We start from the raw sequence: 72,089 nt of genomic DNA, 5'->3' as shown, positions 1-72,089 counted from the left end.
ATTGTAACTCTCTCCTCACTGGTCTCCCGGCATGTGCACTTAAACCTCTCCAACTGATCCAAAATGCTGCGGCACGACTGGTCTTCAACCAGCCTAAGTTCTCACATGTCTCTCCCCTTCTCCGCAGCCTCCACTGGCTCCCGGTTGCGGCCCGCACTGAATACAAAACACTGATGCTGACCTTCAAAGCAGCCAAAGGTATGGCTCCTCCATACCTCCAAAACCTGATCAACCCCTACACCCCCACCCGCTCACTTAGATCAGCCAACACAGGGATGCTGACAGAACCCTCGCTAAAAACTCCAGGGCAAAAATCCACTCGTCCGAGACAGTTTGCCCTCCTGGCCCCCAAGTTGTGGAATAAACTCCCTGTCGCACTTAGAACAACGGACTCACTCGCTAGCTTTCGCCGTGGACTGAAGACTCACCTTTTCAGACTCCACCTAAACCCTTAGCACTACAGAAAAGTCAGTGACCATACATGAAGCTAGTTAGCATTAGTTTTTTGTCTTTAGGTTTTTAGAACTTTGATTATACTGTGTTTTTTCTAGATAAATATCCATTTGCATTTGTTATATTGTTGATGTTCTGACATATTATCTTGTTTATTATTGTGATGTTATCTGCTTATTGTAAGTCGCTTTGGATTAAAAGCGTCTGCTAAATGCCTAAACTGTAAACTGTAAACTGAGTTTGAAGTTACAATGGGTGTTTATGTGGAGAAAAGGTGTTTCCCTGTTGAAGCCTGCAGTGACACTGCCCACTTCACGCAAAGCATTGTGGGAAGTGTATTCTTATTTGGATACGATTCTGATAAGTTAAGGTTCTGATAAGGTTTGGATTATTTATATCGCCTACCTGTGTGAACGCACTCTTAGGCTCCCGACACACATGTAGATTTTATCATTTATCAAAAACCTGGGGGGAGGCGGGGGGTAAGGTTCCGTTCAATTCATTCCCTATGGAGTTCACATGTTTTGATAAGGGAAGCTTCCCTTAAGCTCTCCTTAAGGCTGGTTTTCATAAGGTTTTCATTAGGTAAGTTGTAGGCCAGCTGCTAGGAGCAGCCAAGCTGCTGGGAGAAGCCTTGATGAGACAATCAAAGTCTTGATTCTGCTTCAACAGAAATGTGATATTAACTAAGTAAACAAAAAGTTATTTTCTAATTATTTTGCAATTGTAATAAAAACAAATACAGTATATATAGGCCTATATGTTTCTCCATAGCCAAGAGAGCACAATTATCTCCTACATTATTGGCAACCTTTTTTTCTTTATTTTTTAAAGTTTATTTTACTCAAGTAAAAATATCAATACTGCAATGTAGTAATTGACTTAAGTAAAAGTATCAATATCGCAATGTAGAAATACTCTACATTACTCAAATTGTACTTAGTTACTTTACACCACTACTGAAGCACTCAGTGATGTACCTTTACAAGAGTAGGCCTATATGCTACTTATTTACAAGTGCAATTTAGACAACTTGCAACTTAAAAAATATTTACATTTGATTTGATATCCTTCTATTGACGGCCTCACACTGCAAACAACTGAGGGGTGAGATGGCTGGTCGATCGGGCGAGATCGCCGGGCGAGATGTAGAAGCTGTTGGCGAGAATACCAAATCAGGCGGGCAAGAATTCCACCGAAATTGGTGAGCTTTCCCGGGCGGCTCTTCCGCGTTTCCCGGCGACCTTCATTCCGGCAACATTACCGGTTACCACCATGACACGGGGGTTACAGAAGGATAAAACTTAAACTTTATTATTTAAAAAACCTTTTCGCCATAAAAACAAAATACAATATAAAGAACCCTAAAAACCCTAACCCTCCTATGGTGCCGCTAACCAATTAAAAATGAAACAACTCTTAAAAATAAACAATATAACCATTCTTTAAATGTGTAAAACCCCTAGTTAGACCCCTCACATGCTACTTAAAGAATTTTTGGGGGGTATTTTTTCCTGTATAGTAAGTGAAGGGACCCAAACTGGAACCCCCTGAATTCACCTTGATCCACTAAGAATAAAATGGAACATTTTTAACATGTTTTGTAATATTTTGTAGATTCTGCCTCAGGTCTTAATGGGTCAAAGCCCCGTAATCATGGGATGACATTTGTAGGTCTATAAGGGCTTGTCAGACACAAGTGCCTGTGTTCTTGCTGGGACTCTTCGTGAACACTTTTCACACAGACACGATCGCTCCGCTGACAACTGGTACTGACCTCATTCATAGTACCCAATGACAACGGGTACTGCTTTAATTAGGGAGTCAATAGTCAGCTTGGCCTGAAACCTTGCCCAGATATAGAGTCATACGTCATAGATCATCATGGATAACTGATATCACAGACTGGCCACACAACACCATCTTATTTTTGGAGCTGTGTGGAACACAAGCTCCCTATACGTGGCCGTGTGTGTGGGTCTGTCTCCGTCCGTCCGTGTCTGTAGCCTCAAAGTTTGGCACGCTACTCCTCCCACAGTTTTTGCACCACACACTCGCGCCATATGTCAAATCGACCGGCTTACTCGGGAATCGTGTGCTAGTAACTTGCTAAGAGAAAGGTTCTATAGTTTAATTGATATTAATTTATTAGTGAATTAATTTTCCCCATTGACTTATAATGGGAATTGCAAAAACTCACATTCAAGTATTTTTCTCTCGTAAACCATAGGAGCTACAGTTTCAAACCTCGGAGAGGAGATTCATAATGATTTTAAGAAAGAATCCAAAAATAATTACATCACTCGGCCTCATGGTGGCGCTATAACGGGCCACTTTGCGTTTTGCCCCGTAACTCTTGAACCGTAGATCGGAAAAATAAAATTCTTTTTTCCCTGGATTCCTTGGGTCAAGACGCATCTCCCCATATAGGCCACGCCCATTTGCGCCAGGATAGATTTTCCGCCATCTTGAATTTTCTCCAAAACACACTTTTTGCACCTTTTCCTACATATTTTCTTCAAATGTCACAAAAATCGGTACACATGATCCTGGGTGACCAGAGAGGTGCTACACACACACACACACACACACACACACACACACACACACACACACACACACACACACACAGCTCCACTTCGAACAGAGGTTCGATTTTTTACTTTAGTCATAACATCCAAACCGGTGTGCACCGGTGCATGTGTGTGCGCGCGTAAGTGCGTGTGGGGGCTGTGGGGGGTACAATCACTTCCTCCTTGTCATGTGTCTTGCTTCCTGTCTTTAAACCAATATGCAGCCATTTCTGAGAAAACATGCACACATATACACACACACACACACACACACACACACACACACACACACACACACGCCTTCATACAGGCAGGGTGTGAAATTGTGGGGGACCTGAGAATATGACAAATTACCATGAATAATGGTGAACACTTTCAACATGAGATTGTGTGCACATTGGCCTGAATAAGTTGCCTAAACTAAGAACATTTGTGGCAATTATTTACATAAATGTTAAGTTGATAAGTCACACACATACGGTATATTCAGAACTAAAATATTGGTAGTTAATAGTATAGAATCCTGGGAGTGTATCTATCAATTTAGCGAATGTCTGTCCATCTGACATCACTGATACTACAGTTTCGCCGCCATGGTAACCGTCTGTCTACAATCTCTACATGCTGACATCACATCATACTCTTGACGTCATACTCTGAAGTCATAGTACTGACATCACAGACTGGCCTGGACACGGAACACCTGTATGGGCATAAAGATCTGCCCAACGAGCACTGCAGGGCACAGGACTATTGTTTCAGAACTTGTACTGTGTGCCATAGGTTACTTAATAGTCAGACTAATCGTACAATAAATTCAACAGACCGCACAATGTAGTCTACTGGTGAATTGCCAGGACTACACAATATATTATAGAATGTCAGTGTGGAAATTGTACCAGTTCCCTAAAGACTAAATCATGATTCCTTATGCCAGGGGTGTCCAAAGTGCGGCCCGGGGGCCAAATGCGGCCCGAGGACAACTTTTATACGGCCCTCGGCTTCATTCCTAAATTGTATTATAAACGGCCCGCCAGCACCGTCAAACGAGAATATTATATATAAAACGAGTATAATTTGTCTGGATTGTTTCCTGGCTATTTTATTGTATTTTTAATTTGTTTTCAGAGCAAACACCTGACAAAAGACCATTGATATGTACAGTATTGATGATGATAGTTAAATAAAATTGTTAAATGTGATAGCATGCATACAGTATATGTGACTTTATTAGTCTATGGTCCGACCGAAAGTACATTATGTCAGGAGATAGTCGCGGCCCAATAGGGTGTTTTAATATTTTCTAATGTTTGGAAACCCATGAATTAAGAGCTTTCTGCCAGACAACAACTATATGTACATTTGCATACACAGCTTGTAAGAATCACACATGCAGGTAATGTGCCTCCAATGTGTCTGCATCTTTATTAAAACCGGCTTACTCGGGAATCGTGTGCTAGTAACTTGCTAAGAGAAAGGTTCTATAGTTTAATTGATATTAATTTATTAGTGAATTAATTTTCCCCATTGACTTATAATGGGAATTGCAAAAACTCACATTCAAGTATTTTTCTCTCGTAAACCATAGGAGCTACAGTTTCAAACCTCGGAGAGGAGATTCATAATGATTTTAAGAAAGAATCCAAAAATAATTACATCACTCGGCCTCATGGTGGCGCTATAACGGGCCACTTTGCGTTTTGCCCCGTAACTCTTGAACCGTAGATCGGAAAAATAAAATTCTTTTTTCCCTGGATTCCTTGGGTCAAGACGCATCTCCCCATATAGGCCACGCCCATTTGCGCCAGGATAGATTTTCCGCCATCTTGAATTTTCTCCAAAACACACTTTTTGCACCTTTTCCTACATATTTTCTTCAAATGTCACAAAAATCGGTACACATGATCCTGGGTGACCAGAGAGGTGCTACACACACACACACACACACACACACACACACACACACACACACACACACACACACACACACACACACACACACACACACACACACACACACAGCTCCACTTCGAACAGAGGTTCGATTTTTTACTTTAGTCATAACATCCAAACCGGTGTGCACCGGTGCATGTGTGTGCGCGTAAGTGCGTGTGGGGGCTGTGGGGGGTACAATCACTTCCTCCTTGTCATGTGTCTTGCTTCCTGTCTTTAAACCAATATGCAGCCATTTCTGAGAAAACATGCACACATATACACACACACACACACACACACACACACACACACACACACACACACACACACACACACACACACACACGCCTTCATACAGGCAGGGTGTGAAATTGTGGGGGACCTGAGAATATGACAAATTACCATGAATAATGGTGAACACTTTCAACATGAGATTGTGTGCACATTGGCCTGAATAAGTTGCCTAAACTAAGAACATTTGTGGCAATTATTTACATAAATGTTAAGTTGATAAGTCACACACATACGGTATATTCAGAACTAAAATATTGGTAGTTAATAGTATAGAATCCTGGGAGTGTATCTATCAATTTAGCGAATGTCTGTCCATCTGACATCACTGATACTACAGTTTCGCCGCCATGGTAACCGTCTGTCTACAATCTCTACATGCTGACATCACATCATACTCTTGACGTCATACTCTGAAGTCATAGTACTGACATCACAGACTGGCCTGGACACGGAACACCTGTATGGGCATAAAGATCTGCCCAACGAGCACTGCAGGGCACAGGACTATTGTTTCAGAACTTGTACTGTGTGCCATAGGTTACTTAATAGTCAGACTAATCGTACAATAAATTCAACAGACCGCACAAAAAGACTAAATCATGATTCCTTATGCCAGGGGTGTCCAAAGTGCGGCCCGGGGGCCAAATGCGGCCCGAGGACAACTTTTATACGGCCCTCGGCTTCATTCCTAAATTGTATTATAAACGGCCCGCCAGCACCGTCAAACGAGAATATTATATATAAAACGAGTATAAATTGTCTGGATTGTTTCCTGGCTATTTTATTGTATTTTTAATTTGTTTTCAGAGCAAACACCTGACAAAAGACCATTGATATGTACAGTATTGATGATGATAGTTAAATAAAATTGTTAAATGTGATAGCATGCATACAGTATATGTGACTTTATTAGTCTATGGTCCGACCGAAAGTACATTATGTCAGGAGATAGTCGCGGCCCAATAGGGTGTTTTAATATTTTCTAATGTTTGGAAACCCATGAATTAAGAGCTTTCTGCCCGACAACAACTATATGTACATTTGCATACACAGCTTGTAAGAATCACACATGCAGGTAATGTGCCTCCAATGTGTCTGCATCTTTATTAAAACACATCAGGACTTGAGTCATTTGCATTTCCCCGTCCGCCAAGCCTGTCAGTTTGCATTGGTGTTTGCATCACAGTGCATGCATGCAACACTGGTTGTGACTGCAATGCAAATGTATGAAATGCATTTATGTGTATTTATTTGCATGTGTGGCGGAGAGAGTCGCAGCCCCAGCCTGAAGCCTCAAAAGTCTATTATCTGCCCTCGTTAGGGATTTCCCTTTTGAGTGATGGTTAAGATATTGGACTTTCACGCGGGAGACCCGGGTTCAAAGCCGGGTGGGGAGGTTCGGATCACCTCCGTTACATTGGTGCAGTGACCCGGATCTGGGCTTACCCGTAGGAGGAGGTCAAAGGGGGGTGAGTGTGGTGGAGAGAGTCGCAGCCCCAGCCTGAAGCATCAAAAGTCTAGTATCTGCCCTTGTTCCATAAGGATAACCCTTTGGAGTAATGGTCAAGATATTGGACTCTCACGCGGGAGACCTGGGTTCAAAGCCGGGTGGGGAGGTTCGGATGTGAGAATGTGAGAATTATGCACGCATATAATGTCCCCCAAACATTTTATTGAAAGCCCAGAGCCCAGACTTTCGTTATTTCCTATCAGTTTGCGTCTTATATTTGTGTCACAGTTGCAGGCATGGGCACATTATTGTGGTGAATCAGGGGGACAGATGCTACTGTGAAAGCCCAGCTGCCTTTCCTTGAAATGAACCACCACAAGGCACACTGCTCTTTACCTTGAAATGAACCACCACACACACACACACACACACACACACACACACACACACACACACACACACACACACACACACACACACACACACACACACACACACACACACACACACACACACACACACACACACAGGTTTTACCTAGAAACCCTTTATAATGAGCAGGCCTGGCAACGCTGGTTAGTTCTGGGATGAATATTATTTTTGTACCCTCTTTTTCTCCCCAATTTAGTCGTTATGCCAATGGATTTCTCCCAGGCCCACACACATTTCTGTGTTGTCACTGCTGTTTCTATGATATCTATAATTCTACTGACTCAAGTGCCAGTGAGGAGCACACACACCAAAAGTTCAAATATGGAAATAAGAGTTTTCTGCCTGACAGCAACATTATATTCTATAACTTCCACATAAAAAAAATGCATGTAAATATAAACGTTGCATATAAACGTTGCATTCTGCATATTACTGTATATCGTTTGTCTTTAACCCTGCAAGACCCAAATTAATTTCTACTGGCCCAAAAGAATTTAAAAAAATCAGATGGTGTTGTATGAGTCCTAATCACAGGTAAATGTAATGTTAAAAAAGTAATAATGTTTTTGTAAGGTTTTATAGCCATAAATCATAAATCATGCTCTAATTTGCATTTTGGGGATATTTTTCACAATAATAACATAATTATGTACATGTTCTAGACATTCTAATGATCACGAAAAACAATATTACTGTTAAAAAGTGAGATGTTGTTCATCCAGATGCTGGAATTTCAACTTCTCTGGGAGGTGTGAATGTCATTCTCTGTGGGGGGTATTTATATGCAAATATCGTGGCCAATGGCATTGTAATACTAAACAATAGGATTTAATGGTGATGTTAATGTGAAAAAAGAACAGGAAAACTAATTATAACATTTTTTTTTTAAATGATTTAAAAAATGTTGCCAAAAAGCAACGCTGGGCCTTGCAGGGTTAAATGTCTTGATGAACTGAATACACAAAAACAAGCCCTGAACTTATTGGGTTATCCTTTTAGCATTCCTTTTTATAAATATGTGCCACGTGCCTTTTCTTTTTGCAAAATGTTAATAACATATTCGATAATACAAGCAGATTAGAGTCAACCCATTAAGACCTGATTAAAAAAATAGCAGATCTGTTTCAGTCTGCAGAGTATTATATTTGTGTCTCAGTGCACATGCATGACAGCGTTGTGGTTGTCAGAGAGACATTTGGTAGGAAATGTGTGTCTGGTTTCTACGGCCCGCACCTTCCTCCCTAAATGGTACTTCAAACGGCCTGGTAGCACCGTCAAACAAGATGTTTATTGCGACCGTAGGTCGCATTTACTACCAAAACCTCCACCGGCTGTCCGTCTGTCTGTCTGTCTGTCTGTCTGTCTGTCTGTCTGTCTGTCTGTGAGTCACACGCCCTGCTCATATCTCCACAACCGTTGCCCCCATCCATGCCAAATTTTGCACACACACTCCTTACCTGCCAAACTACAACCTCCAAGGACCCCCGGAGCTCCAGGGACCCCCAGGTCCCTGGGGGACCCCCAGGTGTCAAAAAATGTCCCTCCGTGAGTCAGACGTCACCCGTCACACTTTTGCCCTGCTCATATCTCCACAACCGTTGCACCCATCCATGCCACATTTTGCACACACACTCCTTACCTGGCAAACTACAACCTCCAAGGACCCCCGGAGCTCCAGGGACCCCCAGGTCCCTCGGGGACCCCCAGGTGTAAAAAATGACCAAATGTGCAAAAATGACCAAATGACCACCCCAACGGGGCTGCTCACGGGGAATTCCTGGGGACCACCCACTCCTGGTGCTCCAGAACGGATGCAAAAGTGGTGGCGCCCCCAGTGGAGGACCCCCTCCACTGCAGCTCACATAAAATGCCGTAACTCGGGCTAGGAGCGTCCGGGAGAGCCGGGGCCGGTACCTATTCGTCCGCCAAGGCAACGCGGAGACCCCACCCCTCATTTCTCACATGCCCCTCTAGCACCACCTTCAGGCCGATTTTTAAAAACACATTTTTGGACACTGCTCCTACAGATTTTGCCCTAAAATCACGAAAATCACTACACAGCATGTCTACACTCATCTCATCAACATGGATCAGGAAGATTTTGGAAAAACACATTTTTGCCCTATTTGTGGAGATAAGCAACCTACGGTCGCTTATCTCCCGATTAGGGAGTCTTACTGGTAGTATAAACATGAACATAGTTTTAACATTAACATTGACATTTTCCATTTCATAGACCTTGTTGTCAAAGTTGTGGAATAAAAGTAGAAGAAGCGCTGCGTGGGTCCGTGAATAGGCTAGTACAATAGGCTGAAAACAGGTGCTCTTTGGAGAGGGTATGTAGATATTTAGGCAAAAAAAGATTCTAGTTCCATTCCATTGTAACAGAAAACATTGCACTGATAAAGTGGGGAACTAAGAAAAATCCAAGGCAGCTCCATTCAGTTCAGGTAGAAAACAAGTTTATTCAGCTCATGGCAGCATTAAAAGAAACGACCAACGCGTTTCGGCCTCGTTTGGCCTTCATCAGGGTCCGCTAGCAATGACAGAGACAGACGTCATTATATAGCGCCCATAATCAATCAACAAGACATCACCACTTAATAAGTTAGAATAGAAAATAATGCATACAAATATGACCCACCCACTGCAGTGTTTACATTACTACATTAGAAACAAAGTAGAAAAAAGAAGAAAAGAAAAGATAAAAACCACATGAAAAAGTACCAGAGAAATACAAAATATAAAAACTAGGAATCACGGCATGTGATATTAGTAATCTGTATGTACACAATTACAAATAAGCCTGCAATATAAAGGCAAGGTAAATCTGTCAGTTAAAGAAAAGGAGAGAAGTCAATCTCATCATTGAGACCAGGGTAAGTTGTAGCTTTCAGTGTGATTATCCAAAATGTTTCTCTTTGGAGAAGCTGTTTTAGTCTATCCCCTCCTCTTATGGACTTGGGAATAACTTCAATCACCATTACTTTTAAATTATTAAGGTTTGTGTGTCCAGCTGATTTGTAGTGTTCTGCCATGGGGTAGTTGGGATTTCCAGTCCGTATAGCATATTTATGCTCTGCAAATCTATCTTTGAGTCTGCGCTTAGTGCGTCCGATGTAAAAGCAACCACATTCACATTGTAGTCTATACACTACGTAGGTAGAATTACAGATAGGTTTTGTTACTGAACACGTCAACAAAGCTGTTGGATTTAGTCATGTTCGAGCAATGGTTGCAATTCCCACATCTGAAGTTTCCCACTAGGGGTGGTGTGAGCCAAGTCTCCTTAGGGGGGGCTGGTAGGTAACTCAGAACAAGTTTATCCTTGAGGGTGGGGGCACGTCTGAAAGAGAAAGATGGGGAATCAGGAAACAAGGGTCTTAGATCAGGATCACTTTTTAGGATACTCCAGTTCTTTTTGATAATGTGCTTAATATCATGGGCATGGGTACTGTATTGAGTAGTGAAGTAAATCTGTCCACATTTTGAAGGGCGGGAGCTTTTTTGGAACAAACCTCTTCTGTCCAGGGATTTGGCTTTTTGGTGTAAGCTTGGTTCAGTGTGTCCGTCTTATAACCCCTCTGCGTGAATCTCTGGTGCATGTTGATGGCTTGTTGGTCAAAGTCATCTTCAGAGTCACATATTCGACGTAGTCTCTGAAACTGTCCGAAAGGGATATTTGAGATCAAACTAGAAGGGTGAAAGCTGTCTGCTCTTAAGATAGTATTTCGATCACTACTTTTCCTGAAGATAGAGGTATGTATATCTCCATTGTCATCCTTTGTAATCTTCAAGTCTAAGAAATGTATTTCTGATTTGCTGTACTCCAAAGTGAGTTTAAGGTTCTCGTTGGTCAGATTTATATATATGTGGAAATCCAGCAATTCCTGTTCTGATCCATTGAAAATAAAAAATAAATCATCAATATATCTGCCGTACCATTTGATCTTGTCCAAGAAAGGATTGGTCTCACTGTAGATAGATTGTTGCTCCCATAGGCCCAAGAAGAGTCCTGCATAGCTAGGGGCATAGGCTGCACCCATAGCCGTTCCCTTCTCCTGTCTGTAGAACTGGTCCTGAAATAAAAATACATTATTTTTCAATGTCCATTCTGCTAATGACACAATGAAGTCACTAGGGGGCATACTGTCCTCAGGGCGTTGTTGGAGATAGTGTCTTAATGCTTGTAAGCCTTCACAGTGATCAATATGTGTATAAAGAGCTTCCACGTCCATTGTGACTAGAAGGGCATTGCCAATGTTTTGTAGCTCATCCAATTTTTTTTAGGACACTGGTCGTGTCTTGCAGGAAGGCAGGTAAGTTGGTGACAAAAGGTTTAATAAAATAATCAATGAATTTCGAAGCTGGTTCAGATATATGGAAAGCTAAATCTGCCATATATAGAAATAAATAAATACATGAATAAATGACATAATACAGAATTAAATGCAAATATAAATACATAAATATGCAAAGAAATACAAAAATAAATAATTAAATGTATATATTTATGCAATATTTTAAGTATTTGTTTATTTATTTCAGTATTTATACATTTATTTCAGTATTTATACATTTATTTATATATGTATTTACGTATATATTTATTTGTACATATATTTATTCATTTCCTAATTTATGTATTTATTTATGTTTTTATTTATGTGTTTATTTATGTATTTAATTATTTATTTAATTATTTATTCATTTATCTATACATTTATTTATTCATTTATTTCTGCCTGTATTTCATGAACTGTATGTTAATGAGGGGGCGGACCTTGATGATGTCCCTTAACAGCCATTGGATAATCTATGTGGGAGCTCACAGATCGATTGTACTTGTCTGACTCTCCAGGAAATGATTAGCTATGGCCTTTAACCTTATAGCTCTATGCCTTTAACTTGAGGCTACAGTGAGGTAAACAAAATGTTGAATTGGCACACAATTGAGGGAGAATATAGTGTTGAGTTTTGGTGTATTTGGCTGCAAATACTTATTCAGAGTGGAGTACATTTTAGAACATTCATGAAGTGGCAGAGCATATGAAAAGTCCATCATCTCCATGGAAGCCTTGGAGAGTTATTTGTTTTCAGGATTGATTTAACTACCTGCGACATCGTTCATCTGCTTGGTGTGGATGAAAGTACAGTCTACAGTTGGTGGCATTAGGTGAGTTTGTATCTTGGGCAAAAGCTTAAAATGTTTATATTCACTTACAGTATACATATAAATATTGAATTATCTTGTTTACCACTACCAGCACGGTTTGTTACAACTTCACTTTAAACCAGTGGTTGTTAATTTGGGTGTTAATTTATCTATGAGAGTGTACAAATTGACCCTTAATGGTTCATTTGCCACCTTGTGTACACCATCAGAGTTACAGACCTGTAAGGGTGCATGTAATGGCAATTTCACTCATGATTTTGCACATTACTTCACGGGTTGAAGTGAGGGGTGATCCTACGCAGTATGACACAGAAACAAACAATGTAATGTCCAGTCCAAAGTTTCCAGTTTGAGGTGCATTTATTGACATGAAGGTTTTCAGTTGAGAATGAAACATACCATTGATATTGCAGTTTTGGGTTCTGAAGTGGTTTCCTGTACTGTTTGTTTGTCTGCTGGTCTGCTGGTAAGAAGGGTGTGCTCCCCAACCCGTGTCCTAGTCCAACTGAATCTACTGAATGCTTCACCTGTGGCCCTCAAGTAACCTACCCAGTGCAGAAATCTACAGCCCACCACCTAGTGTCTGTTAACCAAAACTGCATCCTAATCAGAAATAATAGGCCTAACATAATGGCTCCTACATACCGGCCCCTAATTGTCTCAAGTCTAATGACAATTACAACATAAAAATAAGGAGTCATATTCAAATTCATAATTCATCAATTTCACATTTACATGTTTTTCTCTCTTTTCTTTTTTTTCCTTTTTTTTTCTTTTTTCACAAAAAATACAAAATAAATTCATTCAATGTCCTTTAAACTTAGGTTTCAGTCTCTTGGAGCAGACAAATCTTCGTTATTGGTCTCTCCAAGATGTTGCTTTTAGTCTTTAGTCGAACTGTGCGTACATGACCCTTCGCATCAGGAAGGGTTTCCAGTATTCTCCCCAGTAACCAGGAGCCTCGTGGTGCAGTGGAATCAACCACCACAACAATGTCACCAGGGGCAAAACTTCTCTTTGCTGTAGACCATCGTTGACGTTCTTGGATTGAAGGCAAGTATTCTTTTGTCCACCGTTTCCAAAAGAGATCTGCCATGTATTGTACTTGTTTCCATCTACGTTTGATGTACAGATCCTCTTTTACAAAGAGTCCAGGTGGCAATACTGGCTGTGTTTTCAGCAAAAGAAGGTGGTTTGGGGTCAGCGCTTCCAGGTCCATTGGGTCATCAGAAGACTTAGTTATGGGTCGATCATTTAAAATTGCTTCCACTTCACACATTAATGTTTGCAATCCTTCATCATCAAGCACTTGTTGATTAAGAACAGAGCGTAGCACATTTCGTATCATGCGGATCAGTCGTTCCCAAACACCGCCGTGATGGGATCCTGCAGGGGGATTAAAGCTCCACTTTATCCCTTGCTGAAGCATACAGTTTACAGTTTAGGCATTTAGCAGACGCTTTTAATCCAAAGCGACTTACAATCAGCAGATAACATCACAATAATAAACAAGATAATATGTCAGTACATCATCAACAATATAACAAATGCAAAAGGATATCTATGTAGAAAAACACCATATAATCAAAGTTCTAAAAAACATAAAAAACAAAACAAATGCTAACTAGCTTCATGTATTCATTGATTTTTCTGTAGTGCTAAGGGTTTAGGTGGAGTCTGAAAAGGTGAGTCTTCAGTCCACGGCGAAAGCTAGCGAGTGAGTCCGTTGTTCTAAGTGCGACAGGGAGTTTATTCCACAACTTGGGGGCCAGGAGGGCAAACTGTCTCGGACGAGTGGATTTTTGCCCTGGAGTTTTTAGCGAGGGTTCTGTCAGTATCCCTGTGTTGGCTGATCTAAGTGACCGGGTGGGGGTGTAGGGGTTGATCAGCTTCTGGAGGTATGGAGGAGCCATACCTTTGGCTGCTTTGAAGGTCAGCATCAGTGTTTTGTATTCAGTGCGGGCCGCAACCGGGAGCCAGTGGAGGCTGTGGAGAAGGGGAGAGACATGTGAGAACTTAGGCTGGTTGAAGACCAGTCGTGCCGCGGCATTTTGGATCAGTTGGAGAGGTTTAAGTGCACATGCCGGGAGACCAGTGAGGAGAGAGTTACAATAGTCAAGCTTTGATATGACAGATGTCTGAATGAGGAGCTGGGCTGCCTCCTGGGTGAGGAAGGGTCTGATTTTACGGATGTTATAGAGTGTGAACCTAGATGACCGGGTGACTGATGCAATGTGTGCCTTGAATGATAGCTGGCTGTCCAGGACCACACCAAGGTTTCTAGCAGTAGGAACTGAAGTCACAAATGCATTATCTATGGAAATAGTGAGATCTTGCATGGGGCAAGACTTAGCTGGGAAGAAGAGTAGCTCCGTCTTGTCCGGGTTCAGCTTAAGGTGGTGGGCTGACATCCACTGTGAGATGTCGGCCAGACATGCAGCAATGCGTTCTTCCACCTGGGTGGCAGAAGGGGGGAAGGACAAAAACAGTTGAGTGTCATCAGCATAGCAGTGATAGGATAGATTGTGAGCAGAGATTACAGCACCAAGGGATTTGGTGTACAGGGAGAAAAGCAGAGGGCCAAGTACGGATCCCTGGGGGACTCCCGTCTGGAGGGTTCGGGGGGATGAAAGCAAACCTTTCCATGAGACCTGATAGGTCCGGTCCGACAGGTAGGAGGAGAACCACTTTAGTGCCGTCCCGGTGATGCCTAGGTCAGCAAGGGTGTCCAGGTGTAGCTGGTGATTCACTGTGTCGAATGCCGCTGATAGATCCAGAAGAATCAGGACTGCAGAGTGGGATGCAGCCTGGGCAACATGGAGTGCTTCTGTGACTGCTAGGAGTGCCGTTTCTGTAGAATGGGCCGGTTTAAAACCTGACTGGTTGGGATCCAGCAGGTTGTTCTGTGAGAGATGGAGAGAAAGCTGGTTAGAGACCACACGTTCAAGGGTTTTTGAAAGAAAGCATAGCATTCTGGATCTTGTCCTGATTTAAGCCATTTAGTGCTTCCCTTAATACTCTTTCCGCTCCAATAAAGTTTGTGCCATTGTCTGATCTTAAAGACAAAACTTGACCTCGTCGACAGATAAATCTTCGTAATGCATGGATGCAGGAGTCTGTGTCAAGTGTATGAGCAACTTCAAGATGTACCGCTCTGCTTGCCATGCAGGTGAAGATTACACCATACCTTTTAACGAGACTTCGTCCTCTTTTGATCTCTATAGGACCGAAGTAGTCTACTCCCACATCTGTAAACGGAGGCTTGTCTGGTTGAATCCTCTCCAAAGGTAAGTCTGACATTTTTTGTTCTCCCACTTTGCTCCTCTGTCGTTTGCATATAATGCAGTCTGTTAAGATTTTTCTTGCAGCGGAGTTGGCTTTGATGATCCAATATCTTTTGCGGAGGTGAGACAGCATGTAATTTCTTCCTCCATGTCCGAGTTGTTTATGGATATGCCGTAACAATAGTGTGGATATGTGAAAGTCTTTTGAGAGAATAATTGGATGTTTGAGCTCTTCAGGCATCGCCAGCCTATTCAGGCGACCACCTACTCTCAGAAGGCCATCATCCAGCACTGGATCCAATTTGTACAAATGACTGCTTCTTTTGACATTTTTGCCAGTTTCCAGAATAGCCATTTCCTCTTGAAATCTTAGTTGTTGACTGAATGAGATGACTGCAGTTTCTGCTTGGATGAGATCTTCAGGAGCTAAGCACTGTCCACTCAGTGTTGCTTTAAAGACCTGCATCTCCTCTTCAATCTTCTCCTTTAACTTGACAGAATCTTGTTCAACACTACTCACAGCAGTGTGAATCTCCTTTCTCCTTCTAGTCAGTTGCAAGAGTGTGGTCTTCACTTTAAGAAGCCAAGCTACAGCAGTCTTCAGTCTCATCCATGATGAGAAGTAGTGGATTAGATAGTCGGTTGGGTTTAGTTGACCTTTGACAATGACATTCACTGTGATGTCAGGCTTGATTTCTGGATCAGTGACAGAGATTGTAGATTCAAAGTGTAAATTTGGCCACTCCAACTTTGATCTACCAAGAAAATCTGGTCCTCTGGTCCATTTTTTGCAGCTTAAGAAGCGATCTGCTGTCAGCCCTCTTGATGCTGCATCTGCAGGATTTTCCTTTGTTCTCACGTATCTTCATTGTGATACATCAGTAGCATCTCTTACAAAGGAAATCCTATTTGCCACAAATGTTTGAAAACGTTTAGTTTCATTGTTTATGTATTTAAGCACTGTTGTGCTATCCGTCCAGAAAATGGATTTGTCCAGTGGTAGCTGCATGTCCTTTCGCAGCATAGTGTCCACTCTGACAGCCAGAACTGCCGCTGCCAGCTCCATTCTGGGGATGGTCATTTGTTTTAATGGTGCCACTCTGGATTTTCCAATTATGAATGCAACATGCACTTCTTTGTTCTTGTTTTCCAGTCTTAGATATGAGACAGTTCCGTAGCCACTCTCACTGGCATCCGAAAAGTGATGCAGCTGTGAGTGTGTGATTTGACCAAAGTTAGTAGGCTTCATGTACCGGTCCACTTCAAAGTCCACCATCTTGTTGAGATCTGCTAGCCATCCTGTCCACTGTTGTGAGAAAACATGTGATATGGTTTCATCCCATCCAAGTTTCTTCTTGCAGAGCTCCTGCATAATCAGTTTGGCTGGCAGAGTGAATGGTGCTAGAAAACCTAAAGGGTCATATACAGAGCCGACTACGGACAAGATGCCTCGTCTGGTGTGCGGTCTTTCTGGTGCAGCTATTGTGAACTTGAACACATCCGTTTCAACACACCAGTGTAATCCTAGGGCTCTTTCCATTGGTAGACTGTCCTTGTCCAAGTCCAACTTCTTGATCTCTTTAGCTCGGTGCTCTTGTGGAATAGATGTTAATACAGCACGGCTGTTGCTGATCCATTTAGACAAAACAAATCCACCCCTCTGGCAGAGAGCAGTCAGATCTTTTACCAGTTGTACTGCTTCTCGTTCTGTGGGTATGGATTTTAAACAATCATCTATGTAGAAGTTGTTGTGTACTGTATTTGTCACCTCAGGTGGAAAGTGAGCCAGGTTGTCTTCTGCAGTTTTCCTCAAAGTGAAATTTGCACAACTTGGTGACGACACAGCTCCAAAAAGATGTACCCTCATTCTGTATTCGGCCAGATCTTGCTGCACGTCACCATCAGGCCACCATAGGAATCGCAGGTAGTCAACATGTTTTTCAGACACCTTAACCTGATGGAACATGGCTTTAATGTCTGCCATTAAGGCAACCTGTTCTTGTCTGAATCTGAGGAGGACTCCAATAAGTGAGTTGGTAAGGTCGGGACCCTGAAGCAGTTGACAGTTAAGTGATGTTCCTTTAAAGACTGCACCACAGTCAAAGACAACTCTTAATGTGCCTTTCTTTGAGTGATGCACTCCATGATGTGGGATATACCAGAGTTTTCCATCACTTCGATTCAGCTGCTCCACTGGCACCAATTCAGCATAGCCACTGTCAATCATGTCTGTGAGGAAAGCTGTATATTCATCATGGAACTTTTCATTTCTGTTGAACTTGCGTTTCAGGCTCTGGATGCGTTGTTCTGCGATACAGCGGTTGTTCGGCATGATGGGATCTTCTTCTTTGAAAGGTAAGTTTAAACTGTAATGTCCATCTTTAATCTTTGCTGAGTGGTTTACAATATCAAGGAATTTGACTTCTTCTCTTGACATTTCCTCCGTTTCCTTACTGGCTCTTTCACTGAAGTCCTGATTGTACTGTTTGACAAGTAACTCTTCCAGGTTTAGAATAGATATTCTATTGACAGCAGCAGCAGGGCAACCATTCTCATCCCTGATGGTGCCATCTCCTTTTAGGGGACCATAGATGACCCACCCCAATAGGGTCTTTACAGCGTATGGCCCATCTGCCTGGCTATTGACCACCTCCCAGGGTTCCAGTAACTTTGAGGCGTTTGTGCCAATTAGGAGGTCAATGCCAGAGTCTATTTCAGGTATGGTAATGTGGTTCAGATAAGGCCATTGTGACAAGTCCTGTTGTTTTGGAATATTGTGTTGAGAGACTGGCATGGTTTTGTGAGTGAACACATCAGGCAGTGGTATGAAGTCATTTGAGTCCATCATAGCTATTTCCAGACCAGTGATATGGTGACTGGTTTCAGGCTTGACCTGATTCATCGTACGGAGAAGAATGTTAGTTCTTTTTCCAGCAATGTTAAGCCTCCTCATTAGGCTGTCTGTGCAGAAGGTAGATGTGCTTCCATGGTCTAAAAAGGCATAGGTTTGTAACACTGTCTCCCCCTTGTGGCTCTTCACCTGAACTGGCACGATGGAAAAGATGGAGGTTGTTTCATCACCGGCCCCAATATGTCCACATGTGTGAGGTGAGATGACAGCATTATTTCCGAGAGTTTTCTGTTGTGTCTGTTCAGTTTGTTCAATGTGGAGTATGTTGGGATGTTTAGTTTACATGTATCACATGTTAAACGTCTCTTGCAATTTCTGCTTAAGTGACCTCTTTTTAAACACCCAAAACAGACCCCCTTTTCCTTTAGGAAGTCTATCTTCTCTCTGTGTGTTTTCTTCTTCATCTGTGGACACTTCTCCAATATGTGATTACTTTCATTACACAACAGACAAGGTGAACTGATGAATGCTTTTTTCTCCTCTCCACTTGACTCTGATGCTGTTACTATGGGTGTTACAGTTGTTGCAAAACTGCTTCTTTGACTTGACTTTGGTTTAATGATGGTTGAGGGTTTGGCAGTTGTGGTTTGTTTAGTGTCCTGGATGTTTCCAAACAGTGGGTCGGACAGTACTTTGACTTTTTTTCAATAAAGTTAACAAGGTGAGAAAACATTGCCCTTTGACCACGCTCCTGTAGTTCACAAGCCCTGTTCCTCCATCCTTCTCTGAGCCTGTATGGAAACTTCATTAGAATTGACCTCATGTTTGAAACCACATTCATTTCATCCATATAGGCTAGATTGTCCATTGCATTGTGACAGCCTCTGAGGTAGAGAGAGAATGCTTGCAAACCTTTAACATCCTCCTGTTTAATGGGTGCCCAGGCAAAAGCCTTTTCCATGTACGCAGTTGCAATTTTATGCTCATTTCCAAAATTCTCTTTGAGCAACTCTTTTGCTTTTTGATAGCCTTGAGATGAAGGCAGATGTTGGCAGCTGCGGACCAGGTTCTTTGGGTGCCCTCGTGTATACTGTTCCAGATAATGTAGACAGTCACCAACATTGTCTGTCTTTTTCTCCACTCCTCCTTCAAATGCCCTCATAAACATCTCATATTGTAGTGGATCACCATCATAAATTGGAATGTCTCTCGGGGGTAAAGTAGAGTACATATTTTGTTTCACCAGTAATGTTGATATGTCATTCTGTTTTTGTAACATATCACAAATGTCACCTGCAGGGGGGTTAGTATGACCGTCATGACCAGAAACACCATATACATTTTCAGTTTGCACATTTGGAATAGGTACATTGTCAACCTGCACAGTTTGCCCTGGGAGAGAGTATTGCGTTAGTGGACCTTTTGCAGATTTCCCATATAGTGCTTGTTTTGGCCTCACAGCCTGTGGCTGGGAGGGAGGCCTTGTTTTCATCGACACTTTTCCTGTTTGTAGGGTTTGATCATGTTGATCAGGTAAGTATGCAATTGTATTTGGATTGAATGTTGTTGTTTTAGCTGCAGCAGCAGCTCCCTTTTGTGATTCTGATACTTTTGAGCTGCCCCTTGATGCCCTTGTCTCCAGAACATGGGCCTTTGCATTAACTGCCGCCAGCATTGTTTCCATTTCCAATGTTTCCATGTCTTTTCTGAGTTGATCCTGCTGCATTCTGAGCTGTTCCTGTTGTGCCTCAATTTGATGTTTCTTTGCAAGGGCAGCCATTTGTTCCAGGAGAGCAGCCCTTTCAGCCTGGGCAAGTATGCGAGCAGATGAAGTTGTAGATGCTTTTGATGTTGTAGATTTGTGTGTAGATTTTGCAATGTTTGACACACTGTCCAGGGGACCAATCTCATCATTGAGTCTTTCACTTTCTGTGACATGCATTTGTTGTTCATTTTCAGACTGAGTTTCAACATGGACAGGTGTTTCACAAGTGGCAAGTATTGTTTCAGCAGTGATATGCATCTGTGGCTCATTCTGAATTGTGACTTGCATTTGCTGTTCCTTTTGTGGTTCATTTTCAACAGTAACATGCATTTTCACTTCAGATAGCCACACGTGTACATCCTGTATGAAATCCTCCAGTATTTGAATTTTTGGCTGAAACCATTTATTTTGCCTGTCAATTTCCTCCTTAGGTAATGGCAAAACAACCAATGAGGCATGACTTTCTCTTGCTTGACCACACAGATCAATTATTTCATCCAAATCACATTTTACTGCATTTACATTCTCATTTTCCTTCATGAGCTCCTTCAAAGTCTCTCTCACTTTAGCTGCCTTTTTTACACACAAGCCTCTTGTCTTCTGTGTGTTTTCAATCACCATTTCAAGGCCTTTAGCTGTATGTGTGACCACTCTTTTTTCCTTTGCAGGTTCCTTTGTAATGTCGCCATCTTCGGGCTGAGCATCACCATTGTCAGACATAATAGTTCTTTCAGTTTCAGCCTCCTCACACTCACCCAGTAGAGCTGCAGGTGTGTCCCATCACCCACATTAGGAGGCAGTTGGCTGAGAAACAATCTGTCCTTTGTGGCTCCTTGTCCTTTGTTCCTTCAATGTCCTTTGTTTCACTCGTAGAGCGTCCTTCTTACTTGAGTGTAATGGCAATTTCACTCATGATTTTGCACATTACTTCACGGGTTGAAGTGAGGGGTGATCCTACGCAGTATGACACAGAAACAAACAATGTAATGTCCAGTCCAAAGTTTCCAGTTTGAGGTGCATTTATTGACATGAAGGTTTTCAGTTGAGAATGAAACATACCATTGATATTGCAGTTTTGGGTTCTGAAGTGGTTTCCTGTACTGTTTGTTTGTCTGCTGGTCTGCTGGTAAGAAGGGTGTGCTCCCCAACCCGTGTCCTAGTCCAACTGAATCTACTGAATGCTTCACCTGTGGCCCTCAAGTAACCTACCCAGTGCAGAAATCTACAGCCCACCACCTAGTGTCTGTTAACCAAAACTGCATCCTAATCAGAAATAATAGGCCTATCATAATGGCTCCTACAGTGCATTTAATACCATTTGTACACTCTCAGAGTTCCAGACTTGGAGGTCTCTTTGGTTCCATTTGTACACTCAGAGTTGAGTTAGAAACTGGTTCCATTTGTACACTCTATGAGTTACAGACCTGTAAGGGTCCATTTGGTTCCATTTGTACACTCAGAGTTGAGTTAGAAACCTGTAAGGGTCCATTTGGTTCCATTTGTACACTCTCAGAGTTACGGACTTGTAAGGGTTCATTTGGTTCCATTTGTACACTCTCAGAGCTACAGACCTGTAAGGGTCCATATGTACACTAAGAATTACACATAAGGGTCCATTTGGTTACTAACTAGCAATCATGACTTGCCATTAACCCCACGTTGAGAACCAGTGCTCTAAACCAGTGGTTCCCAAACGTTATAGCTTGTGACCCATTTTTTGAAATATATTTTTTTTAAGAAAGGAGAACAGGATTTTTACTTGAGTCATGACACATAACATTGGTTTGTGACCCACTGTTTGGGAAACGGTGCTCTGGATAAACTATTAAAGCAAGTTGTGTTTGTTAACACAATCAAATCTTATTTTTAAGGGTGGCTGACAACACTGGCGAAGATGAATTGGATGCAATGGTCTGTGAGATCCTTGGTCTTCCTCCAAATACTGACTACAAGATGATGAGACACGAGGCATACAGGTTCAAAGTAAGTGATCATTGCTCATCTTTCAGCTTAAGCCTAAACTCTTGTCACTTTATCTATCCTCTTATAACTTTCAAATGTGTATACTGTACATTGCTCAACTCACCTCTGAATCCTATGAATTGACATGACCAATAGCCTTTGTGATTGCGACCGTAGGTCGCATTTACTATCAAACCCTGCACAAAGTGTAAGTCCGTCCGTCAGTCCGTCAGTCTGTCTGTCACACCTCACACGTCACACTCTTGCCCTGCTCATATCTCCGCAACCGTTGCCCCGATCCATGCCACATTTTGCACACACGTTCCTTGCCTGCCAAACTACAACCTCCAAGGACCCCCGGAGCTCCAGGGACCCCCAGGTCCCTGGGGGACCCCCAGATGTAAAAAATGACCAAATGTAAGTCCGTCAGTCTGTCTGTCACACCTCACACGTCACACTCTTGCCCTGCTCATATCTCCGCAACCGTTGCCCCGATCCATGCCACATTTTGCACACACGTTCCTTGCCTGCCAAACTACAACCTCCAAGGACCCCCGGAGCTCCAGGGACCCCCAGGTCCCTGGGAGACCCCCAGATGTAAAAAATGACCAAATGTGCTAAACTGACCAAATGACCACCCCAACGGGGCTGCTCACGGGGAATTCCCGGGGACCACCGACTCCTGGTGCTCCAGAACGGATGCAAAAGTGGTGGCGCCCCCAGTGGAGGACCCCGCAAATCGGTACACAGTATGTCTACACTCATCCCATCAACATGAATCTCTCCCATATAGCGCCACCTCCAGGCCGATTTTTAAAAACACATTTTTGGACACTGCTCCTACAGATTTTGCCCGAAAATCACTACACAGTATGTCTACACTCATGTCATCAACATGGATCAGGAAGATTTTGGCAAAACACATTTTTGCCCTATTTGTGGAGATAAGTGTCCTACGGTCGCTTATCTCCCGATTAGGGAGTCTTACTGGTTATTAGAAGTGATTCCAACATGTGTGAAGCACCCTTTTAAACTTCCTCTCTTTCCCCCCCAGTTTTTATTGGAGAACCATGTGTGCAAGGATCAATGCATGGTGGTCCACAGGGGGTTCAGATGCACACACTACAGCAGCAGACTGTGAGAAACAGATCCTATTGTGTCATCTCCTACAGTCAATGACATATACTGTAGATGGCAACCAGAAATGAATACGGTATGGCTATACTTCACATAATAGGTAGTTTTCTTGAAACTTCAGCCCCAATCCTATGCCATTTAGAGGACATGATAATGATGATAAATCTAAGTTCTAAGCTAGTGACCACTTCTTTCACAATTGTCTGCTACCAACACCGCCATAACTCCCAAGTGTCATGGTCCTCATTCATTTCTATTCATTGAGGGGACCTAAATATTGAACAAAGTACTACTACTGTGCAGATTTCAATAATATAAAACTCACAAGGGCTTCTGTTTGTTATGTTTTTATACCCAGCCCCAACTGCCTCTGATTGGCCTACCAAACCTTTGTTTCTGTGACGCAGACGGAAATGTGCATCAAAATTCTGGAAGCTTGCCTAAAAAATTGCCTATCTTTTTTTGCAGATGCCCCAGAGCCAGTGGAGGAGTCTACCTTTCTACGAAGGACTCGCATTCCCTGCCACAGCGGCCAAGGCCATTGACTCCTGAAGATACTTTACATCCATCTACCACATGCCAGGAGGACTGATAACACAAATAAAATACATTTAAACGAACCGCTAGGCTTTGTGTCATTTAACAGGATCCTGCACTCATAAGTCATTCTGTGTAAGACTATACTGTATGATATGCCTAAATTGTATATTGATTGATTGATGAAAAATAGTAGCCTACAGTGGTACGGTTTTATAATGATGCTACAAGGATAACACAAAAAGTTATAAGGGCTTGTTTCCATTGTGGTCCTAGCTGGAGATCAGCTATATTTGGTAAAGAAGGAAATACCAGCAGACCTAGAGACCTCGGAGACCCTGACTGGTAAATAAGTAAGTACCGGTATATAGGGGTTAAGAGCTTAAATGCAGTTATTGTCTGTGTTCAAATATGTTTTAAATAGTTTTATATTCTGATAGTAATCATTGTTATAGGGCAGAGGTCATCAACAGTTGATTGATAACCTTGTGGGCCCTAGGGGGTCTGCAGAGTTACTGCAGGGGGTGGCAATGATAGATGTTCTAATGTCTGAAAATACACATTAAACAAAACAAAAAAAAGAAAAGAAAAAAGTTTGCATCAGCTGGCACCTCCTAAGGACTGGTGTGCTGAACATGAAAATACATATTGACATGAAACCAGCACATTTGCAAAGAAGATACATTTGTAGAAATAAAAATGTAACTGAAGTTACCCATCTGAACAAGCTCATTTGTGTTCAAAAGTTGCACCTACCCACAACAGCCAACTACTTATTGAAACATATTGAACATGAACATCCTATTATTCTTAATTGTGGATCAAGATGGCAAGAGAATATTTTTATTTTGCTAGTTTAAAGGGGAGAAACATCACTGTGTATATTTTGCAAGCCAAACCCCAGAATCAATCCTCCAGTTTTAGGCAACACAGAAGTGGGGGGACTTTTTTTCTTATTTCCAGATAACAAATCAAAGAGTATAGCAGCATGTGGAACACCCTACCGCAGGCATTAAAGGAGTGCAAATCCCTAACCTCCTTCAAAATTAGTCTGAAAAGTCACCTTCAGACCGCGGCTGCTACTCGAGACTAAGCCCCCTTCTCTTGTTTTTTTTTCTGCTTTTGCAATTGATGTTCTCCTGTTCTATCCTTCTGTCTTTCAATGTTATATGAGATACATAAAGTGGTTCCTATGTAAATAAGCTGTAAAGCTTACTAGGATCTCCTTTTAGTTGACTTTGTACCAGTGATTTGTGCTGTTATGAAACTGTACTTTTTTCTATTGTAAACTGCTAATAAACTATTCAATCAATCAAGGACACTTCAACACAAACCCAGGGTTTTAGGATTAGGGTTAGTCAGGGGTTTGATCAATCTGGGTTTGATTGCTAATGCCTGAATGGGCAAGACACACCCCCTCATTAACATACGGTTCATGAAATACACAATGAAATACAGGCATAAATAAATACAGGCATAAATAAATAAATAAATATATACATAAATAAATACATACATAAATAAATGCATAAATAAATAAATAAATAAATACACAAATAAATATATATGCAAATAAATATATACATAAATAAATAAATACATGAATAAATATATAAATAAATACATAAATACTTAAATAAATACATAATTAAATAAAATGTTACATAAATATATACATTTCATTATACATTTTTACATTTCTTTGCATATTTATTTATTTAACTTTGCATTTCTGTCTTTATAATCTCATTTATTCATGTATTTATTTATTTCTATATATGGCAGATTTGGCTTTCCATACAGATAGGGTTTCATTGCCACTAATAATGGGTCTACCAGGTGGATTAATCAAATCCTTATGGATTTTTGGTAACATATAGAAAGATGCCAATCTAGGGCTTTTGGGTAGCAAAAAGTCATACTCCTTGTCAGTGATCCATTTTTCATCTTTAGCTCATTTCATTTCAGCTCAGAGTGCATGTTTTCCAACGGATATCTCATCACTGGACTATAATATATAGGGTTACTTAGTTGTCGTAAAGCTTCTTGACAATATTGTTGCTTACCCCAGATCACTGTGGCGCCTCCCTTGTCTGCCATCTTCACCACCAAGTCGTTATTGTTTTGCAGTTCCACGATAGCCTGATTCTCCTCCATTGTAAGGTTGTATTTCCGTGATCGTCTGTTTCCATCCTGAAACAGTTTTTCCACATCATACGTTACTTTCTTTGTAAATGTGTTTAGACAAGCATTATTGCTGTGCGAAAAGCACTTTGATTTAGGTTTGAAAGGAGTGTGAGCAATTGTCTGTTCAGTGTCAGGTGTCATTCTAGACACTGTGTTGTGAGGGTTTTCTACCTGAACCGTGGAGCTGCCTTGGATTTTTCTTAGTTCCCCACTTTATCAGTGCACTGTTTTCTGTTACAATGGAATGGAACTAGAATATTTTTTGCCTAAATTGTTGTCAAAGTTGAAATGGTGATGTGACTACACAGGTGGCAACAGGTCGTAAAATATTCTTGTCGTAAACATATTTATTTTTGAGTCACTGAACCACCATGCTTCTGATAATGATAAAATAAAATAACGTGAGGACTGATATCATTCAATGACTTGAACATTTTAATTATAGGCACAATGTTTATTACATACAAATGAAAGACAAATCCAACTCTGAAACACAATTTTAAATCAGTGAACAAGTTATTACAAACAATGCATATTTAATCTACTTTGATTAAACTCAGTGAAGACAAATGTTATTATTAGGCCAGTAAATCTAAGCAAAAAAAAGGGCCTGACCCAAAATAAATTGCAGTAGTAATGGTTCAAGGTTTTTTATGATCCTTAGAGTCATCCAAAAAAACATGTTAAAAATCAAGGTATCAAATATTCCTCGGGCTAAAAACTGACCCCCAAAACTATGGTTCATTATCATACCTCCAGAATGACCCCCCCATTGGGATACAGCACCCCCTGGCGATGCAACAGAGTAAACTCATACACTCCCGTACGTGGAAGTTATTAGTCGGCAGGGCTGTCACTCAAAAACGGAGGCACCGCCCCCGAGTGCATAAAAGTGACTTCCGCCAATATGGCGTTCTCTTTTTGCTCCTCTGCTAAACGCACAACTTGAGCGAACTCAGCCATTCCAGATTTATTCTTTAAAACTTAGCCTGAAGCGACGGCTAGGAAGTTGCCCATTGGTTTTTAGAGAATATTATCTGTACGTCAGTTTATTTCTACTCCTACTGCATTCCGGATCGGTTTACTCACCTTTTCCCTCGGTAAAGTTTCTTCTCTCATCCCTCAGACCGGCTTCGTGCGCTAGCTGTTTGTAGCTTAGCTTAGCTGCTAGCTTCTTAGCTTCACGATGCCTGCTGCTCAACGGCCCTCGCCTAGCATGCTGCTAGCCCAGCTCCCCAAGCAGTGTGGTCTCTCAGGATGCAAGAATCTTATCGCTGGTGAGGACACCCATCCGTACTGTATTGTCTGCCTGGGTACGGCACACGCTCTCTCTGCCTTGGCTCCGCCATCCAGGGTTTCCGGGCGTTTCCTGCCCCATCTGTGTCGGCTACGATGTGGTCAAGCTGAAGGGCCGCTTCGACATAGCCTCGGCCGGCCACGGTTCCTACTCCGGCCTCTCCGATGGATCCAACCCAGGCGCCTCTCCTCCCGGGCCGAGCGGCGCTGTACGCCACAGCGCTGCTCCCCGCCCCGAGGTTAGGCCTGCAGCACCATGTGGCCCTGGTGCTCACCGGCCGGCTGCTGCAGCTCCGCGGGATTCTACTACTCCGGATCCCGCCCTTTCTCCTACTGGTTCGACTGCCGCCGTTCCACGGAAGAAGGCCTGTAAGTCCACCCCAGCCATTCCTACACCAGGTCTGGCTTCTCTCTCGGTGGCCAACGTTCCGGAATTTCGCCCGCTGACCGTGGGTGATATTCCTCTCTCCCTCTCCGTGCCCCAGCGCCGCGCCATGCAGGCCGTGAGCGAGCACTCCTGGCACCCCAGCGACGGGGAAGACTTCCCCCAGGAGGACCAGGACATGAGCGGAGAGGACTCCGACTACCAGGAGGAGGACGACGAGGAAGAAGGACAAGAGCTGCCCTCCTTCCAGCTACCCTCCGACCAGGGCGGGGAGGCTGCTGCGGTGACTCCTCTGGCCGAAGTTTCAACCCCTTCCCTTGCCTCCCCCGCCCCTACTGCCTCCCTCCCCCCCTCCACGCCAGTGGGGGGGAGCGGCGCAGCGGCTCCCAGTGTTTACTCGCTTCCTATGGATGAGTTATCCATCTTCGAGCGGGCCGCTGCCAGATGCGGCATCGAGGTGCCACTCGGTGACCTGCCTGCTGACCAGCGGACGAGGGTCAGGGCCAGGACGTCGAGCCCCCCCCCCCCCCACGCATGGTCAAGCTCCCGGTCGTCCCAGGCTTTGAGAATGCGCTACATTCCACCTCCGTTCAACCTGGCTTCTGGCAAGAAGCCACCGGGTTTCTCTATCCCTGAGGACGACCAGCACTCGACGAGGACCAGGAATGCCTACAGGTGCTCTGCGCTCGCCGCCAGGGACCTGAACGCCACTCAGCTGCTCCTGTCTTCCACCAGGCGCCTCTTTGATGGTCTCGAAGGGGTCCCTGCGGAGTCGGCTGCGGAGATACAAAAATCTCTGAGGATGCTCATCGACATCAATGTGCATGCCATCGAGTGGCTGGGATGGATTATTGTATCCAATCCGAGCGTGCCAGGTGGCTGGATAAGGTCAGCCTGGTTGGCTCTGCTGAGGGTGAGACCCAGAAGGTTATGCTAGCCTTGCCCGGTCACCCCACCACTCTCATGGGTGGCGGACTTGATCTCCTCCGCGACACGGTGGAGTCCAAGAAGGCCACCAAAGAGATCCTCGAGGCTACCACCGAGCCCAAACAGGACAGGGAGGAACGTTCGCGCACCCCCCGCCAGCCCGACAGGGGGCACACTTCCTCCGCTAGAGGGAAGTCCTATCCCTCCCCCAGGGCTCCTTCTGCACCGGCCCCGCAGCGAGGTCAAGGTGGTTAACCGCCCCGAAAACCGTCCCCCACCCAGGGACAACAACAAGCCGTTTTCCTCCCACAAGGGCCGTGGGAGGCCACGGCGTAAATGACATTGGACTGAGGCAGGGTTTTCTGAGCGATCAGGGACCCCTCCCCCCCAAACGCAGACGTTTGAGCTCGTTATCCCATGCCGGGAAAATGTCAATGAAAATGCCTTTGAAAATGCCAGTGCCTTTATTAAAGAGTGTGTTGAACAAACAATGTGCGTCCCATTCTGGATTTACGGTCTCTGAACAAAAAATTCAAGTTCAAGATGCTGACGTCAGAGGCACTGCTGCGGTCAGTGAGGCAGGGGGATTTCCACTGTTCAGTGGACCTGAAGGACGCTTATCAGCATGTCCAAATTTACCCCCCCCCCCCCCCACAGGAAATTCCTGCGGTTCGCCTTCGAGGGGCGCCTGTACGAGTACACGGTTCTCCCCTTCGGCCTTTCTTTGAGCCCGCGGGTTTTTGTGAAAGTGACCGAGGCGGCCATATTGCTCCACTGAGGCACCAGGGAATCAGACTCGCGAACTACATCGACGATTGGTTGATTTCCGCGGGCTCCAGCAACGTGGGTTTCAACGTCAACTTCGAGAAAAGTATGTTGATCCCCTCCCAGCAGATCTCCTTCATAGGGATATCTCTGGACTCAACCACCTTGTCCGCCCGTCTCTCACCAAAGAGGGTGGAGAAGTTCCTGACGTGTCTAGACTCCTTCCAGCTGAACCGGGTGGTCAGGTACAAAGAGTGTATGAAGTTGACAGGTCTGATGGCCTCGGCCGTGCAACTTCTACACCTGGGCAGGTTTCATATGAGACCCTTCCAGCGGTGGACACAGTCCAGGATTCCTTCCCTGCAGGGTTACAGGAAAGTGGTGGTCCACCAGAACTGCTTGGACACGCTAGTCCCTTGGAGGGAGGAAGCGTTCCTGGCGAGCGGCGTCACCATGGGCGAGGTGGTGTCACGCAAGGTAGGTGATTACCCTCGTGGGTGCCACCCACGAGGGGCGCTCGGCCAGGGGCCTCTGGACCCCGGTGATGTTGGAGTATCACATCAACTTCTTGGAATTGATGGCGGTTTACTTGGCGCTCAAGCATTTCGAGCCATTGATTCTGGGTTGCCACGTCCTGGTCAGGACGGACAACACGACCGCCTTGTACTATATCAACAAACAAGGAGGTCTGTCATCACGTCCACTAGATCAGCTGGCTCGCGAGATGACTCTCTGGTGCGAGCCTTGCCTGAGGTCGATCAGGGCTTCCCATGTTGGTCTTCAGAACGGCGGCGCCGATCTGTTATCCAGGGGGGAGCCCCGTTACGAGGACTGGTCTCTCCACCCGTCGGTGGCGAGACAGATCTTCTCCAGGCTTGGCCAGCCTCGAGTCGACCTGTTTGCGTCCCAGGGGGACACAAAATGCCCCCTTTACTTCGCAGTGAAGGGGTCATCTCCTCTAGGGGTGGACGCGTTCGCACACGAGTGGCCGGTGGGTCTTCTCTATGCGTTCCCACCTCTGGAATTGATCCTTCCCACACTGGAGAGGATCAGGAGGTTCGGCCTGGATGTTCTTCTTGTGGCACCATCCAGAGGGGTGTGGAGGTCAGTGATTACCCCACTGCTCTACAAGTCCCCCTGGCAGCTCCCTCTGCACAGGTACCTGCTGCGTCAGGTGGGGGATGAGATCTTCCATCCCGACCCCCAGGTCCTAGACCTGTGGGTCTGGCCCGTGAGAGGGAGAACCTGCTAGCTGCAGGGTTTTCACCGGCGGTGGTAGCTACTATTCAGAGTGCTAAAGCTCCCTCCACTAGGGCTGTGTATGATGGAAGGTGGAATGCCTTTGAAGATTGGTGCGCGCTCCGGGACCCACCTGTGGTGGCCCATTTAGCGCCTGTTCAAGGTATCTTGGACTTCTTGCAGGACCGCCTGGACCGGGGTCTTGCATTTTCCACGCTCAGGGGTTATTTGGCGGCTATCGATGCCTGTCACCTGGGAGTGGCAGGCAAAGGCCTGTCTAAAGTCCCTGAGGTCATCAAGTTCATGCACATTGTCGACCGTTTGAGACCTGTGACTAGAGCTTTGTTCCCTGCTTGGGACCTGCAGGTGTTTCTTGAGGGCCTGTGCCGGGCACCCTTTGAGCCCCTTGAGAGGACCTCTCTGAAACATTTGAGTTTCAAAACGGCTCTTTTGCTGGCTTTGTCAACGGCCAAGAGAGTCAGTGACCTTCAGGCTCTCTCGGTGAGTCCTGATTGTATGAGGTTTCTCAATAACGACTCCAAGGTTCTTCTTAAACCGCATTTGCAGTTCATTCCTAAGAACCAGGTGGTTCCTAAGGAACTGGTCGTTCTGACTGCTTTTCATCCTCCTCCTTTTGCCTCGGAGGAGGATAGGCGTCTTCACTGTCTTTGTCCTGTAAGGGCCTTGAAGGCCTAGTGTGACAAGACGGTGAGCTGCAGGTCTACTTCTCAGCTTTTCGTGGTCATGGGCAATGCCCGTCAGCGGAAAGCGGTGTCCAGGCCCACCCTGTCAAGTTGGATTGTGGACGCCATCAGGTTGGTATACGTTTGTTCTGGGTCTGAGGTGCCGGAAGCACTTAAGGCCCATAGCACCAGAGGTGTGTCGACCTCGTGGGCCTTGTCCAAGGGGGTCTCCATTAGTGAGATTTGTTCGGCGGCGAATTGGTCTTCGCCGTCTACCTTTGCGGCCTATTACCACCTGGACGTTGCGCCTTCTGCCCTGGCGCACTCAGTACTAGGTGCTGCCGCCTCTTCTACGGTGTAGTGGGGCGGCTCTCCCCTTCCTGGTCCAGCACGCGGCTGTTCTTTGGAATGAATAGGGGGACCCTGAGTTTTCCCTTATAATTACTGTATTATTATAAGGCAGACCCGTGTCTGCTCTTTAGTACATAAGGCAGATCTCGGTCTGTCAGGGTCTTTCTCTTTCTATCTCATACGCCCAGGCCCGGTGGGTCTGGGACGGCCCGGCCAGGGAGGGGTCACGTCCGTTCAGACGTTGATCCCTCTTTGGCTTGGGGTGTGTATGGGATGGTTTGGTCGGTTTATGGCTTCTCGGGGAGTGTATGGATCCCAATGGGGGGTCATTCTGGAGGTATGATAATGAACGGATAGGTTCCGTACGGAACCCTTGTTCATTTAATACCAGAGGAATGACCCCCCAGATTAAGCCCCTCTGTTCGCAAGTTGTGAGCAGAGAAGCGGGTTGTTAAGAGAACGCCATATTGGCGGAAGTCACTTTTATGCACTCGGGGGCGGTGCCTCCGTTTTTGAGTGACAGCCCTGCCGACGAATAACTTCGACGTACGGGAGTGTATGAGTTTACTCTGTTGCATCGCCAGGGGGCGCTGTATCCCAATGGGGGGGTCATTCCTCCGGTATTAAATGAACAAGGGTTCCGTACGGAACCTATCCGTTTAGCTCCGAAATGATGTGCAGTGTGTGGGTTATGGGATGTGCACTGTGCACACAGTATATGAGGGATGGAAAGTAACTTTAACTGGTGCTTGCATGATAATATGTAGGAGCTTCAATGTAAGAAATACCCGTTTCGTTTAATGGCTACAGAGATACTGTGTACCGATCTGCATGATTTTTGGACAACATCTGTAACAGGGCCAGAACATGGGTGTGCATGATCCGTGCACTATGAATTACATGGAAGTCTATGGAGACCAGAGGCACCATAGAGTACGAAGGTATTGTTAAATGGCGGGGAATGTGTTAAGAGAACGCCATATTGGCGGAAGTCACTTTTATGCACTCGGGAGCGGTGCCTCCGTTTTTGACTGACAGCCCTGCCGACGAATAACTTTGACGTACAGGAGTGTATGCGTTTACACTGTTGCATCGCCAGGGGGCGCTGTATCCCAATGGGGGGGTCATTCCTCCGGTATTAAATGAACAAGGGTTCCGTACGGAACCTATCCGTTTAGTGATGAGTCATCACTTTTCTGGGGTCACTCTCGGCCTCCTATGAGCAGAGCGCTGGGTGGGTGGTTTATGGGTTTATACTATACTAGCCCTTACCCGTTCAAAGATATGAGCTCCGAAATGATGTGCAGTGTGTGGGTTATGGGATGTGCACTGTGCACACAGTATATGAGGGATGGAAAGTAACTTTAACTGGTGCTTGCATGATAATATGTAGGAGCATCAATGTAAGAAATACCCGTTTCGTTTAATGGCTACAGAGATACTGTGTACCGATCTGCATGATTTTTGGACAACATCTGTAACAGGGCCAGAAACCCCCCCCCCCCCCCCCCCCCCCCCCCCGCTCCACGGTGGGTCGGAATCCAAACATCTCGGCTTCGGCAAACTAACTATCCTTGGAACACTGATGTCTACTAAGAACAAACCCCCGGTTGGCAGAATGGACAGGCGGTCCTGTATTAACTTTTTTCTGTTACTCTCGGTTGATATACAAATCAATCCTGGACCTGTGACCACTCGGCAAACTACCGCCCGTCTGGCAAGAGAACTAAAGTTGCTTTCCGAGACAAAGAACTTCCCGGACGTCGACACGAGATCAGCTGGTGAGAGCTATGCTAAAAACAATAGCTATCCACCCGGCTCTCTACAGCAAAGCTTCAATCCCTCGGTAGACGGTGCAAACGATCCTGGTGTAGTCCCGGATGAACCGTGGACACCCAATGCTCTCCCCGAGGACCCCCCGATAACAACACCGCCGGATCGCCGGCGATTCCCGACGACGACCTGGATGGCCCCCCGCTGGCTTCCCCACCCAACATCGAGGTGGACGGTGGTCGCCTGGAATCTCCCCCCAGGGATCGTAATCAATCATGGCTAGCTCTATACCTCGGATGGGCGCCGAATCTGTGTATTATGCAATCCATGTATTGCACAAATTGAAGGATATAGAATAACATGTTAGTGCTAAAGTCAAAGAAGTTGATGCACGATGGACTTGTTGATTCACTAATTTACAAAAGTTATCCAAGTGTTTACATTTGGTTCCTTGGTGGTATAGTGGTAATGATTTAGGTATGGGAATACGAGTCTTTTCAGTGCACCATAGGTTGTTTTACATAATGTTTGATGCTTATTTTTGTTTAATAATTTGGGTTAGTATTGTGCCAAATGCCAAAGTCCTTGTAAGCACCTTAATAGTTGTCAACATGTTTACATTTGGTTCCTTGATGATATTGTGGTAAAAATGTAGTTATGGAAATATGTGTCTTCTTCAGTGCACCATAGGTTGATTTATATATATATGTTTGATGTTTTGATTATTATATTGATTTGTTTGTCTTTAATGTTGGGTTATGATTATGCCACAGGCCAATGCAAAGTCCTTGTATGAAACGTATTCTTGGCAATTAAAGTTCTAGTTTTCGTATTCCAATAAGTTTGTTCCTGTCTGTTTTGTTTGCTTGCGAGGGGGGTAACCACTGAATTTTAAAATGATTTATTGTATTGTATGTAACAAGTTAACAAAAACAATTACGTTTAAAAGTACAGGCATGACGGATATAAAACTAACTAAAAAACTAAAATTTAAGACAGATGTGGTAAAATATCTTTAGCAGCAATGATATGCAGAATTAGGGGGGTGGGGGGTAACCATTGAATTTGAAAATCAGTTATTGTATTGGACATAAAATAAACAAGTTTAAAGTCCGGAATTCAAAATTTACTTAGGTATTGGCATCAAAATGCACTCAAGTATCATTATGCGGAATGTTCCATTTCAAGTTTTCAAATGTATAAAAATCTTTGGAAAATAGCAGATCTACATGCTCACAATGCTTCGCGATGCGATACATTGTGAGCTTGTAGATCAGCTATTTTCAAATGGCCGAAATGTTTATATGTTAATATTTAAAGTTTTCAAACAATTACAGTGGAGTAAAACTGTAAAAGTACAATATTTCCCTCCGAGATGTAGTGGAGTAGAAGTAAAAGTATTGAGAATTGGAAATATATCAATAACTAGTAAGACGCCTGAGGGCGACAAGCGATGGTCACGCCAAGTCTGGCCAGTGATGTATGTTGGACCAGTTACCCATATATGGAGACCCCTGGTACCCATATATGGAGATCCATGTACTGTATATGGAGATATGCTTTGAGACCCCAAATATGCTTACAGTTATTCATTATGTGAAAATCCTATGACGTCTATCACATTCACATCTGATATCATACATACAATCCCTTTTATGCCCATACATGGAGATCCCTGTCTGAACCAGCCACACAGATATGGGCTGTCTTCCATACGGTTATTCCCATAAGAAGTCCTGTTAGATATGGGGATTAATATTGATGACATCAGGGAACTCCTTATATGGGCATAAAAGAGATTCCGTTAGTATTCCCATGACATCAACACACAATCCCTTTTATGCCCATACATGGAGATCCCTGTCTGAACCACCAGCCACATAGATATGAGCTGTCTTCCTCATTTATGGGCATTCCCAATTTTCCCATATGAAGCCCTGTTATATATGGGCTTAATATTGATGACATCAGGGATCTCCATATATGGGCATAAAAGGGATTCTGTTAGAGGTGTTCCCATGACAACACGGTGATGTTAAGCGTGATGTCAGTGTATTGTCTGCTGTTAACCGGAAGTGTCCCGAAAATAATGCTACAGTGAATTCTCGCGGAAGCAGGTGGATAAATAGTTTATTTATACTGAAAATGTGCAGACTACAGTAGGCCTACTTAACACCCACAGTGGGAGGCAGCAATACTCCGACGGGCGTCTAGAAGGCAGGAAAGTCAAAAGAAGTATTCTGCTGCTCCCTAGCTCCAGTTCAGCCAATCGAAAGCTTCCATGGGCAGGGTTTGCCCAGAACTCATGTGCGTTTCCAAATAACGCGGAGGGTTAAGGCATGAAGACAATCTTAAAACTTGTACTGAGAAAAGCCTGCATTTGCACAATGCACAGCTATTAATTTGTCACTACAGTGCTCAAAATAAACTGTGCTAAACAAAAAACCTGAAACTTACTTTGTACTGTGCTTAAAAAAGGGAAACTTTGTAACTTTGCAAAAGAGAAAAATGTACTGTGCTCAAAATAAAACTCTTTCTGATTATCAGTTACATTGATTGTTATAGTTTGGATATGGCATTGGGCGTATTATGCTGCATGTATTATTGTAATGGATCGGTAGGTAGTAGGTAGTTTTGCTTTGCACTAAGAGCACTAACGTTCATATTATGCAATATGCACCATTGAGAGGGGCGTTTCCGCGAGGCGGGTCTAAGCAGCCTGGTGGGTTTAGGAAACACGCGTCAGAAACCCAAACACGGAAGTCTCGTGAGGGGCGGGATGATATCGGATGATATTGACAAACTGAAACTATCTTCTACACATTTTCATGGAGGCTGTTCGTCAAGACTGAACTCTTGCCAACATATCGTTTCAGTCTAATCCTATTGCTTTGCAAAACGAGGTAAGAATCTATTGTTAAATTGATTTGATTTGATTAGCTTTAGCTAATTCTAATTCTTCCATGAATGAATTGAGTACAAAGGAGCCTAGCTCTGGTCTTAGCCCCGAATACATGACTATCATATAGTCTACATCATGTCTATGATAGTCATGTATGCAGGGCTAGCTCTGGTCTATCCTTTCGGAACCTTTCACTCCGCTGCTATGCAGCTACGGGATGAAGCTAGAATTGGAAATACTCAATAACAAATACCTAAAAATTGTACTTAGTTACTTTACACCACTGAAAATGAGTGGACAATAATATTATCAGAAACACAAAGAACTAGCCCTGAATGACCATAACAGGTCTGTAACTCTGAGTGCTGGAGTTTGGAAGCGCTCGTGGGAAGTCACTCTGTGGTCCTGTCACCTGTGACCACCTGGTTCTAAATGTCACATAGCCTAATGTCACATAGCCTAAACATGTCTTCTCGATTTTATTGACAGATATAACTCATAACATGTCTACGGTGGATTTTCATGAAACAAACACTTTGCAGATAGAAAGAGGATAAGGCAAGCTTTCCATAGAGCCGCAATATTGGTGAATTTGACGTTGTTTAACACAATCAGATAGCAAAAAGAAAAAAGAAAACGTTTTGATCCATTGGATCCCTATGGGAGGTATTTGCAACCCTAGATTCATCCGATTATTACAAAAATCTAGTGTTGCAATTTGCGGGTTGCGGCTACTTGAGAGAACCACTGGTATATGACACTAGTAGCCTACAGTGTCATAAATATTCCGAAAAAACCTGGAGACTTGACATTCAGTAATTGGGTATTATGATGAAAATAGAAACATTTAAATGGTGTGTAAAAACAATATTTGCCAAAGTTTGCCACAGACCTACGTATTTCTACATGTACAGACATGTTGATGACCCTTGCCCATAATGATAATGATTGTTATGTTCCTTGGAATGTCTACCCAGAATAACAGAGGCTATTATTCATTGCAAGTTCATATCCCTGTGGCAACTAACAAATTTAGCTCCTGGATCAAGACTATTATGTATTTTATCAAGTCAGACTTTTACATTGGTGTCATAGATATGCAAAGAACGTGGTCCTGTGGCTGTGGCTCACATTCCCGGTTTAGGGGTTAGGTACTCAGGTGGTCCAAGTCAAAGGGTAGTTGACCATTCTGACAATTACATTTTTCAAGTTGAAATCTGAGCATAGTTTAAACACATTTGCCTATTGCAAATAGTAACTTTAAACAACATAAAACCAACCAAGTAAAGTTTGATATTCAGATCCTTGTAATATTTGCAGGTGTCAGACACCGTTTTAGACAAATGGTCAGCTTATCTTTGGCTAAACGATTCAATTAGCTTTAATTAGACATACATGGTCAAATCGCCAACATGTATGATACACAGTGTATTTTTAGACCTGGATACATTTGCTTTGACATGGCGTGTAGAAAATGTACTACATGCTACAGACATGACTTTCACTTGTTTATTATGAATTTATCTCAAGAGAAATGTATTTTACTTTCAGATTTCAAGCTCTGTTGAAGCTATATGAACAGTGCAAACACAATGGAATGTGGTCTGGTCTCTTGCAAGAATGAAGCAGGTAAAAGTTTCAAACATCAACTCTTCTCCAGTTCATTCTATGTTCTTTGTTAATGTTTTAAATCAAGACTAGGAGGTGCTTTTAGAATGGGCCTCAGGTCTAAATGGGTTAACGGGAATAAACCTCAAGCAGACTTGGGCACTTATCTGCCTAGCCCCTCTCTGGACCCAACTAGTTACCTTTTTTTATTGGGGAAGACGGTAACCAGGGTCCCTTGCCGGTTAGTCCACTCTCCCTGATACGCACGGAGGCAGGAGCGCTCTCATGTGTTGATATTGGTTTCAGTGCACTCCCACCTCCCAGTGAACATATCCAAACGCTCCCTAACTTGGGACATGGGAATTGAGGAAAAGAGGCTACATTTCAAAAAAAGATAAAAAAAATACTTAGCGCAGATTCACACACGTTTCCGCGGTAGCCTACTGCAGTTCTTGGTCTATCTTTGAAGAATCTCAACATTTGAGCGACGTTATATTTGTCCGTGACCAGACAGTGGTAGCAGTGTGTATCAGGGAGAGTGGACTAACTGGCCTGGTTACCGTCTTCCCCAATACAAAAGAGGTAAGGGTCCCATCTGCCTTGAGTTGACTTGGTATGTAATCAGTGTGTAAGCTCCAACATCTTTCCCTTCCTCTTTTTACTCTCTCCCACGTGTCCTCATTCCATTGCGCTCTCTGTGACTCCTTTGTTCTCTGTTCCACTGTCAGTTCCTCTGAAAGGCATTGATGTGGAGGTTGAAGTGAGCGACCATGTGGCTACAGTGACCTCCATTCTACAATATGAGAACAAGGAGGAGAGTCCCATAGAGGCCATCTTTGTCTTCCCTCTTCCTGGTGATGCTGCTGTCTGTCATTTCAGCGCAAAGATTGGACAGTCAGAGGTTGTGGCTGAGGTGAAAGAGAAACAGGAGGTGAGCTACCAAGGAAATACTTGATTTAAACAGCCTGGACTAAGCCCCATGGTCACCTACTTTCACATGACTTCACTTATCATTTACCATGTAACCACCTGTTTTTTCACAAACTGAATTTTGAACTGGTTCCATGACTTTATCACCAACTGGATCAATTTTTCAATCCTCAATCTAGATTGTTCCTGGCCAAACACTGTTACAAAGAGGTTTATGCAAATGTTTACACCTTGTGAAGACTGACCCAAACCAACAGACACGAAAGCAGTTTAAAGTTCAAAAAAGTTTATTTGGGAGGTATAATGTTATAAAGTTCAGGGTGGGGAGAAGCATATGTAACATTCCAAGAACACAAGTTCTTCCCAAAATGAGGCTCTCTCCTATATTGCTCACAGGGGAGACAGAAACAACAGTATTAGGCAATGTAACCAAACACAGTAAATGTGTGACAGAGAACAAGTGGAGTGTAATCACTTACCGCTCAATGGAAGTGTTCCTCGAGCAAGGAGGGTCAGCGATGAATGAGGCTTAGTTCAGACAAAAAAATCATCTTTTTTTCTATCAATAACTGATACCATGGAGACTTGAATTCATGGATATTTTCTAGTGTTTCTTGCATTCCTAAGCCAATAATTTGATGACCAGCAACACTTTATCAGAACCAACTCAGCGCAGCTGTCTCCAGCTGGTCAGTCAGCGCAAACGTGTCTTCACATCAAGCTGATTGAGAACATAAATTGGCACAATGATCTTCCCTAGGAAGCAACGCTGGGCATGGTGCTGAACTCTGCCGTTACTACGCGTGGAGACACTCACCTGATCAGCGGTACAGGAGCGAGACTCCACAACATTTACTTACATACAGTAGGATAATGGCATCACTATCAAGGAGTACTACTGATCACGTATAGTGTTGTATATCTATGCCAAGTGTCTAATCTCATAGAGCTCGATGCTCAAACAGCCTGATATGTCCTCCTCAGTAGGGCTGGGGTGTATGGATTTCTTGTTATTGCGGTAATAAGTCACTGTTTACCGACTGTATGGCGGTAATGCAGTATTTCCCCAAAAAGTTGTTTTGAATGAAAGACAAATGAAAAATATAAATAATCGAGGTTATGAACTCGACACTGCGGTATTCTTTACACGACCGCGGTATTGTGGTTATTGCACCCAGCCCTACTCGTCGGACGACATCTCTCCCACTCCCATGAATTGCAACATGATCAGGTGGTTGACTAGACTCACTAGAACCATTCTGACTCGTACTATGAGTCAGAATACAATGGAAATGCTCAGGACTGGTTTACACTTGGATTTCTTTGCTATTTTGCAATCATCAATCAACTCTTAACTCTTAAAACTGGTTTATTTGCCTACATTCAACGACTATCCACATTTTTGTCTCATTGGCTATTCTTGACTGAACTTTGAACTATTTCCTTCAGTAATCACTCACTAAGATAAACAAAGATATATTGTCATTTAGCCCACTGAATCTCAAGTCTTTATATGCACTTATTGCTCAGGCTCGGGAGGAGTATGATGATGCATTGAGCTCAGGCCAGCAGGCCTTCCTGTTGGAGGAGAGCGAGGAGAGCCCTGATGTATTCTCCATGAGGGTGGGCAGTCTGCCTCCAGGGGAGAGCGCCTCCATCAGGCTGGAGTACGTTACTGAGCTGGCTGTGGAGGCTGACGGTGGGCTGAGATTCTGTCTGCCTGCTGTGCTCAACCCCCGCTACCGACCTCAAGGTAGGAAACAACAACAACAGACAACTTCTACTATATCCTTTTGCATATGATACTTGTACTCCATAGCTCTATAATCCTTAACTAAAGGGGAACACACACCGGACGCGGAGGCGGCGTGGAAGCGGCGCGTTAAAACATACAGCTCCATTATTTTCAATTAACTAACCCACACCAGCATGTCAGACGTGCGCAGCTGCGGGTCTGCCAACCTCGCCTGCCGCACAGATACACCGCTGTTCTATTTTTCCAGCGTTGCCGCGCGGTGAACATGTTCTCCCATGGTTCTCCCCACCGGGGGAAATGGATGTGCTGTGTGGCAGCGCGCCGCATCCAGTTGGGGTTACCGTGCGGCACTTCACGTGCGTCGATACCGCGACGCGACGCAGCCGCGTCCAGTGTGTGCTCCCCTTAACCTGTTCATGGCACTTACTCTGACCTGTAAGTTGTAAGACATTATTTTCAAGCTGCAGCTGGTCCATAATGACCAGAATCATTATGGGCGCTTCAGTCTAGAGGGTAGCACAGGTCCAATTTGACCTACCTGAACCCAAATGGACCTGTGAGAAATATACTCAGCACCCGCCTGTTATTGGGAATATGAGATACGATACCCAAACGGACCCGTGGCAATTAGACCCTACCCTACCCTGACCCGAGGAACAAGTCAATATTTTAGACCCGAACCGGCTCGGTTCTCAGTTCGGGTCTCGGGTAATCGATTGAGTATGCGAGAACTGACGATAATATGGATTTGGGAGCATACTTACGATGCATGTCTCATTAAAAACAACATATATTTTAAAGTTGAAGGGTAAACATTATATTTTTTAAATCTCGGGTCCTCTCGGATCCTTACCTTACAGGTAAATGCATTATTTCTGAATGCCCTGAACGGACCCGTGGCAATTAGACCCTATCCTACCCTGCCCGAGGGACAAGTTAATATTTACAACCGAACTGGCTCGGTTCTCGGTTGGGATCTTGGGTAATCGGGTCCTGGAAGACCCGTGCTACCCTCTACTTCAGTCATCTCTTTCTTAGGAGGTAGTGAAAGTGGCAGTGAAAGAAAATAGACAATTTGCAGATGATATTTTATGTTAGAGTGTGATCGTGCTTTCATTATATTTAGTACTTGTGTCCTCTATTTCTTAGGTGGTGAAGGTGGCAGCGGAGGGAGTGGTCAACCTCAGGTGACCTCTGTTCCAGCCTCTCTAGTGCCCTACAGTCTGTCCTTCTCTGCCCGAGTGACCTCTACTCGACCCGTCTCTAAAGTAGAGTCCAGCTGTTCCCTGGACCCTCTTCAGTACCTCAACACAGAGCAGACCCAGGCCAAGGTAATGTGTGTGCGCCTGAGCATTTAACGTGTCAAATTGTCCTGAATAATACAATGAACCTCAATCAATATCAACAAGCAATGTCAGTTTTCAATGTTGATTTTGAAATGTCACTTTGCTATTGAGAATTAATGTTCTAAAATTGCATTATGTGAATTCTTTTGACAAAACATTCCATCTGAGTTGGAGGTGTTGTGTGTCATTTGTGTTTGTGTTGTCTGTTGATGAAAATGTTGATGTGTATCAGGGGCAGGGCCTTATCAATTATGATGATGGGTAAATCCAGGGGAGGAATTCTAGGTTTGTTCAAATGTACTTGGCAAACACTAAATAAAGAATACAAATAAATGAATACATTATTTTGCAGTGTATGCATGTGCATTGCTAGAATTCAAAGTTAACCATTTGACCACCAGCATCCTTATTCTGCGGGAAACATTCTGCCAATGTATAAGCAAGCTCACAACGTGTCACGACACAACGTGTTCTGAACTATTTTTGACCAAGAGATTTGGTGTTGACAAGAACCTCCCCTCCCCCCATTTTCCTCTATAATCCCAGGTCAGTCTGAGTGATGGGCACAAGTTTGACAGAGACGTGGAACTTTTGGTTTATTATAAAGATGCCCACCAGCCCGCTGCTATTGTAGAGGCAGGAAAGGATTCTGCCAAGCCTGGTAAGCTCTATTTGTTTTTGAGCGGTGCTGCTAACCGCTCCAACATCTGGCTTAGTATGTTTGTATGCATGTATGTATGTATGTCCCACACTTGGCTCATTGGCCAAGCTTCGCAGGACGCTTGATAATGAAATTAACTCATAAAAAGCACCACTCCCTTCACACTGGGTGTGATTTTACTTTTATAAGTAACAATTTTGCTCTTATAAAAACATTTGTAGAGCTTTTTATGTCATTTAGTAAAATTGGACTTCCCTTTTGGTTTGATTTTAAAGTTGTCTATCTGTCTGTCTCCATCTCCTATCCTGTCTTACAGGCTCTCTGATGGGCGACCCAGTGGTCATGTTGAGCCTGTACCCCGAGTTCCCTAAAGCTGTGATGTCATCACTGGCTTCATGTGGGGAGTTCCTGTTTTTAGTGGATCGCTCTGGCAGCATGGATTGTCCCATGAACAACGAGCGTGAGGGGCCAGATCGCATTAGCAGTGCCAGGGTACTGCATGCTCGTTTGTTCCTTTGTTGAAAATCTTGACCTGATTTCCATTTAATCTAACATTTGTTGAGGAGAATATTTGACAATAAACATTGTTTGCATCAAGGGCTTGCTATGAGCCCCTGGTTTCAACGCATAGAAAATGTAGTCATGTGTAAATCAAGAAAAGGAATAATCATATTAATGACATAAATTTATATTATTAATTAATTAATGCATTTTTTTGCACGCATAAATGATATTCAATCTGTTTGGGATTAGAAATAGCCATGCAGCAGTGGTATACAGTATACCCCATAGAAAGATTAGAATCAACACAATCATTCATTTGTATTGTTTACCTGCTTGATACAAGACATGGTCACAGGATGAGGTTGTGTCAAATTCAAGACAAATTCATCCCTCTGTCACAGTCCAAATGAACACTTGAGGATGTTGCTGTGTTTGTATATGTTTCTATCCATCTATCAAATTGTGTAGGACACACTGCTACTGCTACTGAAAAGCTTGCCAATGGGCTGCTACTTCAACATATTTGGCTTTGGAAGTGAATATGACCACATCTTTCCGTGAGTTACACACTCACTAATTGTTATTATTATTTATTGTTATTGTTATTATTAGCCTAGACACTGTTTGATTGCACTACAATGGCAAAACGTTAAATAACAGACTTTTCACAGAAGCGATTAACTTGATCCCTAACGCATTGTTAAAGATTATTTTACTACGTTTTAATGAGTTGACCTGGTTGCTACATCAGTGTTCTGAGCTGATACTTAATAGATGTATTAATATATTATTATTGATTGTATTGATTGATTGAAGAATTTATTAGAAGTTTGCATAGACAAGGGTACAGTTTCATGACCGTTCACTGGTACAAGGTCAACTAAAAGGATAAGCTCAAGTAAGCACTAGACTTATTTAAATTTAGAGCCTCATATATACTCATATATACTGTACATACATGCATGCATGCACGCACGCACACACACACACACACACACACACACACACACACACACACACACACACACACACACACACACACACACACACACACACACACACACACAAAGGTAAGGTACTCTTTGTGAAAACTTGTGGAATAATCACAGTGTTTCCATACTCTGTTATGGCAGTGAGAGTAAGAAGTACAGCCAGACCACCATGGATGAAGCTTTGGAGAAGGTCAAGACTATGTCTGCTGATCTGGGCGGGACAGAAATCCTAAGTCCTCTCAAACACATCTACAAGCAGCCCTGCATTCCCAATCAGCCCAGACAGGTACTGTAGCAGGCAAACACACCCCATTGTTGCACCATGGCATGCACACACTACACATACACTTTAAACAAACTATACACACCACACTAAATACACACTACATGTACACCATGTACAGTATACACTATTCATTCAATAGCCATATTGGGTGTAGACAAGTGAAGACAAATAGGTGTTATTGATATAGCTGTCTGTTTTGTCATCCCAGCTCTTTATCTTTACTGATGGTGAGGTGTGGAATACAAAGGAAGTGCTAGATCTGGTGAGAAACAATGCAAGTTCTCACAGGTGGGTCTACGTCTACACAGTAATGTCTGTATGCAAAAACAACAACTGACAAGTCCACATTGTTGTGTGTGTATGCACACACACACACAGTACAGTACATTGATTATATCCTATTCTACTGCAGGTGCTTTACCTTCGGGATTGGGGAGGGGGCCAGCTCTGCTCTCATCACTGGGATGGCCAAGCAGGGTGGAGGTCATGCCCAGTTCATCACAGGAACGGAGAGGATGCAACCCAAAGTAAGATCTCTTTGTTAGCCATCTGGTTGGTCCCTGACTGACCAACCAGCAGGCTCTATCTGCCTTGTCCTGCCTTTTTTATGTTGAATTTGCTAAAACATCATTTTTGGAGAAATAAAAACATTTAAAAGCATGCTGAGTCGCTATACTGCCACTGAGCAGCTCCATTTTACTGAAACCAAGTTTGAAATTAGAATTGAACTCACAGAACAACAATATAAAGCAACTGAATTAAAATGGTAGTGGATGGAGTGTCCCACCGAATGTCCCACCAAGACACAGCAACCAATGGGTGTGAAGGGGGGTGGGACAACGGGCGGGCCTTGACAAAGGGTGAATTGACCACATAATCCATGAGATTGCAGCGATATCCCGCTGGCATAAAAAAGAGAAATGTCCCAAAGTAGTCCAAATCAATAACAGCTCTCCACTGTGGCAGTACATATTGATTGATTGATTGAAGAATTTATTAGAAGTTTGCAATAGAAAAAAGTACAGTTTCATGACAGTACAAATCACTGGTACAAGGTCAACTAAAAGGAGATCCTAGAAAGCCGAGGCTTATTTCCACAGGAACCACACTTTAAGTATCTCATATAACATTGAAAGACAGACGGAAATACTGTGTGCACTGCTTTCTGTTTAGTTGTACCGTTTTCAACATCTTGTTTCTCATTCTCTTTTGGTTTCAATAGGTGATGCAGTCACTTAAATTTGCCCTGCAGCCAGCTGTGGTGGATATTAAAGTTACATGGGACCTGCCAAAAGGAGTGTCTGCAATACCTCTGTCTCCGCCTATCACAACCCTTTTCCAGGGCCAAAGGTCGCTAATTTATGCCCGGCTCACTGGAGAGGTAAGAGCAGCCACTTTGGGACCATGTACATTACACAAAATCCTTTCATGACTGGTTTGGTGCAAATTGTCAGTCCTGCGTGCATGCACACAACATTTTTTATATCCAATGTCTCTCTCTTTCTCTCCCAGAATTCAGAGGCTAGTGAATGCAGTGTGACGGTGAAGTACAGCCTGGCAGATCAACCTTCTCAGAATAAGCTTGGCTTCAGTCTCAAACCTACCAATGACACTGGGTAAGTTATCCTTTAATCATTGAGCAGTGAGGCAAAATAAGTAAACATTTAGCCCTAAAGGAAATGCCACAACTCTTTATTCTCCTGTGTGCAGATTGACAGTCCACAGGTTGGGGGCTCGTTCCCTGATTCGCTCCCTGGAGCTGGAAGAGAGAGACCAGCAAGAGCAGCAGGATGAAGCAGTGAAGAAGAGGGTTGTGGAACTCAGCATCGAATCAGGAGTGAGCAGTGCCTTCACTGCTTTCATCGCTGTCAACAAAGCAATCGGGGATGCTGTACAAGGACCTCTGTTACGCAGAAATGTTCCAGTACCAAGTAAGTACTGTAGGGGTCTGTAAAAGTCACCATGATAACTTCCTCAAACACAATTAAGATCTACTGTATGTGGGGGTGAAGTCTGTAACAACTACCAAAGTGACATGATGGTCATGGCTTTGATGTACTATGATTCGTGCACTGTATACTGTATACTCTAAGCTTAATTAGTGCAGGATCTTTACTTCAGCAATGAATATCTACTGTTTAATGATTAAACAGTAGATATTCATCGCTAAGGTAAAGATCTGAGGTAGAAATCTTGTACTAAATCTTGTGTGTGACAAGACAGTCCACGATAATGGCTTGAACTGCAGTTACTGTAAAATCCAAAATGCATATTCTTCCCCTCCTAAAATGATATAGCGTATAAAATTATATCCATCAATCTCCTCAAATTTAAAAACCTTGTATGTATTTTTCAGTGATGCAACTCTGTGCTATGAGTGCACCACAGATGATGCCAATGGCTTGCTGTTATCGGGCAGCACCAATGCTGGTGTGTGACAGTAAGTAGAACGTTTCTGTCAAATTCAAGTGACATTCAACATTATTATTATTATCATTATTATGCAATACTGCTTGATCTTTTTCATAACACAATACACGTTGAGTTTGTTTTCATATTTTATAGGCATGTGTGCGGATGAAGAGGAGTACGGTGCCATTTGTTCGGACAGCATAGAAGCGGACTACGGTGGTAGTGAAGGTACAGTACTGTAAGATCATTTAGTTGTCCCATCTCAGACTGACTAATGCCCTCTCAGAAGCTTACCATGACTTTAAACACATTAAAACCATGTCTAATGTCTAAATAATCTATCTGTACATTACCTTTGCTGAAGGGTCTGTCCTGCGGCTCCCAGGGACTCCTGGTTTTAACCACACAACGTCATGCGTCTTTCGAGCTGAAGAGCCTGATGTCTAAATACAACCATTTTCACCCATAAACTATTATTATTATAAATATAGTGGCCCTCGCCATCATCAAAGTTGCCCATCCCTGCTCTAAGCTAATGCCTAAACACAAAAATGCCATAGATTTAAACATTATATTGTGTATTAAATAGAATCCCTATCTGAGAATGAAACCTTGGGTAGAATCATCAACACTGTGTAAATCATTACATCATGAGACTTATTTAATAGCTTGAGGTGCTTCAGAGCTAAATATTCACATTGTGTATTTTTTCTTCCAAGGTGAAGATGAGGAAGTTGGATCATGCGGTGAGTTATTGAGAGAAAAAAAGTACTTTTTTGGGTGAACTATTACTTTTATGTCCAGGAGAAATTTCCCTTTACTATTATTCATTCCAGCTCAATAGTATTCAACTCCAATAGTATTCAACAATAAGTTTAATACACACTGTGAGTTCTGGCTTGTTCTCTTCCATAAACCAAGTCTTGCTGCCTGCAGTAATAAAGCCTGCAATTTCCAGTCCAAACTGTGCTTTTGTGACCCCTTGTGGTACTATTGGGAACTGAACACTATTTGTGCACCAACAACAACAGATTTGTCCTCAGCTCCGGAAGAACCTCCTCAGTCCAGGCTGCCACCCACAGACACCTTGCTCCAGGTGATCAGCCTCCAGAAGGCTACTGGTTTCTGGACCCTAGTTCCAGAGCTGACTGCTGCGCTTGGGAAGACTCACGAGGAGTTGGGAAAGTCAAAGCCTCTATCAGTAAGTCCCAGCCACATGTTTCTGTTACAAAGGGAGATGATGTGTACATGTACGTTTCCCTCCATTTGATCAGTGTTCTTTGTTAATTTTTGATAATTTACCCTGACACCATCTCCATGTCATGGGATTCCAGGTGACAGAGGAAGTTTGGGCCACTATTCTGGCTCTAATCTGGCTCCATGGTTTCAAGATGGAAGCCCAGGATGAGTGGCAGCTTTTGGCTATGAAGGCAGTGTCCTGGATTCATGCTCAGAAAGGTAATGGTCCCAAAATGTGTGGAGCTATTGACAACATACGTAGTGCTTTGGTGACACAGTAATTGGCATACACCCAGTGGTGTGTTCTACCATGTTATACGTAGTGTGACCTGTAGAAGCGTCGCCATCCAAAAAAAAAAAAAAAAAAAAAAACGTCAGAGAAAGCGTATCTGATACGCAGGCGGAGGAGCTGGGAAGCAAGAATGTGGACTTCAATAGCCTAGTCTGAGGTGAAGGCTTATGTGGCTATATTGTCTTTCTTGAGGTGATAATGGACGCTGGCAAAGGAATTCACATATTAAACAATAGATCTGCCAGACTGCCACACTTCATAGTTAGCTTCGCATAGTCAGACAATATCACTAATCTGCCAAAGGGCATTTTTTTCTTGGCAGATTTGTCTGGCAAAGTACTGTATTCAAACTGTGCCGAGCGATTAAGGTGACCACACGCATGCACGTATATACACGTGCTGTGCGTGTAGGAGGGTGGGGATAATTTATATGAACAAAATCTAGAACACACTCTGATACTACCCTACCTTCAGAGTGCCACACGGATGATGTGTTTTTGTAGGCCAGCCCCAAAGTTACCTCTGCCATGGGTGGGAGGCTCTCTCCATTCCGACATGTCGCCACTCCGAAATTGACTTCTTATTGTCGGAGTGGCGACACTCCCATGGGCCTAAGGTTTAGGGTTAGGGTTAGAGATAGGGTTAGTGTCGGAATGGAGACATGTCGGAAAGGAGACATGTCGGAGAGGAGAGATGCACTCGCCATGGGTACCCACTGCCAACATTATCGTGGGAAGTACTGTAGCTGGACGTCACACCACAAATAACAACATTCTGTTATCTAACGTGTGCCTGTTTTTCAGTGGGCTGCATGACTGAGTGTGTGGAGGCTGGAAACACCTTGCTGGGCTGCAAGGTGCAGACAGATGACCTGGGGCTGTGAGAGGTTCATCCTACTGTACCTGGCTCCTCCTTGCCTATCCACCTGCCGCTACCAGTGGGGTTGCAACAAGGCATGCAATTGTCGGGGCTATACCTTCAATAACCTTCAATAGATCACCCTGTGCTCTTAGCTTTGTGTAATTGGATAACATTAACAGGATTTACAGCAGTTAATACATTTCTAATATTGTGCTTACACTGTGGTTTATGGGCTGATTCTCTACCAAATTAACATTATACTTTAATCTTATATCTGCACACTGAACTGCAGCCTGCATTCCCATGAGAAATGTTTTTGTGCACTTTCTTTACACTTTTGTTATGTCAATTATATAATTATTACAATCCAGAAGGAGAATGTGACCAGTGACCACCATTGAAAGTAAAAGCGCCGCAGTCCGCAGAACCTCACACTGTTCATTGAATTCAATGGATGGGGGCTGGCGGCCGCAATGTTGTGAGGTGCTGCACTTTCTTTATTTTACAAATAATACATTGTATTATTATATAATGAAACATTATGCATAACAAAAAAAGATCAACCTTATAAGAAATAAAAAATATAATTTTAATTTCAATATGAATTCTCTTGTTTTTATGGCACTTCATTTATACAGCAGCAGGAATGTGAAAGGAGTTACCTGCAACGCAGGTGCTGCTGGGGATGCACGCACCAACTGACACACCAGACTACTTTTGCACCCTGGTTGTTTAACATAATTAAAGCAGAAAGTAAATTTATTTTTGGCTGCAGCCAACGGGGTAGCCTAGGGTTATGTGTTGTATTCCCGGTTTTAACAGACATGTGCAGTCAGACATTGTCATGACGCATGTGCCCTAGGGCATTGGTTCTCAAAATGGAGTCCGGGGACCACCAGTGGTCCTTGAGGGAGTTCCAGGGGGTCCCTAGCTAATAGTTAGGAACCAAATGGACCCTTATGGGGTATGTAAAAAGAGATCTCAGAGTTAAATTAACATAATTTTACAATATAATTAAATTGGGGTCTCAGATAGAAAAGCAATTGAATGAGGGTCCATAGCCTAATGCATGTCAAACTGGGGGTCCTTCAAATTAAAATGGTTGAGATTGAGAATCACTGCTAGAGCTGCACAAATCTTATGGGTGTCCCTGGTATATCTTTTCAAATGGGGGTCCGTGGGCGAATTAATGACAATTTGGACCTTGACAAGTTGATATTTAAGTTTGAGAACCACTAGTCACTAGTGTGTGGTGCTGCAGACAGACATTGTCATGACGCATGTGCCCTAGGGGTGGCGCTGTTGTAGTCGTTGATAGTCAGCCCAGCCTCTATTGGAGCCAGCCATCCACTGTTGCCACGTACAACTAAACTACAAGAACAAGATTCATTCCTCAAGTGTGGACGATTCAGGAGAACGGGATCACAGCACAGCAGCAAAAGGTTTGCACCGCCCTCTACACAGTAAGCAATGAAACGTAACATCAGGGAACAATATATAGGTTTATATAATATCTGGATGAAATATTAAAGTAACGATTTAAAGGAAACACTACAGGTGTGCGTCACTTAAAGTTGTTGACAGAGTTATTGTTGGTAGCCTAGTCAGCTGGTCGTTGTCCAAGGCTGAAGTGGATTCACCTCAGCCAATGTTAACTAGCAAAAGTAATGTTAGCAACAGTGGTGGGGTGGGGAAAAAAGTACTCGCATTTGTATTTAAGTAAAAGTATCAACAATACTGCAATGTTGAAATATTCTGTTACAAGTAAAAGGCTCTTGTTCAAAATGTTACTCGAGTAAAAGTACAAAAGCGTTGCAGAAATGTATTTAAAGTACCAAAAGTAAAAGTACTAAGATGTTTGAAAATAGCAGATCTGCAAGCTCACAACGCGTGTGAGCTTGCAGATCGGCCATTTTCAAATAGCCTATGTATAAAATAGGGCTGTAAGTTGTTAATGTTTGTTTTATAAATAATATGATTTATTAGCGCAAAGTAACTAGTTAATAACGTTTTTAAAATAATTGTAATGGAGTACAGTATTTTCCTCAGATGTGGAGTGTAGAAGTAAAAGTATTGAAAACTGGAAATACTTCAGTAAAGTAAAAGACAAGTACTTCAAAATAAAGTACTTGAGTAAATGTACCTACAACATTACACCACTGGACTGGTTAGCAAGTTAAGTTAGCAGGCAGGGGAGATCAGTTCGCTACCTTAACACATGAACAGTAGAATTAGTATATTATTAAAATATGAACACGTTGACACAAGAGACGCAGATGATGTGTGTTAGCTGCTGCTGTACTCTGCAACAGCAGAAAGTCAATCAGTGAGGCTAACGCTAAAAACTAGCAGCAGGCTAACAATCTGCTAACATTATGACTGAATTAAGTTGCGGCTAATAATAGCCGAGCCGGTTGGTGTTGTCATTTCATGACGGTAACTTATTATCTCCGTTCCATACGCATGTGAGTTTCAGCACCATGCTGAGTTAAGACTTTTTGATTGGTTGGTTGAATACTTTATTAGCAGCAGTTCGCATAGGAAAAGCCCAGAACAGTACAGTTCAGATACACTGTCTAATAATAGGATTTAAACCCAAGTCCTCTTGGCTTGTTTACATTGCGATCCGTTGTACGCAGAGGGGTAAAAGTACATTTACCTAAGTACTGTACTGCACTTTTGTTTTGAGCTATTTGTACTTTACTGGACTATTTCCAACACTTTTACTTCTACTCCACTACATCTCGGATCCAAATATTGTACTTTTACACTAAAACTATTTGACAACTTTAGTTAGTTACTTAATAGATATTGATTATTACTTTTTGTGCGACAGGAAACAGAGAGAGATGACATGCAGCATTGATTGATTGATTGATTGATTGATTGATTGAAGACTTTATTAGAAGTTTGCATAGGAAAAGGTACAGTTTCATGACGGTACAGTTCACAGGTACAAGGTCTACTAAAAGGAGATCCATGAAAAGACTAAGCTTATTTCCACAGGAAACCATTAAAGTATCTCATAACATTGAATGACAGACGAATAGAACACAGTACTATGCAGTAGATATGTAAATAAAATAAAATTAAAGAACAAAAAAAAAAAAAATCAGTAAGTCTAAACAAACAGAAAGTATATACAAAGAAGGGGCAGGGGAGGGTAGGGCTGGGCTAGGTTTGCATAGTCTGTCTAGTGTCCATCCGGGAATCGAACCAACCAGTGACTCGCTGCCAGGCATTGGAGCCCTACCATTAAATGTTTGCTTTGATTATCGGGTCGTCCCAATATCTGCATCTCTGCTTAGCTTGAATATGTATTTGTATTTTTACCAATTTCATTACAGAGGGCATTTGTGTTCCACCAACTGTTGCATGGTACTTTTAATTTTGAAATATTTTATGACACAAGATGTTTGGCTTTAAGGCCCATGTGGGAGTCAGACCAGGGTTTGAATCTCAGGCTTGAAATTGGGGTATGTTGGCATCAAGTCCAGGGGTTGTACTTGTGCATCAAGCTGTCATTGTAGACTACAGAAACAGAGAGAGGCCCGGCCCGGAACCGTTGGTTTGCAAATCCCAAGGCTATGTACTTTACTTACTTCACAATCTTGTGCACACAAGATTTACATCTTGTGCTAATGGCTATTGAAATAATTGTACATCGTGCATTCCTTTTGAATTTCTTTGTGCCTATTCGTTGATTTAGGAATATTAAAGAAATAAAATATAAAAACACGCTTCTCTGTTGTTCAAAAAAGTAACCGATAGAATAATCGCTAAAGATGTTTGTGCATTTCGTTTATTATACATTTGTAACATTCCTTTTGTCATTTATATTTATATCACCAGCCAATCAAACAATATGATTTAAAACACAGGTTAAGGGTTTTGGCTGAACCACAATGGGATTTCCCCCCCCCCCCCCCCCCCCCTCTCTCTCTTGAACCTGTTGATTCACAGGAATTAACATTGTAGTACCGGTATTATTAAAAGAGCCTTATGTAAAAAGGATACTTGGATGTTTTTGCAACATAGTTGCTGTCCATCTAGGCTCTCTACACTGATGGAGACGCATTATGTGCCAGACCACTGGAGAAAGAAATTAGCTTTATGGGTCACAAAAGTTACACATAAAATTAGAAACTGACATAACCTGAAAAACACAAGTCGTCTTGGTAGTTGGTTGACACGTCGTCTTTATCCTGGGGTTACTAGTGCCTGGGGGTTGGGTGGAAGGTTGGAAGTGTGTATTTGTGAAGTATTTCACAAAGCAGGATCATCAAGTTCAATAAATGCTAAAATGTCTTGGGTAACTTGTTTTGGATCTGCTTGAATTTATTTATTATTTATTTAAATAATGTGTTAAAAAGGAGGGGTATAATAACATTGTGACTTCCCCGTGGATCTCTTGACTTCATGTTGATGAGGTCATATTGTTGTCAGTCTTGCCTAAATATGGAGGGACAGCTAGACGGTGGATCTTAGATTAAATTCATTATTATAATTTATTATTATTATTATTATTTTCCTTAGAACCATCCTCCTATGTATGAGCGATAATGAGCCACCCTGTCAAAACACAAACAGGCTCCACTCCTTGGTCTATTTAAAGAAAGGCTCATTGCCTGGCTATTATACAAGAGATCTAACTTCCTTTGGTTTGAGGAAGAGCATCATCAGGGGGCATGCTAATTATAACAGTTGCAATAGGAGTTGTACCCCATGTAGATGTCCTGTAGACCGTTTTGCTAAAACAAAAATCCTCAGTATTGTTGCAGAATGTTAAATCTACTGCTTCCTTCCCTGCCTGTATCACACCAAAGAATAGATTATTGATTATTTTTATCCTTTAAAATAACAATGCATTTCTTCATGAATTGAGTACAAAAGAACCCCAATGCAAACAAGCCAATGCGCTTTCTTGTGATCTAAATCATTTTAGTAGACCTTGTATCTGAACTGTACTGTCCTGTACAAATTCTTATTCAACCTTCTAATAAAGTGTTCAATCAATCCTCAATTTCTATAGGTGTCATTCATTGCTTCCTTTGTGGATAAATCACTGGGAAGCATTAAAGTATTGTATGGCCTATTGGCCTTATTACCATAATGTCATGCATGGCAAGGTAGATTGGCTACAGGTAATTCTACTTTTATTTCGTAATCATATCAAACTTACAGTGGGCCATAAAGCCAAAACTGAAGACTGATAATAACGATGACGTGTCTCCATGTCACAGGTGTCTGTCAGTGAGTGGAGCAGCGGAATACATAGACCAAACACTACATTTGAGGCAACTGGTACTGCTGTGGGTCCATCCAGAGAGGGGAGACACCATGAGGCAACTGAAAGGCAAACCCAAGAAAGAGACATCGAAGGACAAAAAGGAGCGCAAGCAGGCCATGCAGGAAGCAAGGCAGCAGGTGGCCACAGTGGTGGTGCCCACCCTGGCTGTGGTAGTGCTGCTCATCGTGCTCTTTGTCTACGTGGCCACTAGGCCTGGTGCTATTGAGTAGATCCTCCAAAGGCACTTAATTGAGAGACATGTAGGCCTACTCCAATATTGACTGGAGCTGTGCAGACTTAAGAATGGCTACACCACCCAAAGGATTACCTTCAAACGTCTTAATCACCACCTCTCCCCTGGCCAGGTACTGGCCCCTCTCATCCCCATTGACTCACTCCTATGTGTATGTTTGAACTACCTTAAATAACGCCTCCTCCAAAGTTGCAGGTTTGCCACAAGATGGAATCAAGCTTCAAAACAATCAAAAGTGAACTCGGAGGCAGTTGCTTCTTGGTGCCTTTCAGTGGATGAAGAAAGGAAATGCTCCAATGCCATTTTTTTATCACCCACACTTTACAATGGCGGCGAGATTCATGTTGGCTGTGGTGCTGTTTTTACAAAAGTTGCCATGTCATGTTTACCAAAGGACTTAAAGTGCGCAGCTTGCCAAGTTTAACCAGAGACGTATTTAATCAGGTGAACGGCTAAAAGAATGTGTCATTGGTATGACTGCATTGTTGATCAATGCATTTCTAACCAGTCACACACAGAGCCTTTCACTAGCATTTACCACTTTATTTGGGCAGCACTTATCCTTATATCTGTGGAATGTATAAATATAAATGTTTTAGTGAAGAAGAAAAAAAGTATTGAAACATGCCAGCATTGTTTTCCTGCCTCATTCAAATAGCTGAATGCAACCAAGGAGTACATCCTGACTCGAATGTGATGATAGAATGTGCATGGATCCGTTTGTGGATCATATGATATGATATCCATGGTCATGGTGGTGGTGTTTTACAATCCAAGAGCTATACGTTCTTTCCATTAGCTTATTGACAACCTTGACTTTTAAGTCACTCATGACATCTCAGCTGAAGATGTGAAAATGTGCCTTAGATCATTTCAAAATGCTTTATTTCTGTAAATAAAGGAAAGTGAAATGTTGTTTTATTTGACCAGTATTTGAAGCAAACAAGGTTATACGAGACAGTCCTTTAAAGTAGTTGCATTTGTATTTAGTAAAGCGAATGCTTTTCTGTCTCGTTTGGTTTATTTGTATGGGAACAAAAATAATTTTGCAACCCATAGACTAAACAGTTGTGACACTTTAGTCTTACCAAGAATACTGCTGGTTTTCATTCAACCCTCAAGCTTTTCAAATCTTTTACTGTACATTGGTGCTAGCAGCTCATTGTATTCACCATGCTACGTTTTAAGTCTATATTCTACATGCGTGTATGTAAACCAGTGTGTTGGGATCTGAAATCAAGGCATAAATTCAGTGTTAATTTTGTTACTAAAAGACTAAGATTTTGATATTTGGTCGTCTAAGACTAGACTAAACAATGTCATAAGACTAAATCGTGTGTTGTCAAAAGACTAAATCTTTGCTGTCAAATTTAACACTACTAAGGATGAATCCACTTTTTTGACCCTATATGCCATTCCTGTGTTAAAATGATGCTCCAAATCAGGGTTGGTCTACATTTATTTGGGTTCTAGAAGCAGTTTTTAAATAATTGGGTTGAGTATACGTTTTAATACAAGAATATTCATTGTGTAAAATACCTATTTCAAACACCACACGGCACACGCTCCTACCTACCTGTTAAAGGTGATACACCATGAAATTTCACTTTTCCTATTTTAAAACCTTTTTTTGGGGTCCCACTAGCACCTTCTATCCTCACAAAGTCCCATTTCTGACCGTTGTGTCTTTCTCTGGTTTTGGGAAGGCGGAGGTTAAAAGCATCCCACGGGTTCTCAAAACAGGCTGTCCTTTTGGGAACACCCAGGATAGTTTTTGAATTGCTTGATTCAGTATTTAGATATTTAATATTCATTTTTATCAGACACGCCCCCTTCCTATACAAACCCATTGTAACTTCTAACTAATGTTAACCATGATAGATTCATCAAAAACACCCGTCCTTCTTTCTGATGACTCGTGACACCCTCTGAATGCGTGAGCAGGCTGTGTTTTCTCGATAACTGTTTTTAATTTATTTGTAATCTTTTGGGAAAATGAAAAAAAGGAAATACAATAAAAAATAAAGGTTATCGAAAAAACACAGCCTGCTCGTGTATTCAGAGGGTGTCAGGAGTCACCAGAAAAAAGGACGGTGTTTTCATTGAATCTATCATCTATCTATAAATGCGAGAAGTCTCTGCGTGTGTGTCTGTCTGTCTGTCTGTGTGTGTGTCTGTAATCCGCGTATCTCGAGAACCGTTCGTCCCACCGGCTTCAGATTCGGCACGCGCGTTCCCCGCCGCGGCACGGAGTGCAGTGCCGGGTCTCGACCCGACCCGACGCGCGGTTTTCCCGAACCGGCGCGAAACGTTCGGAATCTCCTTATGCGGGGTTGATTGTTGACATCAGGCTGTTCCGGAGGAAATCGGCGAAAGCTCTGACTCATTGTGACATCACTTCATAAAAGGCTCTGACATCACGTACGCCACATGAGTCAACAAAAAATCTCTGTGATTGTGTATGTATGTATGTAATCCGCGTATCTCGAGAACCGTTCGTCCCACGGGCACGCGCGTTCTCCATATATGGGCATAAAATGAATGCCCCCATATATGGGCATAAAATGGATTGCAGACAGACAGATACAGATATCTCCATATATGGACATAAATGGACAGAGGCAAACAGATGGTCAAAGATCTCCATATATGGGCATAAAATGGACGCAGACAGACAGATACAGATATCTCCATATATGGGCATAAATGGACACAGGCAAACAGATTTTCAAAACGGGTCCTATGAAAACAGGTATAATGAGGTTTGCATTAAAGGGGGAACCGGCACTGTGTCTGCAACACAGTTGGAGGCACAGACAGATACTCCATATATGGGCATAAAATGGACGCAGATAGACAGATATCTCCATATATGGGCATAAAATGGACCCAGAACTATAACTGCAGTGATCTCCATATATGGACATAAAATGGACGCCGACAGACAGACAGACAGATACAGATATCTCCATATATGGGCATAAATGGACACAGGCAGACAGATGGTCAAAACGGGTCCTATGAAAACAGGTATAATGGGGTTTGCATTAAAGGGCGGGGCATTCATTCCCTATTTACATTGTTCCGAGTTGGCCAGGTCGAGTTGTTTAAAATGACAAAACTTTGATGTCACTATAGTGGACTAGTGGTTATAATGAAGTTTGAAGTTACAATGGGTTTGTATGGGGGAAATGAATATCAAATACCTAAATACTGACATGTTCAAGAACTGTCCTGTGTGTTCCCCAAAAGCCTGATTAGATGAAAAAAAAAAAAAAGTGAAATATATTTAATTTCATCCCTAGCCAGGCCTTTTGTAGACCTAGGGTGATCTCTTTGCAGATGAGTAAGCCTGGCTACGCGAGGTTAGTGTGATACTGACAAGCCACTCCAACCAACTTGCTTACATACTTTGTTTAGGCAAAATCTGTAGATCTATGCTATCACCTAACCAAATTGTCACACTAACTCACTAACAGAAAAGAAACACGCTTGACTTAAAACACATATTTTGCCATTGGCCAACAACACTAACAAAAGCAAACGTAAGAAATAATGATGGTGTACATTATTTCTTACGTTTGCTTTTGTTAGTGTAACTCCAGCATCCATAACTAACTGCCACCTCTATTTCTCATTCTCATTTGAAAAATGCTGATTCTATGTGGTAAGTTTTCTCTTCTGTTCTAACCTCTCTGCCTTAAGTCGAATTACCTCTTTCAGAATGTAGCCTACTTGGGTTGGTGGGTTGGTAGACAGACAGGAATGGACGGACGAACAGACAGTTAGGTCAGGTGTCATAGAAATGCTGCAGTGGGCAGTTAGTACTGGACAGATATGGTTAAGAGTAGAGAGATGCAGATTCAATAATTAAAGAATAATACATGGCTGGGTAACATCAGAAGTCAAATTAAAATATAAAATAGAACACACTCTGGTGTGGCCATCTGCACTTGGTCTGGCCAGGTTAGCATAATGTATGAACCAGGGCAGGAATTTCGTCATTTTAGGGGCAAGGCCACTTGACCTTTGGTGTTGTCCATTTTATGAGGGCACAAAGGCCAAATGCCAGGGCAGGAAGGCCATCAAATTAAGTTGATGATTTAAAATGTAATATGTAGACTATCTGCAGTGAAATAAATGCAGTCTGATCCATGCTCAGCCATGCTCCAATCAAAGTCACTGGATTGGTTTAAAGATGGGGACTCGGGGGAGTTAGAGTCAGAATCTCAACAAAAAACACTAGTGTCTACACAAGAAAGAGAGAATGGTGTCACTGGTGTCTACAAGGCAAGAAAGATACAGAGGAGAAAGAGCTATGGGCCATTGTGGCCTCAGGTCATGCCATTTTTTGGAGGGGCGCAAGGCCAAGCTCAGCGGCAAAGACTGGTATGAACTATAAATATAAAAACATAAATGTAGGCATACTTGAATATGTTTGTGGTTTAGTTTGTAAACACTGGGGCAGAAAGCAGGAATTACAGCTGTCATGGCAAAAATATGAACATGTACAAATGTGATCAGCAGGGGGTGCCAGAGGCTTTGAAAAGCTCTCCTACTGCAGTTGCCAGGCATGTCAATGAAATGTTGAATCTTGAATCTCAGTTGATATGTAGGCTAGTTATCATTCAACCACACTGCTCTTATCATAATGATTTTCTAATTCAATTACGCAATTTCTTTTCTGCTCAATAAACCATTACCGCAATTCAATGAAAGAAACATGTAGGCCTATGTCCCTTCAATTTTAATTTAGAGTTTAATTTGTTTGTTTTTGCTAAATGCACTCATGGTTTCTCTCCAGTGAAACAATGACCTCCATTTAAACTAGGCTACTATATGATGCTTCGGACAAATCACATAACTAATCATCTTCTAGTTCTGGTGTTAAGCTTAGAATAGGGAAAAAAGTATAGGTAGGACCAGTTGCAAATTGCAGACAGGTGAATTTTATGGTGGTTTTGAAGGAGGGTAGGGAGTCACACTTTTGGATGGATCTTGGTAGGGCATTCCACATTTTGGTGCCATTACAGTAGAACACATTTAACCCCATGTTTTTGCCGAATCTGGGTGAATGAGATCAGTGGAGCTCCCTCAGTTTTTTGACAGCTACTCCCTGGCCCATTGCAAGTTGCTGTACTCTGTCCATAGCACTATCTTTCTAGCAGAAAGCACATATACCGTGCAGAACATGCAGAACAACGGTAGCTACTAGCTACCCACACACACAGAACTGCTGTGGGTGAGATGGACAGGGCAGATTGGGGTCATTAACATCAACACATTTGAGCCGGTGCTTAGAACTGAATGAGTAATGTAGGTTGGTGTCGGTGAACAGTTGCTTATAACTGCATTTCACAACATCTTTCTCTCACTTTCTCTCACTCAACCAACAGCAGTCACCCTGCTACACATGCATTGCACATGCTAGTGGAGGCTATAACACATCTGATACAGTTGAGGCACTTACCCCAAACAGCTTGCGTAAGGTGTGACTCACACATTACATGTGGATGTGTCACAATGACATGGGAATAAGTGGAATCTATATAAGTGGAGGACAGAGAGCGGGGTGTTGTGTTGTGTCAGGGGACTGTGAAATACACCAAGCTGCAATCTAACCCCTGCTGCACAATGCTTCCAACCTTTGAGTACAGTGATGCCTCTCAATTATTACAGGTTCTGCTCACATTGTCCACTGGCTAATTGGTTCATTACAAGCTTTGTTGTTTTGTAATGAGGTTGTCAAAAGGCCTCTGTTTGTCTGAATGCAAGCTCATATAGCTGGGGACTGACTGAGCTGTGCTTGCTTTATTGTTGAAGGATTTCCTTTTTCACTCATGACACCACCGATTGGGGTATTACAAACAAATTAACACAACAAGCAGACATAGCAGGGTGCATTTTCTTGTAGGCTATGAAGTAAGAATTCTGGTTTCCCCGGGGTAAAACAGTAGATAGGCCTAGGTGGCCATTCTGAAGAGCTGCAGGCATTAGTTTTCTGGCAGGCACATCAAACCAAGCCCCTTCAAAAGAGGTTTGGGTTGACAGCACAGCAGGCTATTTATCTCAAACTCAAAACTCAAATTGAACTTTTGTACAAGCTTCCTGCAATTGAAGTCACATAGTTAAATAAAGAATACAAATAAAAGAGGAGCACGTTGCCAATTTTCAACCTTGCCTTCCTATAATTCGTCCTCACTGCTGTAGATACACATAGTGTAGCCTGCAGTAAGTGTTCCTCAGTATATTGTTATAAGTGTTTATTTGCCGGAAACCTTGCCGGAGGGTGACTGGTTCAAGTCTAGCACAAACCCCAGTAGGCCTACGGAGTGTGGACTGGTAACTGGAGAGGTGCCAGTTCACTTCCTGGGCACTACACTTGAGTAGTGCCCAGGAACTGACATTCTTGAGCAAGGCATTTAACTGCTCCCAGTGGCAGGCCATTACTCCGCCATCTCTCATATAAGCTCTATGTGTATGTCTGTATTTTAGGCTTACTGTATGTGTGTAAAACAAGGAATTATTCAGAATCAGCAGGGCATGGGATGGAGTAAATGTAAACAGAGCAATTATTCAACAGCACAGTTGCCTGGGGCAAATCAGGCTCACTGCCTTCACGTTTGATTCAGCATTGCTGACACAACTTTGATCATTTACATTCCGCTCAACTCCACCCAGTACATCAAATATTCTTTCTTCGGTGCATATGTAGTCCAGACTCCCGCATTACCTTTTACTGTGGACTTCAAAGGATTTGGGCTTTTATTATGGCTTTAAAAGATGTTCTGAGGACACATACAGGTATTTTACACTTCATCTATTATTAGATTCCAGCCTATGCATTTTTTATTGCTTATTAGCTACCACCACCCAACTGTGGCAGTCATATGTTTTCTTACAAACTGTCCAAATTCCCTGTATAGCCTAGTCAGCACTATGGGGCTATTAAATGTACATATTTAGTTCCTTCAACTTTGTCACCTCACTTCCATTCATTCAAGAACTGACTTATTTGAATAGACTGTTCAACTTTTTGTTTTGATTGTCCCAAAGACGATATGTTGAATATAAAATGTTCTCAACTGTCAACCTTTTGGCCTCATTCAATCCAAGAAGGCAATTAACACAGGTGCTGGTGCCAAGAATTCTGTATCCCATGAAAAGATTTAATGCTGTGCATACAGGTATACTGATGAAGAAAACTACATAATACTGAACATATACTGGTGATCATCATCCACATACTTTAAAAGCATGCAGTTTTTGGCTCATAACTTGCTCTTAATAGATTTCAATAGTCAGTTTCAATACATTTTATTTCATGTAATCATAATAATCATATAGTGCACTTTCTGCTGCTGGAAGGTGAATAAGTTGGGGGGAAAAGCAGATAGCTAATTTCAGACAATTACGTATATTTGTAGCACTCAACCACCTAGAGTAAGGAAAATAGTTAACTCCAGTATTCCTTTATACTGTAAAAAGAGGCAACCAATGGGTAGATCCGGCCATTGCACAGCAAGCAACACCTGTCACCTGGGCAAATTGAATTAGGTTTTTAGTTAACTGGAATTTGACTTCAATTAAAATTGTACTGACTTTTCATTATATCACAGAAATGGATTCCGTCTACAAAATTAATGTGACATTCTCTGAGTTTGGAATTGGATCCTTAACATCTTGTTTATTCTCAATTTGTCTTGCTCTTGGTATGGAAGAAATTGCGGTTTGAAGGAGGACAGCAATTGATGGAATTCATTTGTTGTTTTTTCTTCACCTCCTCTCAGACTTCTGGAAAGGCATAAGAATGAAATTAGGGAAATATCTTCTCAGCCTCAGCCTTGACTCAAAGAAGTTAATTATAAAGTTGAGATTTTGTGCGGAGAGACATCCTGGGCAAAATGAAAGTGTACCTCCGTGGATCCTGTGATAGCTATTTTCTTCTCTCTGCTTCATTATTTCTGATTGGTCTCTATGTTCCTCTGTACAAAGTTATGTCTGATATTCTTTGCAGTCTATTATGTGTCAAATAACAAAACCTGGTGAAGAGCTAATATATGGGAGTTTCTCTAGGTAAAGCACAATTTGTTCTGCTCAACTTATGCTGATTTTGGGCTTCATCCAAGTCCACAAAACTGATTCTACGTACTGTATCAGCCATATCTAATTGTGGCCAAAGACATTAGGTAAGCAAACACAGTTACAGAGCTGCTTGGCTCCAAAGCAGGAGAAAGAAAAAAAACCTATCTGATATGCCAGAGCAATACTCTGTGTATCTTAGAAAGCTGATATGTTTAAGATGCTTGGTGTGAATGAGTTGAGAATAGATAACATTTATTTTCAAAGACTCAAGGGATGCACTTAGTTATTAAACAATGCTTTAAGGATATGCCCTCCGGAAATAATTAATATTCTCATCAGCACAAAATGGATAAACATATATGTATATTCAATGCTGACAACAATAGATACAAATTATCTTGTGCCTGTCATGAATGATTCATATTGAAAAATGTTTTGTGTGCAAAGTTTATTATCAATATTAGAATGTCACTGTTGAAGTATGCTGAGTTTGTTATTGGTTAAACAACTTGTGTTTAATCATTAGGACCTACCTAGAGATTGCCTTGATTAGGAATTGTGTGTTCCAGTTGGCAATCACGTCTAAGTAATTTAGCTGCATACAGTGTTAAAGTATTAGTACTGTTAAATGTGTTCAAATATAAAGGTGTTAAAGTATTAGTAGTGTTAAAATGTTGCTAGGATAAAACAACGTTGCTAGGCTCTCTGGTTGCTACCCACTAAACATTTTTCGGTCTATTAGACGTCTAATATACGTCTAAAGGCTCGTCTAAAATACGTCTAATATACATCTAGATTTGAAAGTTTCAGGTCGCAGCGTGATTTTAGGTCAAAAAATACGTTAAAAAAAATCGGCCTGATGGTGGCGCTATATGGGACAGATCCATGTTGATGAGATGAGTGTAGACATACTGTGTAGCAATTTGTGTGATTTTAGGGCAAAAACTGTAGGAGCAGTGTTCAAAAATGTGTTTTAAAAAATCGGCCTGAAGGTGGCGCTATATGGGACAGATCCATGTTGAAGAGATGAGTGTAGACATACCGTGTACCGATTTGCGTGATTTTAGGGCACAAATTGTAGGAGCTGTGTCCGTAAATGTGTTTTGCATGAACCAGCCTCATGGTGGCGCTAGAAGAGGGGCATGTGAGAAAAGAGGAGATCCATGTTGATGAGATGTGTGTAGACATCTCTTTGTCTGTGGCAGAGCAACACGGTGAGCAGGCAATTTGGGGGCGTCATTTGGTAGTTTTTTAGCTTTTTGGCGGGGGGCCCTGGAAAGGTGGAGGTTGTGGATTGGCAGACAAGGAGTGTGTGTGGAAAATTTCACATGGATAGGGGCAACGATGGCAGTAGGGCAAAAGTGTGACGTGACATGACATGACGTGACGTGACGTGACGTGACGTGACGTGACGTGACGTGACGTGACGTGACGTGACGTGACAGACAGACAGACTGACTGACTGACTGACGGACAGACAGGCGGTGGAGGTTTTGATAGTAACTGCGACCTGATGGTCGCAACCAGTAAAGACTCCCTAATCGGGAGCTAAGGGACCGTCAGGTCACATGTATACACAAATAGGCCTGTAAGAGATACTGTGTACCGCTTCGCGTGATTTTAGGGCAAAATCTGTAGGAGCAGTGTCCAAAAATGTGTTTGAAAAAATTGGCCTGATGGTGGTGCTAAATGGGACAGAACCACGTTGATGATATGACTCTAGACATACTGTGTACCGCTTTGTATGATTTTAGGGTACAATCTGTAGAAACAGTGTCCAAAAATGTGTTTTGCTAGAATCGGCCTCATGGTGGCGCTAGAAGAGGGCCATGTGAGAAATGAGGGGTGGAGGTCCTGGTTTGGCAGCCAACGAGTGTGTGCGCAATGTTTAGCCTTTTGGCGGGGGGCCCTGGAAGGGTGGAGGTTGTGGAGAAATGAATATGGGCAACGGTGGCATGGATATGGGCAACAGTGGCGGAGATATGAGTAGGGGAAAAGTGTGACGTGACGTGACTGACTGACAGACTGACTGACAGCCAGTGGAGGTTTTGATAGTAACTGCGATCTGACGGTCGCAACCATTGCTCACAACGCATTGCGATGTGACATGTTGTGAACTTGTAGAACTTGTAGGTCTAGTTTTTATGATTTTTTTCATTCATTTATTTTTTCATGACATACCTCTCTCTTCAGGGGTGGTTCTGCTTATAATGGAAACATAAGTTTAAAAAAAAACACATTACAAAAGTTCACAGGTTCTGGAAAGTCTCATGTAATGAAAGGTTCTCTGTTACCCTTCGAAGTCGAAGAGAGACAAAAGTGAACCCATTCATGCAGTGATGGTAATTTGTTTGAACTCTCTGAACTGAGAATGTGCTACTCCTTCTCACCAAGACACTACATCACTAGACTGGGTGCAGTATGTACTTATGCAAAGGCACCTTTCACACAACACATGCAAGATGTAAGCCCCTAGCATGTCAGACCAGAGTTCAGTAGTATGTAGGTGATAATGCATACATGATGTAAGTCCTACATTAGGGGTGTCGCTCTCCATTCCGACATGTCGCCACTCCGAAATTGACTTCTTATTGTCGGAGTGGCAACACTTCCATAGAGGTTAAGTTTAGGGTTAGGGTATAGGGTTAGTGTCGGAATGGAGACATGTCGGAAAGGAGACATGTCGGAGTGGCAGGGTATATTCATTAGGTATATTCACGTGTTTTATTTTTATTTTGTTTTCAACGTTATGTTTGGAACTGAGAAAAAAAGTGAAATGCTAAATTAGTGAGAAGGCACTGTGATGTGATGTGTTGTGTGCTAGATCATTTATAATAGTCAGTCAAAATCCATATGAGTTAAACCGCCACGACCCAGGTAAGATGTGTGAACTACATCAGACGTTGGTGCTCTATAATCAAATGTAGTCTGTTGTCTAACATCAAAGTGTCCTCATGGCATCAGGTGCAAACAAATCAGTCAGCTCCATATACAGTACGGGCACAAAAGGGGGCATGCCCATATATGGGCATATACTGATGACATCAGCGATCTCCATATATGGGCATAAGAGGGACAAGCCCATAATGGTCATGAGCATACATGGGACCAACCAACTTCAAACTCTTTGCACGTAGCAATTCGATTCGTTGAGTAGTTTGGATATTCAGTTGTCCAGAACTGCCGACGCACGCACGCACGCACGCACGCACGCACGCACGCACGCACGCACACACACACACACACACACACACACACACACACACACACACACACACACACACACTCATTGATCATACAGTGTCCTGTATCAATATATGAGAATACAACCATGCTACTGGCACATTAGCAGCTATGGCTGCTTCTTTTGGCTCTTCTGCATATTACAGTATGTCAAGTGAAGACCAAAATTGATCATGTAGGCTAAATTATTCTTATTTTATGGTCAAAATATGCTTAGTTAAATCAATAAACAAGAAAACAGACAAACAAACAAACAATCATAACAAACAAAGCACACATTCAGTCCTAAAACTACCAGATACATAGTTACGGTCATATTCTCATAGGCTGACTGGCTGTGAATACCAAGCCACCTGCACCAGAAGGTTAAATGCTTGTGCAGGAACTGAAGTATGAAGAATAACTGGTGGTATACAACAATAACACATGTTAATTCTATTAATTCAATTCAGTCTGGACGAAAGGTAGGCTACCTGTACACTGTGACTTACACTGTGAACTGTGTATCATGATATCAATGACTGGTGGGTTGACGAGCTCAGCTCTTGGAACATACATCCTCACACATAAAATGAATGACATGACATAAAACAACTTAGCAGCACAATGAACACCCACACCCAAGCGCCATGAAGCAAAGGCCTCTCCTGTGCAACGGGAATCATACAGTAGGTCAGTTTCTTGCAGACCCCAGCCTTGGTGAGCGCTTCCCGAGTCAGTTTGTGCGTTTCTTGTAGTCTCTCCCGTAGTTTAGCAAAATAGGCCATCTGGGTTAGGCTCTCCCAAGCCCTCTAGTGGGGGAGCCAATCAAGTGATTCTTCTGGTTGTAATTTTGGAATGATAATTGTTGGAGACATGTATATCTTCATTCTGGGGGTTCTCGCAATGCCAAAAAAACATGTCTTCAATTTTTCTTTTTGGGTTTAGCATGTGTAATTAGCATAAATAGCCAATTAATTGCCAAAAACAGGAAATGGCAATAACTTTGCTTCTAGGTAACTTATAAAGGTGATCTAAGAGTCTAAGTCCATGTTTGTGAGGTCCAGAAATTCATATGTTACCATTGTGAAGTCATACAACCTTTCATAATTAGCATAATTAGCTTAAATTATACAAAAACGAGTTGAAAATCATGAAATCGCTTCATTTTTCACATTTAGCTGACTCTGGAGAGATAATCTGAGACTCTTATTGACTAATTGAGAATGTTTACATGTCCAGAAATTCCTATCCTGATGTAAGTAAATCATGCAACCTTTTGTCATTAGTACAATCTGCATACATGATTTATTAATTAGTCTGAAAGTAGGAAATTACCTGTTTCTTTTTCTGTTAGTATATCCATAGATTAATTCTTGTCATAATGAGTCAAGCAACTGTGCTTCAGCTGTGAGGGATCACAGCTGATAAAGCTAATCATAGTTATTGAAATGGTGTTACTGATATACACTTTCATGCGTGCTACCCGTGATGGCCTCTGGGAACTTCATCTTTCTTCCCTGGATGAGCTATGCAAATACTTCTTTGCTCATGACAAGCAGAAGTATGCCCGGTTGGTTCCAGTTTACCTAGCAGAAATGAAGGCTCTGCAGACCACAGATCCAGAGATATACCAAGAATTTATGGATGGGCAGTTCACTGTCAATAAAAATCAGATACCATTCTGCGCCATTGGGGTGGATCATGCCCTTGAGCACATCACTCGCATCATGAAGGTCACTGGAGGCCTTATGGGCATTACTCAGAATGCTAGTGCTAGGGAAAGGTTCTTCTTGACAGCACCAGAGCTGAGAGACTTGCTGAAGAAGCATGCCAGATGGCTGGCACACAAACAGCTACACAAAAGGAGCACCATGACTTGTACATTGCTGTCTGGACAAGGCAGGAAAAGAATGTACTTCGATTGAAGCATGTGATCAAGTCATCTTTGAATCCTCTAACATATGATGGCAAAGACCTACCCAATATCATCACAAAAGTTGTGATGCCACCCCACGTGGAGAAAGATGTATGCAGCCAAGACGAAATTGGCCAGCAGAACTATGTTGCTTTTGTGAAAGCACGCAATAACAAAAATGAAGTCAGTGTCTGGGCCAGAATGAAAAAGGTTCAACTGAAGATGTGGAAGAGTGCAGGAAAAGTTGTGAAACACAAGCTTGCTGACCAGATGGTGGAATTGAAGGATGACAGGTCATTGTTTGCTCGAATGCTGATTGTTGCTCGATCACGGTCAGAAATCAACCTCAAAGAAGCCATTGGCCAGCACGAGTTCACTGCCAAACCACGTGCTCTCTTCACAGTGACTGGTGAGCTTCGGCCCTGCACAGACAAGAGCAAGCTCATGACCATTCTCGAGGAGCTGCAGAATGAGAAGAGGACTGGTGACGTTGGTGTTGATCAGCAACCACAGAGTGCTGCCACTGACAGTTGTCCCCTGCCATCTAAGAGTGTAACTGTCATAGATGGAATGGCATTGGTACAGGCAATGGGAAAGCCATCATGGATCAAGATATGTTCCCAGTGGGCTGACCACTTCATAGCCATACTGGACAGGAAGACCAAAGAACATAGTGAGACCCATGTAGTTTGACCGCTATGATATTGCATCTTCACTGAAGTAGGCCACGCGTAAGCGACGCCAGGGTGGCAAGCCCCCTACCACTTATCATGTGGAAGACAACACACCGATGGGGAAGGTGTCTGAAAAACAGTTCTTGTCAGGTATCCACACCAGATGAGCTGACTGTCTATCTTGCTAAGAAAGCCCTCCTACACTTCCAGGGGAAACCCAACGTTTTCATAATCACGTCAAGGCAAGATGTCCACTCAAACTATATCGATGTAAAACATCTCCACAGCTCACAGGAAGAGGCTGACACAAGGATAATCCTGCACAGCCTGCTGTCGGAAGAGGGCAACACAGCTCTACATTGAGTCCCCGGACACTGATGTCTTTGTTCTTGCAATCCGACGGTACAATCAGCTGTGCAAGGATACCTATTTCATCACTGGTGTGGGAAACAAAAAACGTATCATCTCACTGGAGCCAGTAGTGCACTGGGTAAAACAAGGACTTCAACCTTACCAGGGTTCCATGCCATCTCTGGAGCTGACCAGACAGGCCATTTTGCTGGAAAGGGAAAGTTAACCTGTTGGCAAGCCCTAAACCGGTGTCCTGTGGAGGTGGTATCTGCATTTGCTACTCTAGGTACTTCAAAAAAAGCTCAGTTCTGACACAGAAAAAAAGATTGAAGCATTTGTTTGCCAGCTGTACGAGCCCGGTACAAATCTTGTGGATGTTGGTGAACTCAGGTGGAGGTTATTCACAAAGAAACAATTAGAAGCAGAGAAGCTGCCACCTACACAAGGAGCATTACATCAAGCCATTGCCCGTGCCCATTACCAGGCAATGGTATCAGGACCACGTACCTAACCCACAGATGCCACCAGCAACTGAAAACGGATGGGAGGCTGAGGGAGATCATCTGGTGCCAGTCACAACACGGGATCCCCCAGCTCCAGCCACAATTACTCAACTGATCAAATGTGGCTGCAAGAAATCCCAGTGCATGTCACATTGTTCTTGTCGATCTCAAAATTTGAACTGCTCTGAGATGTGCATGTGTGGGGCAGATGAAGAGGTGTGTTGTAATGTAAGCAAGGCGCAACTGTTGGGGATTGACGATGACGACTACGAAGATAGAGACCCTTCTATTTAAATGTGTTTACAGAACTTTCTGTACATATTAGTATAAACGATCTGATAATTCTGTGACCATTTCTCATATTGTTCTTTATTTTATATGAGGGATATATAAAGAAATATAGCTATTTCTGGTTTCGGTGTGATTATTACATAATTATTACACAGACAAAAGGTTGCATGATTCATGTATAGGATAATAATAATTCCTGGACTTGTAAACATACATCTTAGAGTCTGTGAGAAGCTTTCAAAGTTGACTAAAACAAAGAAATGCAGCAATTTGCTTATTTTCACCTCGTTTTTGCGTAATTTATGCTAATTATGCTAATTAGGAAAGGTTGTATGACTTCACAATGGTAACAGATGAGTTTCTGGACCTCACAAACATGGACTTCGACTCTTAGATCACCTTTATAAGTTACCCAGAAGCAAAGTTATTGCCATTTACTGTTTTTGGCAATTAATTGGCTAATTATGCTAATTACACATCCTAAACACAAAAAGAAAAATTGAAGACATGTTTTTTTGGCATTGTGAGAACCCCAAGAATGAAGATATACATGTCTCCAAAAATTATCATTCCAAAATTACAAAAATTGATAGGCTCCTCTACTACTCGGCCCACTGCAAACAAATCTAAGTGGCTCCATAAAAAAACGTAGGTGTTTTTTGAACAAATTAGTATAGCGTTGTAAAGGGAAGTTTTTATCAGCTTAGAACCATAGCAAAACTAAAACCCATTTTAACTCACATAGACCAAATTTCAGTAACCCACGCTTTCATCACCTCACGTTTAGATTACTGCAATTCATTATATCTGGGGCTGCACAGTCCACTATCTCCCGTCTACAAATAGTTCAAAATGCCGCAGCCAGACTCATCACCGGAACAAGAAAAAGGGATCATATTACATCTGCACTGATAAGATTGCACTGGTTACCAGTAAAAATTTGAATTAATTTTAAAGCCTTGCTCTTTGTTTTTAAAGCCCTCAATGGGCTAAGTTACCACATCTTATATCTCCGACCTCATAAACTATCCCCCTGGCATCAGGTTACTCAGATCATCCACCCAGAAACTCCTCTTAGTTCCCTACACAAACCTTGTAACAAAAGGTGATCGTGCCTTTTCCGTAGCCGCACCCAATCTCTAGAAGAACAATCTACCACTCCAGATAAGGATAGCTCCACCATTGAAGTTTTTAAATCTAAATTGAAGACCCATCTTTTTGAGTGGTGGTCACACCACTCCTGTAATTCGCTTTCACGATGTTACTGGCCGTGTATGTCTGTCGCCGTGTAAGTCTGTCGCCAGCCATACCTCTCCTGACCACACACACAGACCACAAACACACACACACACACACACACACACACACACACACACACACACGTTAAAGGAGGGGCGCTATTGAGCAGGCAGACTCAACACCCTCTCTCTCTCTCTCTCTCTCTCTCTCTCTCTCTCTCTCTCTCTCTCTCTCTCTCTCTCTCTCACACACACACACACACACTGTAGACACACACGTAGCAAGGAGGGCGCGCGCGCGCAGACACACACACACACAGTCACACACACACACACACACACACACACAAATGTCCGCGACTGGGTGGCTGCAACAGCACGCACAACGTTTTTTCACTGTCTCTGATGCACGCAGCGTGCAACTCCTGTGTGTGTGTGTGTGTGTGTGTGTGTGTGTGTGTGTGTGTGTGTGTGTGTGTGTGTGTGTGTGTGTGTGTGTGTGTGTGTGGCTGCTCGCGCTAATGTTGCAGCCGGAGACAACTCTGATTGGAAGTGGCGTGCCGCTGAATGGAGCTCCCTGCTTGTGTTCCCACTACTTTACCTCGCATTGGATTTTTATTATTTTTCGGCGCTGTTGTGTGCACTCTGCACTGCAGCTCCGTCCGTCCGTCCGTTCAACACACATCACCCAAGTAAATCCTGGTTTATACTTCTTCATCACGGCGTGTTCCGTGACAAAATGTGGCTGATCTACAAGCTCACAACGCCTCGCGCAGAAACTTGCAGCGCAGCGCACGTTATTATTTAATAATCTAACATAGCCTACTATTTAAATACTTTCACAAGCCACATTGTGGCTTAATATTCACATTAAGGGTAACAAGCAGGCACGCTGCATGCCATGCACTGCACATTAGAACAAGTTTGCTTGTGAGTGTAAATCAGTGGCTTCCTCAAAGAAAAAGAAAGGAGGGGAAAAAGCGTTGGAAACATAAGGTTCGGGCCTCGGCGCGGGTCGGA

At 42.8% G+C, this 72,089-nt stretch overlaps 2 protein-coding genes across 4 annotated transcripts; both read left to right on the top strand.

Annotated features, from left to right (window-relative positions):
- The first annotated feature begins 36,228 nt into the window (after positions 1-36,228).
- Positions 36,229-49,827, top strand: LOC308290440 (von Willebrand factor A domain-containing protein 5A-like). Of its 2 annotated transcripts, none has more exons than XM_080732275.1 (20): positions 36,229-36,358; positions 37,909-37,986; positions 38,694-38,896; positions 40,426-40,648; positions 41,801-41,982; positions 42,544-42,658; positions 42,975-43,150; positions 43,631-43,719; positions 44,296-44,440; positions 44,649-44,728; positions 44,853-44,967; positions 45,663-45,821; positions 45,953-46,056; positions 46,151-46,371; positions 46,797-46,880; positions 47,006-47,080; positions 47,572-47,598; positions 47,896-48,053; positions 48,187-48,310; positions 49,187-49,827. In XM_080732275.1, exons 2-20 carry the CDS (start codon positions 37,932-37,934, stop codon positions 49,264-49,266), a joined length of 2,415 nt encoding a protein of 804 aa, XP_080588401.1. In that variant the 5' UTR covers positions 36,229-36,358; positions 37,909-37,931; the 3' UTR covers positions 49,267-49,827. The 2 variants fall into 2 exon arrangements, with proteins under 2 accessions (XP_080588401.1, XP_080588400.1); XM_080732274.1 differs by having other exon boundaries at positions 47,884-48,053.
- A 797-nt stretch (positions 49,828-50,624) lies between these two features.
- Positions 50,625-55,616, top strand: smco4 (single-pass membrane protein with coiled-coil domains 4). 2 transcript variants are annotated; one of them, XM_080731607.1, is made up of 2 exons: positions 50,625-50,707; positions 54,488-55,616. In XM_080731607.1, the coding sequence occupies exon 2, from the start codon at positions 54,585-54,587 to the stop codon at positions 54,762-54,764; it is 180 nt and encodes a 59-aa protein (XP_080587733.1). In that variant the 5' UTR covers positions 50,625-50,707; positions 54,488-54,584; the 3' UTR covers positions 54,765-55,616. The 2 variants fall into 2 exon arrangements, with proteins under 2 accessions (XP_080587733.1, XP_080587732.1); XM_080731606.1 differs by having other exon boundaries at positions 50,628-50,686.
- The last annotated feature ends 16,473 nt before the right edge of the window (positions 55,617-72,089 follow it).

This window comes from Nannobrachium achirus, assembly GCF_963921795.1.
Source record: "Nannobrachium achirus genome assembly, chromosome: 8".
NCBI classification, from domain to species: domain Eukaryota; kingdom Metazoa; phylum Chordata; class Actinopteri; order Myctophiformes; family Myctophidae; genus Nannobrachium; species Nannobrachium achirus.
The sequence above is the reverse complement of the archived record's forward strand: the minus strand, read 5'-3'. Positions and strand labels throughout refer to the sequence as shown.

Coding starts and splice junctions, on each gene's coding strand:
- LOC308290440 (XM_080732274.1), top strand. CDS start 37,932: ATGAACAGTGCAAACACAATGGAATGTGGTCTGGTCTCTTGCAAGAAT. Junction 38,897..40,425: donor AGGTGAAAGAGAAACAGGAG/GTGAGCTACCAA, acceptor CTTATTGCTCAG/GCTCGGGAGGAGTATGATGA. Junction 48,311..49,186: donor CTGGATTCATGCTCAGAAAG/GTAATGGTCCCA, acceptor CCTGTTTTTCAG/TGGGCTGCATGACTGAGTGT.
- smco4 (XM_080731607.1), top strand. CDS start 54,585: ATGAGGCAACTGAAAGGCAAACCCAAGAAAGAGACATCGAAGGACAAA.